This window comes from Bufo gargarizans, chromosome 3 (genome assembly GCF_014858855.1).
Source record: "Bufo gargarizans isolate SCDJY-AF-19 chromosome 3, ASM1485885v1, whole genome shotgun sequence".
NCBI lineage: Eukaryota > Metazoa > Chordata > Amphibia > Anura > Bufonidae > Bufo > Bufo gargarizans.
Genome location: NC_058082.1, coordinates 592,028,635 through 592,100,723, shown reverse-complemented (window position 1 = coordinate 592,100,723; position 72,089 = coordinate 592,028,635). Strand labels below are relative to the sequence as shown.

The 72,089-nt window shown below is 43.0% G+C and overlaps 1 protein-coding gene across 1 annotated transcript; it reads right to left on the bottom strand.

The window, feature by feature from the left end:
• Positions 1-50,986: 50,986 nt before the first annotated feature.
• OLIG1 (oligodendrocyte transcription factor 1) lies at positions 50,987-51,682 on the bottom strand. Its single transcript, XM_044288324.1, has one exon. It carries the CDS (start codon positions 51,680-51,682, stop codon positions 50,987-50,989), a length of 696 nt encoding a protein of 231 aa, XP_044144259.1.
• Positions 51,683-72,089: the final 20,407 nt, after the last annotated feature.

Below are 72,089 nucleotides of genomic sequence, written 5' to 3'. Positions count from 1 at the left end.
CATATGTACTGGGAATCTGGGTGGGGCAGGGCTTAGTTTTGGGGCTCTGCGACATCTGTGTACACCCCTGGCTGGCCATAGGAACTGATTTGCGGGATTATGTGTGGGTGCTAAATGGCGATATTACTGTTTACATATTGGATATTATTTTATTTTTGCACATTATGGTGGCATTTTGTGGGCTGTATATGGCAGTGTTAGGCCTTTTTCACACGAGAGTGACGGATTAGGTCTGGATGCGTTCAGTGAAACTCGCACTATTTTGCAAGCAAGTTCAGTCAGTTTTGTCTGCGATTGCGTTTAGTTGTTCATTTTTTTCCGCGCGGGTGCAATGCGTTTTGATGCGTTTTTCACGCGCGTGATAAAAAACTGAATGTTTACAAACAACATCTTATAGCAACCATCAGTGAAAAACGCATCGCACCCGCACTTGCTTGCGGATGCATTGCGTTTTTCACGCAGCCCCATTCACTTCTATGGGGCCAGGGTGGCGTGAAAAACGCAGAATATAGAACATGCTGCGATTTTCACGCAACGCAGAACTGATGCGTGAAAAACAACACTCATGTACACAGACCCATTGAAATGAATGGGTCAGGATTCAGTGCGGATGCTGTGCGTTCACGTCACGCATTGCACCCGCGCGGAAAACTTGCTCGTGTGAAAGGGACCTTACGATTTACATTTTGCATACCATTTCTGCACATTATGGTGGCATTATGTGGGCTGTATATGGCAGTATTACTGTTTACATATTGCATACCATTTTTGCACATTATGGTGGTATTTTGTGGGCTGTATATGGCAGTATTACTGTTTACATATTGCATACCATTTTTGCACATTATGGTGGTATTTTGTGGGCTGTATATGGCAGTATTATCTTGGCACTGTATTGTGGTAATTTTCTGCTTAAGATTTGTCTACAAAAAGATAGAACTGCTTGTAGCAGTAGGACGAATCCTATAAAGTATTGTATACGGCATTAATAATAACGCACAGTTCGTGTAGGTGAAGCTACAATTCCTTCACTCGCTCTTAGTAAAGCCAACCTTGACTGGCAAGGAGAAAGGCGCTGACAGTTTGGTTTCGTTCCAGACCTTCTCAGAGCTTGTGTCTGCCAAACGCCTGTCAGTATGCAAATGCATGCAAATTCATGGCCGCTGGACGAACACCTGCAGAAAGTGACCATCCCCAATTGTGCCATACATCCGATGGGCTCCGGCTCGGAGATGCCGCTCTGCTCCCTCTTGTCAGTTTGTTATACATTTGTCAGCAATTCACCGGACGCCTAAAAACTCTTCTTTTTGTCCTTATGAACCGCAGAGCCCCACGAGGAGCTGCCAGTGCCAGGATTATGGGAATGGCTACGTTCCAGCCCTTGTGAATCCTTCTCGGGGCCTTTTGCTCCTTTGCTTCAATGCTGTAACTTGTAGGATTGTCTGATTTAAGGCAGAATGCGTTACAGCATCCAAAAATAAAAGGAAAAGTGAACTTTTCCGAGTAAACTGCTACCTGCCATGATGGGGTTGCGGCCACGTTCCGGATCTGTGTATCCTGGACCTGAAATCCGACGCCCGTAGATTGCACTGGGCCAATATGGCATTTTTTTATGTGTATTTAATACTTCTGCTGGAGAATACGGTGCCCAGGGCTGGGTTATAAGAAGGGCATGTGCTCCAGGGGTTCCCCCACCTTCAGTATATAGGAGGCCTCCACCATCCATTCTCCTTGCCCAGACTCACTCTTCCCATCTGGTTGTTGAAGGAAAACTGCTTTCCTGGTGGGTTCAAGGAAGCCATCAGCCACCTTCTCGCCATTGACCTTTTACCAGACATCCTCTTTCCAAGTGTAAAATGACAATGTCAGTGTGCCTGTGCAGCAAGCCCTTGTGTGGAGGAGGATGAGAGTGGTAGCAGCAGTAATGATAGGAGTAGTAGTAACCACAGTAGTAGGCCTGGTACTGGCACTCCCTATGCTGTCCAGTGATGCACTCTGGTTCCCTTGGGCACACCCTGTTTTTTTTGGTGTTGGTTAGGGGGCTCTTGGTGTTGATGAGTGTTGAGGTGCAAGGCAGGGTTACCGATGGAGGAGACAGACCACGCAATGCGGCAGTGACGACTTTATGACAAAGTTCTGTTCATTTTACAGGTTGCTCTACCTTTAGAATAAATCCTTGTTTGCTTCCTCAGAGGCAGGTGGCCTAAGGTTTGTCTCCCAAGCTGGCTGCATAAAAGCCCCACCTAGCAACTATATCTCCCAGGGCCAATTAACACTTTTGCAGCCTGTAGACAGGAAACATACAGTACAGTACCATAATTCCAACACATTTCTAACCCTTTTAGCAGTGATCCATCGGGTCACTTCACCCGCCTACTTGTAGTTGCAGGAAGGCTGAGTGACAGGTCTAAATATTGTTATTTTTTGGGTCCCTTTGACTTCTGCACAGAGAGCCACCTTTTCGTGTATGTGGTTACAATAGAGGATAGGTATGGCCCAAGGAAGGGATGGGGGCCCCAGAATCCAAGAAACGTAAACATTTGATATGTGATGGTTTTGATTGGAGGGGGTCTGGGTGCTGAGACCCCCAGCAATTTGCCCCGTCTACTGACCATGAGTTACAGCCTGTATTATGGTCCAGAGCTATAGTCCATTGTGGTGGAGTCAAAAAGAGTTTAAATTCACTTGTGTCATGTAATAAAGAGTATCTTTATTACATGACACAAGTGAATTTAAACTCTTTTTGACTCCACCGCAATGGACTATAGCTCTGGACCATAATACAGGCTGTAACTCGTGGTCAGTATCAGATATGTAATGTATTTATAAAGGTATGCAACTTTGTATGTAGATTAACCCAATAATTAGTGTTGAGCGAATCGAGCTTTGGATCCTAGATCCGGAGTCGATTTATTCAAAACTTTGTTTGAATGCTGTACGGAGATCCGTCTCTTTACAGCATTCAAATGTATGGGCTCCTGCCAGGGAAATTTGTTATTCCCGAAGTCTCGCGGGACATCGATTTATAACTTAGGGATTTGATTTTTACATTTTAAAACTAGTGTTGAGCGAACTTGTGTTTTAAGTTCGGCGTCTAAAGTTTGAGTTCGGGTTATCGAAGAATCCCGTTATGGATTCTAAATTCCGTTATGGTCCGTGGTAGCGGGATCCATAACGCGATTCTTTGATAACCCGAACTTTAGATGCCGAACTTAAAACACAAGTTCGCTCAACACTATTTGAAACCATTTTAAAACATGGATCCGAAGTCGGCTTCAGTACCGAGGTACCAGTCAGTACTAAAGCCGACTTCGGATTGATGTTTTAAAATGATTTTAAAGTTGAAAAATCAATGGCCGAAGTTATTCACCAAAGTCTTGCGAGACTTCAGGCATTGCTCACTTTGCCTTGCCGGAGCCCATACATTTTAATGCTGTGCGGAGACCCGTCTCGGTACGGCATTAAAACGAAGTTTGGAGTGAATCGACTTCAGATCTAGGATCCGAAGCTCGATTCGCTCAACACTACCAATAATGACCAAGCTGCTGTCTCTATTGGACCTTGCAATCATATCTTTGAAGGGTGCGGCCCTAACATGGCAGACCAAGATTAGCTCTGCCAGGGACTAATATCACGACAGGGGCCCCAGTTATAGTGGAAAACTGCAAAAATGTATATATATAGTACAGACTAAAAGTTTGGACACACCTTCTCATTCAAAGAGTTTTCTTTATTTTCATGACTATGAAAATTGTAGATTCACACTGAAGGCATCAAAACTATGAATTAACACATGTGGAATTATATACATAACAAAAAAGTGTGAAACAACTGAAAATATGTCATATTCTAGGTTCTTCAAAGTAGCCACCTTTTGCTTTGATTACTGCTTTGCACACTCTTGGCATTCTCTTGATGAGCTTCAAGAGGTAGTCACCTGAAATGGTTTTCACTTCACAGGTTTAATAAGTGGGATTTCTTGCCTTATAAATGGGGTTGGGATCATCAGTTGCGTTGTGGAGAAGTCAGGTGGATACACAGCTGATAGTCCTACTGAATAGACTGTTAGAATTTGTATTATGGCAAGAAAAAAGCAGCTAAGTAAAGAAAAACGAGTGGCCATCATTACTTTAAGAAATGAAGGTCAGTCAGTCCGAAAAATTGGGAAAACTTTGAAAGTGTCCCCAAGTGCAGTCACAAAAACCATCAAGTGCTACAAAGAAACTGGCTCACATGCGGACCGCCCCAGGAAAGGAAGACCAAGAGTCACCTCTGCTGCAGAGGATAAGTTCATCCGAGTCACCAGCCTCAGAAATCGCAGGTTAACAGCAGCTCAGATTAGAGACCAGGTCAATGCCACACAGAGTTCTAGCAGCAGACACATCTCTAGAACAACTGTTAAGAGGAGACTGTGTGAATCAGGCCTTCATGGTAGAATATCTGCTAGGAAACCACCTTTAAGGTCAGGCAACAAGCAGAAGAGACTTGTTTGGGCTAAAGAACACAAGGAATGGACATTAGACCAGTGGAAATCTGTGCTTTGGTCTGATGAGTCCATATTTGAGATCTTTGGTTCCAACCATCGTGTCTTTGTGCGACGCAGAAAAGGTGAACGGATGGACTCTACATGCCTGGTTCCCACCGTGAAGCATGGAGGAGGAGGTGTGATGGTGCTTTGCTGGTGACACTGTTGGGGGTTTATTCAAAATTGAAGGCATACTGAACCAGCATGGCTACCACAGCATCTTGCAGCGGCATGCTATTCCATCCGGTTTGCGTTTAGTTGGACCATAATTTATTTTTCAACAGGACAATGACCCCAAACACATCTCCAGGCTGTGTAATGGCTATTTGACCATGAAGGAGAGTGATGGGGTGCTGCGCCAGATGACCTGGCCTCCACAGTCACCGGACCTGAACCCAATCGAGATGGTTTGGGGTGAGCTGGACCGCAGAGTGAAGGCAAAAGGGCCAACAAGTGCTAAGCATCTCTGGGAACTCCTTCAAGACTGTTGGAAGACCATTTCAGGTGACTACCTCTTGAAGCTCATCAAGAGAATGCCAAGAGTGTGCAAAGCAATAATCAAAGCAAAAGGTGGCTACTTTGAAGAACCTAGAATATGATATATTTTCAGTTGTTTCACACTTTTTTGTTATGTATATAATTCCACACGTGTTAATTCATAGTTTTGATGCCTTCAGTGTGAATCTACAATTTTCATAGAAAATAAAGAAAACTCTTTGAATGTGAAGGTGTGTCCAAACTTTTGGTCTGTACTGTATATATATATAAAAGTAAAAAAAATAAAGTCTATACATATTATATATACTAAACTATTGTCTGTACTCATTTATATTAGAGTGAATTAGAGAATTTTTTACAATAAAGCATATTTGCACACATTCTCTTAATCAAACTAAAAAATAAAAATAAAAATCTGTAAAAAAAGTATTAAAAAACATGCTTTCATGTCCAAAAAAACAAAATGATTGCGGTAGGACAGCAAATAAAAAAATGTTTTTTGTTGTTTACACTTGGGGATCTTTTCTACAGACCCCCCGCTTGGCTGGATCCGTGATGGTAACCTGATTCCGGCTGCTGGATTACGGCTCCATCGCTGCCCGGCTGGCTCTGCAGGTCATGGGTCCCGCATCAACATTCTTGTTTGACAGTGGTCACGTGACAGCTGCAGCCAGTGACTGGATGCAGTGGTCTGTAGTGCCCTGGAGGAGGGATGCTTTGAAGTCTGGACATTTGTGGACATTTGCCCCTGTTTCCCCAATGCAAAGTCATTATCTCCTTACTTTATTTCACTTTAAATTGTTAACTTACACTGATGTATGCTGTTTTACTGTGCGACTGCATTTTATATGTATGTTGTCATATACAGACGTGGACAAAATTGTTGGTACCCTTTGGTCAATGAAAGAAAAAGTCACAATGGTCACAGAAATAACTTTAATCTGACAAAAGTAATAATAAATTAAAATTCTATAAATGTTAACCAATGAAAGTCAGACATTGTTTTTCAACCATGCTTCAACAGAATTATGTAAAAAAATAAACTCATGAAACAGGCATGGACAAAAATGATGGTACCCCTAGAAAACACAGAACATAATGTGACCAAAGGGACATGTTAATTCAAGGTGTGTCCACTAATTAGCATCACAGGTGTCTACAACCTTGTAATCAGCCATTGGGCCTATATATATGGCTCCAGGTAATCACTGTGTTGTTTGGTGATATGGTGTGTACCACACTCGACATGGACCAGAGGAAGCAAAGGAAAGAGCTGTCTCAAGAGATCAGAAAGAAAATTATAGACAAGCATGTTAAAGGTAAAGGCTATAAGACCATCTCCAAGCAACTAGATGTTCCTGTGAGTACAGTTGCACATATTATTCATAAGTTTAAGATCCATGGGACTGTAGCCAACCTCCCTGGACGTGGCCGCAGGAGGAAAATTGATGACAAATCTAAGAGACGGATAATCCGAATGGTAACAAAAGAGCCTAGAAAGACTTCTAAAGAGATTCAAGGTGAACTTCATGCTCAAGGAACATCAGTGTCAGATCGCACCATCCGTCGTTGTTTGAGCCAAAGTGGACTACATGGGAGACGACCAAGGAGGACACCATTGTTGAAAACGAATAATAAAAAAGCAAGACTGGAATATGCCAAACTACATGTTGACAAGCCACAAAGCTTCTGGGAGAATGTCCTGTGGACAGATGAGACAAAAATCGAAGTTTTTGCCAAGGCACATCAGCTGTATGTTCACAGACGAAAAAATGAAGCATATCAAGAAAAGAACACTGTCCCTACTGTGAAACATGGAGGAGGCTCTGTTATGTTCTGGGGCTGCTTTGCTGCGTCTGGCACAGGGTGTCTTGAATCTGTGCAGGGTACAATGAAATCTCAAGACTATCAAGGAATTCTAGAGAGAAATGTACTAGCCAGTGTCAGAAAGCTTGGTCTCAGTCGCAGGTCATGGGTCTTGCAACAGGACAATGACCCAAAACACACCGCTAAAAACACCCAAGAATGGCTAAGAGGAAAAAATTGGACTATTCTAAAGTGGCCTTCTATGAGCCCTGACCTCAATCCTATTGAGCATCTTTGGAAGGAGCTGAAACATGCAGTCTGGAAAAGGCACCCTTCAAACCGGACACAACTGGAGCAGTTTGCTCATGAGGAGTGGGCCAAAATACCTGCTGAGAGGTGCAGATGTCTCATTGACAGTTACAGGAAGCGTTTGATTGCAGTGATTGCCTCAAAAGGTTGCGCAACAAAATATTAAGTTAGGGGTACCATCATTTTTGTCCATGCCTGTTTCATGAGTTTATTTTTTTACATAATTCTGTTGAAGCATGGTTGAAAAACAATGTCTGACTTTCATTGGTTAACATTTATAGAATTTTAATTTATTATTACTTTTGTCAGATTAAAGTTATTTCTGTGACCATTGTGACTTTTTCTTTCATTGACCAAAGGGTACCAACAATTTTGTCCACGTCTGTATATCCTGTTCATTTGCACTGTGTTTGCACAGCACTGTGGAAAGGGTTAATGAATACTGAGAGACTTTTGGGACTTTCTAGCTAATAATGAGAAGCTAATAGTTTTCTACAGCTATCATAGGGGCTAAGAAGAGCATGTTTTGGAGGAAAAAAGCAAGACTTTTTTATCACCCAAAAAAAAGGCAAACTGACCTTTTCCAGGCCGATGTCTGATTTAGCTCTGTTAGGCTACTTTCACACTCACGTTTGGTGCGGATCCGTCATGGATCTGCACAGACGGATCCGCAACGATAATACAGCCGCATGCATCCGTTCAGAATGGATCAGTTTTGCATTGTGTCAGTGATCTGTCCCCATTGACTTACATTGTGTGTCAGGATGGATCCGTTTGGCTCTGCATCATCAGGCGGACAGCAAAACGCTGCAAGCGAGCGTAATGGAGACTGAACTGATGCATTCTGAGCGGATCCTTTTCCATTCAGAATGCATTAGAATGCAAACTGATCCGTTTTGGCCCGCTTGTGAGAGCCCTGAACACATCTCACTAACAGAAACCAAAACGCCAGTGTGAAAGTAGACTTAGGCTACTTTCACACTAGCGTTTTGGATTTCCGTTTGTAAGATCCATTCAGGGCTCTCACAAGCGGTCCAAAACGGATCAGTTTGCATCAGTTCAGTCTCCATTCCGGACTGCTTTCAGCGTTTTGGTGTCCGTCTGATGAAACTGAGCCAAACTTTTGTGAGTATAATAAAACCTAATTCTACACAGAACATTGGTGGATCTTCACTATGTGCCTTCACCTTTATATCCACAGAAGCAGTGGTGTATCTTGGTTTTGTGCTGCCCTAGGCGAGACTAAACTCGGGCACCCCCTAATATAAATTTGACCCACTTCTTCTCCCCCCTCTAACCACTCAACAGGTCCCAACCCCCTTACCCCATAAAACAACTAAGTAATAGATTTTTTGTGAATTACTTTCATTTAAGTACTTACAGTTTTTGAAGACAGCAGGCTCAGGGATCAGTGCATTGGTGGCCGGGGCCTGGCCTCAGTGTTCACGGTGACCATGTGCAGGATCCATTCTGCACTTGGATGGCAAAGCGCGGACACAAAAGGCAGGGGAGGTCGGGAGGAAGTCAGGAGGAGGAGGAAGTAAGTCTTTCAACTCCTTCACTATGCGGCGCCGGCGATACCGCTCGCATAGTGAAGGATTGGATCGGACAAGGAGCAATAAAAATATTTAGCATATTGTGTAACTATCACTAAGCAAACAAGGCATTTTGCCGCCCCATTGGCAAGTGCCGCCCTAGGCAAATGCCTTGTTTGCCTTGTGATAGATACACCCCTGCACAGAAGGGTTGTTTTGTGATAAAGACCATCTCGATGTTTGGCAGCACTAGAAAACTGACGTATCCTACCCTTACTAATACTCAGAGAAAATATCCAAAGTGAGGCAGCGCGACCCCTTCGTTTAATTGTTTAGTTCGGCTAGTAACTGTATATAAGGAGAGCAGTCAGAGCCCCTGGTGTGCTGCAGTTAGGGAACAGTGCTTGGGGGGGAGACTCTGCCAGACTACTGAGTGACCAGAGGAAGACACTGAGAAGGGGATACTCTGCCACAGACCCTGGATCACCAGCCTTGGACTGGGGTACCAGTCTTCTGAGAAAGAGATAGGAAGGTACAGCTAGCTCAGGCCTTTCCTCAGCATCAAACCCTTCTTGCCCGAGATGGAGACTGGAGAAGCCAGCCCAATGCCTCGCCTGTATTATTTTGTACCTGAATCCCTCCAGTAAAGAAGCCCACTGGTTTACTGTAGACCCTGACTGTCTGGGCTTATTTCCCATTGGGGTGTGCCACGCCTTACCATCCCATCCGGAGAGCAGCAACACTCGACGGTGTCCGGGGACCCAGTGTAGTGTTGGGGCCAGGGGCGTAGCTAAAGGTTCATGGGCCCTGGTGCAAGAGTTCAGCTTGGGGCCCCCTTCCATCATTGCTTTGTGGCCAGGGACAGGGAAGCACATTGCCTTCCTGCTGCCTGAGGCAAAAATTGAAACTGCACCCCCCCATGCCAAATTCTTGACCTAACACCTTCCCTCCAGCCAGAGATGTAACTTGACCAGCATGCACCTTCTATAAAACAGGTGTCTTCTCATGTGGCACAAGGGTCTTTGGGCCCCCTCAGGCTCCTGGGCCCGGTAGCGACTGCTACCTCTGCACCCCCTATAGCTATGCCCCTGGTTGGGGCCACCCCAAACCCAGCCACTGCAGGTCACATGTCACCCATTCGTCATGTTACCCAGTGATATAATGCATGGGTGACATGTGACCTCTGAGGCTAGTCATTGGCTGCAGCGGTCAAGTGATCCACATCAAACCGGATGTAGGATTGGGGACCTGCGGGGCAGCGATGGAACAGAAACCCAGCTGTGGGGATCAGGTAAGTATGATTACTTGGTGGGTCTGTAGAAAAGCTCCCAGGGGTGAACAACCCCTTTAAGGCGTTAGTGAGTTTTTCACAGAATAGGTAATAAATGTCTGATTACTAGGATCCCCACCACTAGGACCCCAACATCACTAGAACAGAGGTCCCAAGCCCCCTTCCACATTACACTGGTATCTGGATAAGTGATAAATGGCCATTGTGTAAAAAAAACCTTTGATTCTATATTTAAACTGTAAGATGGTGCTTAATGGGGACCTGTCACCATGCCTGGCATGACTATTTTACTAAATACTTGTATTTAATCCAAAAAATGTGAACTCTGGACTCATTTTCTTAGGATTCTGTGTTTCGCTGTTCCTCTGTTATTCCTTTTAGCAATGTATAACTTAGATTGTGAGCCCCATTGGGGACAGCTTGATCCTAATGTCTGTAAAGCGCTGCGGAATATAGTAGCGCTATATAAGTGCATAACAAAAATAAATAAAATGTATAACTAAATTGATAAGTGGATATTAACAGTTGGGGATTTGATCGTCCATAGTCTGACGACCGTATCCACTCGTTACTGTCAGTGTCAGACTTTGTAGAGACACCCCCCTTTTGACATAGGGGATGGTAACACTGAGGCAATTTATTCATAAATTTCCAGGAGGAATAACAGAAGAACGGCACAATGTAGAGTTATGAGAAAAAGATTATGCTAAACTATTTTATGGGGAATACAAGTATTTACTAAAACAGACGTGTCAGGAAAGTGGAGAAATCCCCTTTAAATGTGGACGTGCCATGTAGGCGTACCAGTGATCCACATGTATGGCCGTTAAATACGGTACGTTCCTGGCTGATTGCTAAGTCTTCCACGTTATCTCAGGATTTCACCTGTGGTGTCAGCCTCACCGCAGCGGTGCGGGTCGTGTTACTTACAGTATCGGTGGCCGGCTCCTGGGAGAGAAGTGGAGGGCTCCTCAGGGGTATTACACACAGTGTCAGCTCATTTGTCGTCCTCTGTGAGTAGTCACCCCTGGGGGGTCGGGGGGGGGGGGGGGGGGGGTTATGCTGTCACAATCATTAACTGAGCTGGAACCAATGGTCCGGAACAAATATTTAGTCACATTCAGTCTGCTCTGAAGCCAGAAGGTTCTTTCTAATTTTTTATGACATAGGAAAAAAAATATCTTTTTTTTTTGTTTGTTTTTCATTTTTAACAATGAGTTAAAAAGGAGTTGTTGTTTTTTACTATGAGGATATTTTCTTCCAAAAATCACTACATTATTATTATTATTATTTTATTAAAGCGCCATTCATTCCATAGCGCTGTACAGGGGTGATAAGGGGTGCACATACATAATACAGACAATTGCACTAATCATAAACAAGACGAGTTACAGACTGGTACAGAAGGAGAGAGGGCCCTGCCCGTGAGGCCTTACAATCAGGGCCGGCTCCAGGTTCATGTGGGCCCTTGGGCATTGACATGTCCCCCTGTGGCTCCCACATGGTATAATGACCCCCAGTGGCCCCTATACAGTATAATGACTACTAGTGGCCCTTCACACAGTATAATGACTACTAGTGGCCCTTCACACAGTATAATGAACCCCCAATCCCCCCCCCCCACTGTATAATGACCACCTGTGGCCCTGCATTCAGAATAATAACCCCCAGTCGCCCCCATTCAGAATAATGACCTCCAGTAGCCCCCACACTGGGGGAATACAGGGAGTGCAGAATTATTAGGCAAATGAGTATTTTGACCACATCATCCTCTTTATGCATGTTGTCTTACTCCAAGCTGTATAGGCTCGAAAGCCTACTACCAATTAAGCATATTAGGTGATGTGCATCTCTGTAATGAGAAGGGGTGTGGTCTAATGACATCAACACCCTATATCAGGTGTGCATAATTATTAGGCAACTTCCTTTCCTTTGGCAAAATGGGTCAAAAGAAGGACTTGACAGGCTCAGAAAAGTCAAAAATAGTGAGATATCTTGCAGAGGGATGCAGCACTCTTAAAATTGCAAAGCTTCTGAAGCGTGATCATCGAACAATCAAGCGTTTCATTCAAAATAGTCAACAGGGTCGCAAGAAGCGTGTGGAAAAACCAAGGCGCAAAATAACTGCCCATGAACTGAGAAAGGTCAAGCGTGCAGCTGCCAAGATGCCACTTGCCACCAGTTTGGCCATATTTCAGAGCTGCAACATCACTGGAGTGCCCAAAAGCACAAGGTGTGCAATACTCAGAGACATGGCCAAGGTAAGAAAGGCTGAAAGACGACCACCACTGAACAAGACACACAAGCTGAAACGTCAAGACTGGGCCAAGAAATATCTCAAGACTGATTTTTCTAAGGTTTTATGGACTGATGAAATGAGAGTGAGTCTTGATGGGCCAGATGGATGGGCCCGTGGCTGGATTGGTAAAGGGCAAAGAGCTCCAGTCCGACTCAGACGCCGGCAAGGTGGAGGTGGAGTACTGGTTTGGGCTGGTATCATCAAAGATGAGCTTGTGGGGCCTTTTCGGGTTGAGGATGGAGTCAAGCTCAACTCCCAGTCCTACTGCCAGTTTCTGGAAGACACCTTCTTCAAGCAGTGGTACAGGAAGAAGTCTGCATCCTTCAAGAAAAACATGATTTTCATGCAGGACAATGCTCCATCACATGCGTCCAAGTACTCCACAGCGTGGCTGGCAAGAAAGGGTATAAAAGAAGAAAATCTAATGACATGGCCTCCTTGTTCACCTGATCTGAACCCCATTGAGAACCTGTCGTCCATCATCAAATGTGAGATTTACAAGGAGGGAAAACAGTACACCTCTCTGAACAGTGTCTGGGAGGCTGTGGTTGCTGCTGCACGCAATGTTGATGGTGAACAGATCAAAACACTGACAGAATCCATGGATGGCAGGCTTTTGAGTGTCCTTGCAAAGAAAGGTGGCTATATTGGTCACTGATTTGTTTTTGTTTTGTTTTTGAATGTCAGAAATGTATATTTGTGAATGTTGAGATGTTATATTGGTTTCACTGGTAAAAATAAATAATTGAAATGGGTATATATTTGTTTTTTGTTAAGTTGCCTAATAATTATGCACAGTAATAGTCACCTGCACACACAGATATCCCCCTAAAATAGCTAAAACTAAAAACAAATTAAAAACTACTTCCAAAAATATTCAGCTTTGATATTAATGAGTTTTTTGGGTTCATTGAGAACATGGTTGTTGTTCAATAATAAAATTAATCCTCAAAAAGGAGGGTGAAACAGGAGCTCTGGATACATGAGGGAGGAAAGGAGACAGCAGGGGCCCCATGAGGATGAGATAGGACAGGATATGGGGGGGGGGCAGGTGTCATGGAGGCAAACTGCTTAATGAAACAGTAACACAACTAAATAGAATGAAGCAGCAGCCGATCGAAGAGTCCCCCCCCTTCTGTCCCACAGACAAGAGACAGTCACAGTGCAGACTCACTCACAGACTGTTTTCACACTTCTCTGCTCCAGCCCTGCGGTCTCTCTCCTCAGGCAGCACGTGTCCTGTGTAGAGGGGGCGTGTCCTGTGTAGAGGGGGCGTGTCCTGTGTAGAGGGGGTGTGTCTGAGTCTCTGCAGCTCAGAGGGCCCACCAAAGGGGTACTGCGTAAGTGAAATGACAGCAGTGAGAGCTCCCATCTGTATTGATGGAAGTGCTCATAGCAGCTCAGTGGGCCCCCCCAGGAGCATTGGGCCCCGGCACTTGCCCGGGGATGCCGGGTTATGACGCCGGCCCTGCTACAATCTACATGGTATGGGAGAAGGACACAGGAGGTGCGGGTGAAGTTGGTCATGGCGGTATAGAGGCAGCAGGGTCACTGGTTGTAGACTTGTCTGAAGAGGTGGGATTTCAGGTTTCTTTTAAAGGATTCCACTGTAGGTGAGAGTCTGATATGTTGGGGTAGCGAGTTCCAGAGTGTGGGGGATGCGATGGGGGATTGTGGGAAGAGGCAATAAGAGGAGAGGAGAGAAGGAGGTCTTGTGAGGATCGGAGACTGCGTGTGGGGGTGTATCGGGAAAGTAGCTCAGAGATGTAGGGAGGGGACAGGTTATGGACGGCCTTGTATGTGTTTGTTAGTACTTTGAAGTGGATTCGTTGGGCAATGGGGAGCCAGTGAAGGGACTGGCAGAGGGGAGAGGCAGAGGAGTAACAGGGTGAGAGGTGGATTAGTCGGGCAGCAGAGTTGAGGATAGATTGGAGGGGTGCGAGGGTGCTAGATGGAAGGCCACAGAGGAGAATGTTGCAGTAGTCTAGGCGGGAGATAATGAGGGCATGTACAAGCATTTTCGCAGATTCAAAGTTAAGTAAAGCGCGGATGCAGGAGATGTTTTTGAATTTGAGGCGGCAGGTGGTGGAAAGGGCTTCGATGTGCGGTCGGAAGGAAAAGGCAGAATCCAAGGTCACTCCAAGGCAGCGGACTTGGTTGATTGGGGAGAGTGCGCAGCCATTGATCGTGATAGATAGGTCTGTAGGGGGGTTGAGCAAGATGGGGGAAAGATGATGAATTCAGTTTTATCCATGTTAAGTTTTAGAAAGCAAAAGGTGAAGAAGGAGGATATAGAAGATAGACATTGTGGGATTCTTGATAGTAAGGTGGTGATGTCTGGACCAGAGAGGTAGTTTCGTGATACTGAAAGCCATGGGACTCTATAAGCTGTCCCAGGCCAAAAGTGTAAATAGAGAAGAGCAGGGGTCCTAGGACAGAGCCTTGCAGGACACCAACAGAGAGGGAATGAGAAGAGGAAGTGGTGCGGGAGTGGGAGACGCTAAACGTCCGGTCTGTGAGGTATGATGTCATCCAGGATCCATTTGTAGCACTTGCTGTAGGAAACAGAGAAGCAAAGTTTTTGAGAAAAAAAATTGGACCAAACTGACTTGATGCCAATAGAAATTCAGGGCTTGGACCTGAACTAAGCAGTTTATGCATGAAAACCTACCAATGTGTATGAAGGTGGCCCGTCAGTTATCATTGGGCAAAATGCAGCTGACCACAGTGACCACCACAGGGAAAATAGGGTATTACATGCTGGTCATAAAAATTATTGGCAGACCATGTACTTGTCACAGTATAAAGCCTTTATTGCACTGGCTGATTGTCGGCCAGTTCATTGTTAACGAGCGATGATCTGGTGGTCTAATACTGCCGCCGACTAACTGATGAACAAGCTCGTTCATCGGGCAATCCAGATTTTTAAGAATGTTTAAAAATCATTTGCCGATCGTGCTGTCTAATAGAGATCTGCTGTCGACAAACCAGTAGACAGCATGTGGACGAGCGATGGCATAACAATTGCTCCTCCCCATGCTGCGGAGGAGATGGCTGCATGTAATAGCAGTGGTCTCCTCCACTAGCGAGCAGGCGATTACCGGGAAGTAACGCTTCTTTTCCGACAATCCCCTGCTAGATCATATAATCTAATACAGGCTTAAGCATGGATCTGATCTGGTTCATAGAGGTGGGTCCTGACATCCATATACCCTAACAGGGCAAATAGAAATGAGTTCACGGTATCCAACATCCCCTCTAAAGCAGTTCTGCAGAGAAAAGCCACGTAAAAGGCTGATCTCAAACTATGGGAAACATTTGGTGCAATCTGCTGCTGAAGAGGATGCTGCTGAACGAACTATTACCATTAAGGGGGCACTCACTTTTTCTACATGGGTCTAGGGTAGTATTGAGCAAACTTGTGTTTTCAAGTTCAGCGTACAGGTTTGGGTTATCTAAGAATTCCATTATGGATTCTGCCACCACGGACCATAAGTTATGGTCAGCAGCAGCAGTGACATCACATTGACAACACATGACCACCCCCATACTCACAATGTTTGCCATATGCAACGGGGACTTAATGAGCACCGAGTCTGCCCATGTAAAAGGACCATAAGCTGGCGCCAAACACTTCCGGCAGCCGCTTATCTACCCTGATAACAAAAGACTCAGATGTTTAAATCCAGCATGACTGACCAGTGACCAGAGGCCCAGGAGAGAAAGAAGGTCCCGAGCATTGAACTGCTTCTTCTGTTCCCAGCATTTTTGTGCAGCCACCACTTGGGAGTGCTCAGTGCTTAGAGATGTTACAGCCTCCGTTGAGTGCAATGGTAACTATATAAATTCCTATGCATTGAGCTCTCCCCTAGTGGTGGCTGCAGGTGCCAAGAACCAAGAGGAGCTAGAATGGAGTACGACGGTGGTAGTGGCACTGGCCGCAACAATTCATTATGGCGGCTATCCTCTCGCCGTTACTCCCTAGATCTGGGGCAGTGACAGGAGGATGCACCCTTTCTTCTCTCGGTGTACTCTTTGATGTTGAGGTTCCTGCCCGATGGTAGTTGGGGTGCCCTTGATGTAGCTTTGTATGGGTGCAGGGCAAGATGTGTAGAGTGCAGTGGTCAGCAAATAGTCCAGGATTCAAGAAACCAGGCCAGAAGAATAAACATATGTCTTTACCCAAGTGCAAAATGTGAGTTGTAGTACATCCAATTATAGCAGTCACAGTTCCAATTGTACATGGTGCAATTCTCTCCCAGATAGCAATATATGGAATTAAGCAAGGATGACAGTTTGAAGGCACGTCTGGACAGAACGTGTCTGAGTGTGAAGGGTGTCTTAAGGGCCTCCCTCACTACAGCAAAGTCTAAATAGCTATAGTACCAGGTTACCTTACTGACTCCTATGCTTGGCCATGCAGATTCCATGGTTCTCCCCTTTCTCTCTTTTTTTTTCCTTCTCCTTCTGTAGATCAAGCAGAGATCGGTAAGTCTCTGTAGCTTTCTGAGCCTGAGAAGAGGGAGCACAAGGCTGAGGCGGATCCTGGATTCTCACCAACTTCCTGCAAGGGCTAACTCAGGATTGTTAATCCTGGCTGTGTCATGTATACAAAGCTATGCTGGGTACAATACCTGGCATAATATTACATAATTTGATAATACATTAAATAACAAACCATTTCAGATCCTCTCTGCTCTGGGGTACTGCACAGGAAGAAAGGAAACAGAGATTTAGAGCTATATGGGGGGATTTATTGATGTATTTATGTCGGCTGCTGGTGAAAATACATTATGAAATATGATGTTCAGAATGAAGCACCTGTTATGCTTTTTCTGACATAAAAGTCAGTTAAAGTGGGTAAAACGGAGCATGATTATTTTTATTACAAAAATTCCTTCACTTAATAAAAAAAGAAAAAGTAAAGTTGTTAAGAAATGTCATTGGGGGGCTACTAATTTTTGCTATGGGGACCTCCAAGGTCAGTGTACACCTCTGTGCTTGATCTATCTTTCCTCCGAGAGTCGGGAGACCACCAGACATATTAGATAGTTGGCTGGTCCTGCTTCTGGCAGCAGCTTATCTCCCAGGAGAACAAAAGGATCTGTGCAAAATATATATTGTATGTTCTCTCCGTGTTTGTGTGAGTTTTCATGCTCAACATGTATGTGAGAGCCGAGAGGGAGTCAGGAGAGATAGCTGTCGGCAAAACTATCGTTCAGCTGACTGCTATTGAATATGTATGGACAACCTAAGTAGATATCCACATCAGACAATTTCCCTGTTGGTGATTTTCCACCAGTATTGCAAGCAGAGGTCCATGTGCCTTGTGCGCATGTGAATGAACCTGTTGCTCTGCTCTGGCCGCCATAATGTATAATAGTTTGGAGGTACCTGCTGATATCTTTTGTTCTGTGGAGTTTAGCTCACAGATATAGATAGACGAAGGAACAATCAACTAATTACCGAGCACAAAGCCAACGAGTGTCTGGTAAAGAAAGCCTCTATTGTGACACAATCAGATGGGCTGGAAAGATTAGTTGAATAGTTGTCCTTCTGCCCTAATGGTGGCTATACACATTAGGCAGAGGTTAGTTGATGGTTGAACAGCAGTTGAACACAGCATCAGACTGAAGTCCCTTGGGCCCACCAGAGGAAATAGGACCTTAAGGGCCGCTTTTTATTAGGGGTCCATTATTGGCAGAGCTTGGGCCTACTGGAGGATCCTCTGGTGCTCTGGTGGGCCAGTCCGACCCAGGTTGAACTGACAAACGTCCGGTGAATGATCAATTCGCAGACACGGCCATACACATTTCAGTCCACATTGGCTGTTACAGCTGTTCAGACTGGCTATACATTTATATTTATGTTTAATGAAACTGGGCGAAGGACGAATGATATTTTCTTTTGTCTTCGAAAGATCTTACATTGAAGGAAAGATCTTTCATCTGACTGTTGAAAATTTCAAACACGGCCAAATTCTTCTCAGACAATGATGGTCCATCATCAGTTGGGTAAAAAGATCATTCGTGGTCAAATTTCACCCGACGAACAGTCGTTTTGGTTAAACTTATAATAGTCAGTTTTGATGAACTTTAGACTAATGTGTATGGCCACCTAAAGAGCTGAGATATGACTGTACCTGGCATGAGAATTGTAGGTGAGTCACCACCGCAGTTGGCAGATCAACCTGAAGTGACCTAGTGGATCAGAAGGGTTAATGTATTGTGTTCTGAACTGTGTAATCCCACATGGCTGAATATGGGCAAGCAAAAAGTTAACATCTGGCAGTCTTCTGGTATAGTTGCCAGAGTGATGTGCTGGTCACAACCCTGTCTTGGCTAATTTAGAGTGAAGTCTGACTTGGGCTATGGATGAAGCTATAACTTCTAAGCCTGGCAGAAGTTGAAAGATAATTTTTATCCAAGAAAAAAAACATTGCTGTGGAGTGAGAAGCTCTAATGAAAAGAGAACACCTGCAAATGGTCTAAGATCACAAGAAATTGTGTGTGACAGCAAGGAAACGCTTTATTATGGCTATGGACTTTGCTGCTTGTGGAGAGGGTATACTGCCTCCGGCACCCACCACACTTCTTAATGCATTGGCTGTCTGGAAATCTGCACCCTGCTGTGGGAACTAAAGTATTGATTGCGAGAGTTTAATGTGGTTAATTTTGGAAGATTGCAAAGTGTTTGGAGAGAAACTCAGGTACTACTACTGCCATCATTACCACTGCGTATATACAACCATTGGGAAAACTAATCTCTCTGTTACACCTTTGAACTGTTTCTATTGCTACTATCAGCTCCGCAACGCTCATCATCCTCAGTAAAAAGATTGTTCTATGTTATCTCTTAACTTGGCCTTGTCATTGCCTGCACCATCTACCATTCCCTGCTCCTAACCTCCTGCCTTACATCATGCCAGGCACCTAACATAAAGGGCACCCCACCTAATACCAGACAGGAGCCCCCAAAGAGCCCAGGGAGTGTCCCGAGGGAAGAATGGGTACACCCCTATTTACTGCACGGCCCAGGGAGAGCCACGTTGAGGACTGCTTGAACTGTGGCTACTACTACCCCCATCATAGCCACTACTCTCATCCTTGCTTCCCCTCCAGGTTGCTGCAAACCTTTTCCAATGGGTTTGACTTATTTTATGACATATTTATGCTAGCTCTGGATGGATAAAAAAGGGTTCATGTCAAGGTTCAGCTCTGAACCCGGACAATCCCTCTAAAGGGGGTTATGTCATAAATGATGTAAAAAATGGAAATCAGACATGATAGCCCTGTACCTCACATGGATCCAGAGATTTCTCCATTCATTGCTCCAATAGTGCTAGATTGTCTTCAGACTGGAAGCTCAGACGGCCTGTCCTTTCTGATGTATCTCATACCCTATCCCTATCACGGGTCAGGGGACTTGTCTTTTCTGCTATGGTTCCCTTTTTACCACAGCTCATATGGCGTGTCCTTTCTGCTATAGCTGCCTCCCTATCACAGCTCACAGGGTGTGTCCTTTCGCAGGGGCATGCCCTTTCTGCCACATCTCTTTGTCTATAACTGTCACATCTTTTAACAGTAGATACAGCTGGTGGCAGTTAAAGGATAGAACTGAGCATGTGCGGCCACCTCAGTAGATGGACGTGCACATTACTATACATATTAAACACTTGGGGTCATGATATGCCATTATAATGAAGTAAAGAGAATATCTCACAACTGGAGCAAGTCAATTACAAAATTAATTAACTTAATTAATTAATTATATTAATTAATTAATTACATTAAAGTAACATTTAATGGTGACAAAACCCCTTTAAATGATAAAAATTGAGTTACCTGTATGTAGCTTTATTCATAACGTGTTACTACCGAGTTCAATATATAGACAATATGAAGTAAGCTCCTAAGCTCCCCCTAGTGGTGGCTGAAGGCTGCCAGAATGTTATTTAACTCAATATGCTATTGAAGTGGAGAAATTAAGCTCTCACTGCTAAAAAAGCTATATTAAGAAATTCTGGACATTCCCTTGAAATGAGACGTTAAAATGTAATTGAATGGGTTCAGGTCGATGTGACTTCCCTTTAACACTTAGCCCTGGAGCTAATGATTTCACTGCGCGCAGTTAACATGCAGTTAGGGGGAGAAGATATAGATGTAACATCTATGGTATGGATTTCCTGGCCTTCATAATGACAACATCTGTTAGTGTGGACAGCTCTTTGTGGAAATGGAGCCATTGCTGGGTAAAAACAGAGATTACGGCTTAGGGTTTAAAGCTTAAATCTAAGTGCAGGGTCCACTAAGGTATTGTGTAGCAGGGGCCAGATTTTTCTAATCTTACAAGTCTTGCAAAGACAGAGCAAAGGTCGCCATTAGGAAACATTATGTTGTCACTAATTGGAATATGCAGATCTGAGCTGAACCTGTACCCTGTGTAAAGGACAATTTTATTTTTAAAGAAAATTGCTTTTTAAAGGTAATGCCATACAAAGATCATGTACATCCTATATGAACAGGAATCGTGCGTAGACAAGAAAAAACAACAACATTATAGGTAGATAAAAAAATAGGCAAAAAAAATTTGATATATCTCAACAGCATAAAAAAAAAAAAATAAATATATATATATATATATATATAAATAAGAAAAAAATAAAAAAGCGGCAGCACCGTCCAAAGAAAGCACGGTGCAATGCCCAAAGAAGAGACCAGCTCCGTCCCAAAATATAAAAAAATAAAAACTGGGCAGCACTCCAGAAGTTAAAAAGAAAACTTTTATTCACCCATGGGTGAATAAAAGTTATTTTACTTTTTCACTTCTGGAGTGCTGCTGGGTATATATATATATATATAGATTTATGTATATGTATCAGGAAAAGGACAGCACAACTCACTTTGCTTGAGAATGGTCCTGTGAGAGGACAGAAACATCGCAGTGACAAGTCCACTTTTTTATTTTGGTTATATATACATATATATATAATATATATATATATATATCTTAGAGATGAGCGAATCAATTCTACCTATTCGGAATTCATCCCAAATTTCTAAAAAAATTCAGATTCTAGTGAGACAGAATTTTTGTGATCCTTTTCTGTGAATAAGAGAAAGAGACGGAGAGCGCCTAGTATGCATAGTATGTATGCAGATTATTGAAGGCCAGGCAATGGTCCTCTGTGCTTCTGGGAAAGATATTCAAATTAGAGTTCCTTTAAAGGAAAAGACAACTAAGCCAATCTGATGCCAGCTGATGTAAGATTTGTTAATTTTCATATATTTTCCCAGAAATCCAGAGGAGCATTGACTGGCTTACAATACTCCTCAACATACTAGGCGCTCTCTCTCTTTGCAGAATCCAGGAGACCAGAGAGTATTATACTGTATACCAAATTTCTGGGCAATTGGAGCATATCATATTTGAAAAATTTGTAAAATTGATTTGGGTCTGATGAGAATTTTTGAAACATTTGGCGAATCAGACCCGAAAGGAATTTTAAGAAATTCGCTCATCTCTAATATGTATATATAGTGCACACTTGTTCTCTGTACACTCATAAAAAGAAAAAAAAGGAAAAAAGTAAATAATAATAATAATAAAAAAAATAAATTATAGGGTTCAAATGACTTATATACTGGTTTAGGAAAAACATATAAGGGAACCCCGGAGAGACCTCAGAGAGCCATTCCTTGCCTAGGGATCTTTTTTTTTTTAAAGCCAAACACCACTGAGAATAGTTTATGAAACATGTTGTGCACAATATATAGAATGGGTAATATGTGGACGTAACGCAGAAGACACATTTCTTCATGGTCCCTTTAATATTTAGATTCTGGTAAATTATTGATGGCAAATAATGTACATTTCATTGCCAATTATCTCACATATTTACCACAGTGAGAAGACATACAATTAATGAACCGAAGTCATCCACTTGATGAAGCCCCAAGAGATATCTTACCATGGTGATCCTATGTTTTTTTTAGTCATTGCTATAGGGCTATAGGCATCACTGATTGGTGTAGGACCCTGGGTGGACTTTCCTAGTACTAGACCTCTTATCTGGATTACTTGAATTAACTTGAAGCTTGAGTTCAGGGTCTATACAATACTGGCCCCTAGTTTAAAGATTTGAATTCCAGGATTTTTGAAAGCCCAATCATTCTTACTTTCATCCTAGTGAAAAAATAAAAAATAATAAAAATGACTGCACCACATAAAACATAAATTGTAAGGCAGTCAATCGCATTTTTTTCTCTGAAAGACGCCCAAGGACCAGAAGTTCCCTTGTTGCCAAAGCTTAGAAAAGATCACCTGGTTGTTGAAGCTGTCACCCAAGCATCCTCCGTGGCAAAAAAATCTAGGTGGCTCCCCAAGAAGGTTAAATTGAGGGTTGCAAGGTGGTGGCAAGTCATATGGTCCTAATCCCCAATACATATTGTTAATACCTAAGGGATATCATAAGGCACATCACATGGCAAATATGTCCGCAAAGCCTAGCTAGAAGACCCAAATGGATGTTCAAGGGTGAATTTATGATTTCCAAAGCATTTTCTTTCACTCATGGGTCACCATTTTTGAAACTACCCAACTTCTCAGCTTTGTCGGGAGTCCTGCATCATCTATAGATAGAAGCTAGTGTTCTTGACCATTTTGAACTTGTTTGTAGGATCCCTTAAGAATATGCTAATCACAAAGTTTTAAATTTCCCTGTAGTACCCCAGGTGAAAGGAGGCTTTACACAGTACCCATTCACATCAATGAGCTGTCGGTGCAATGCAGGTCCTCCAGAGGTCCAAGTTGTCATCTTCTTTATGGTCAGCACTCTGGTCAAGAGATGGGTACTCAGTGGTAGGGTAGCAGTCCCACAAATAGAGAAAACCATGGCACTCCAAAGTTGCATACATTAATAACAGAGTTTTTATTTTTACCAAAAATCCAGCATCAAGTATAGCACACGCAATGTTTGCGGCCAACATTTTGGACCTGGAACTTTCCTAGGAAGTGTGGAGCCCTGTTGCAGATTCCTAGGGTCAGATCCCTTATGAATATGCTGATCAAAAAGTGTACCCCAGAGCTAGAGAAACCTGGCAGTAAATGTTCAGTTTCCCTGCAGCGCCAACCACAGGTGAAATAAAGCATTACACTTTGTCTATTTGAATCAATCAGTGCAATGCAGATCCTCCAGAGTGGGAGACGCCCTTTGTAACCAATATTCACACTTTCCAAGAGAAATTCTCAAATATGGTGTATGAAAAATAATTTTCTAGACCAGACAACCCCTTTAAGCCAGCCACTACCATTGAGGGCTAAATTACAGTATGACCAGCAGTCTATCTTATCTCCTTCTGCTGTGCAGTTGACTACACTCTGTTGGTCTCTGTTATCAGCCAGTTCAGGTTAAGGATAGGCTGACCATACTGTCCACTAATAGAATGCTGTCCCCGTAATCACTCCATTACCTTTCATATCTTGCAGTTCAGAGAACCTTAACATTTCCATGTATCTGTTTACTATATTAAAGGGGTTCTCCCATGATTGATGGAAAGAAAGGAAAATCAGACCTTGTATAGCCCATGAAAATCTATTTCCAACAAAGCTAGAACCAGCCCTGCACCTCACATAGATCCAGAGATCTCACTATTCATTGCACCAATTGCTCTGCTAGATTTATTTCAAGCCAACCGCTCAGTGGGAGTGCTCTTTCTCAGGGGCATCTCCTTTCTCAGACAGGTGTTTACTTTCCACTGCTGTTCTCTTCCAATCTCAGGTCAGGGGGTGTGTCCTTTCTCAGAGGGTGTGTACTTTCTGCTGCTGCGCTCTTCCTATCACAGGTCAGGAGGTGTGTCCTTTCTCAGAGAGTGTGTTTTCTCCGCTGCTGCTCTCTTCCTATCACGTCAGGAGGTGTGTCCTTTCTCAGAGGGTGTGTACTTTCCACTGCTGTTCTCTTCCAATCACAAGTCAGGGGGTGTATCCTTTCTCAGAGGGTGTGCACTTTCTGCTGCTGCTCTCTTCCTATCACAGGTCAGGAGGTGTGTCCTTTCTGAGAGGATGTGTTTTCTCCACTGCTGCTCTCTTCCTATCACAGGTCAGGAGGTGTTTCCTTTCTCAGAGGGTGTGTCCTTTCTCAGAAGGTGTGTACTTTCTGCTGCTGCGCTCTTCCTATCACAGGTCAGGAGGTGTGTCCTTTCTCAGAGAGTGTGTTTTCTCCGCTGCTGCTCTCTTCCTATCACGTCAGGAGGTGTGTCCTTTTCTCAGAGGGTGTGTACTTTCCACTGCTGTTCTCTTCCAATCACAAGTCAGGGAGTGTGTCCTTTCTCAGAGGGTGTGTACTTTCTGCTGCTGCTCTCTTCCTATCACAGGTCAGGAGGTGTGTCCTTTCTGAGAAGATGTGTTTTCTCCACTGCTGCTCACTTCCTATCACAGGTCAGGAGGTGTTTCCTTTCTTAGAGGGTGTGTCCTTTCTCAGAGGACACACCCTCTGAGAAAGGAAACACCCTCTGAGAAAGGACACACCCTCTGAGGGTGTGTCCTTTCTCAGAGGGTGTGTACTTTCTGCTGTTGTTCTGTGCCAATCACAGGTCAGAGAGTGCTTTCTGCTTCTAACAGTAGATAGAGCTGGTATCAGTTGAAGGATGGAACTGAACATGTGCGACCGCCTCAGCAAGGTGGACAGAGGAATAAGGAAATGAACAAACAGCAGGTGGTGCTATACATATTACATTTTATGGAAAAACTCAGTGGCTATACTACATATTTAATTCCATGCATTGACCAAAGTATTTAGATCCAGGTGTTGGTTTGCAAAATGTAGAATATTTTTCATGGGACAACCCCTTTGACTATTTTACGCATATAAATTGTGGCATTTAGGGTTAGTGGCCCTTTAAAATTGCAGCATTGCTCTTGTTTTTATTATTAGGGGCTGCCATGTCTCCTGTGAAAGGACTAGATTGATGTGCAAGAAGAATACTACAGTTTAAATGGAGAAAGGCTTTGGGTCCAGCTGGCAGCACTGTACGGGAACCCCAGCTGCAGATGCCCACAATGAAATAAACTTCCCCAGCAAATGTCTCATAAATGAAACTAGCTATTTTTTTTTCCCCTCCCAACCCAAGGTAGCTGCGGCTAATCAGCTTTCACATCTTTTCAGTGTTGTGGTCACTGAGGCAGCAGTAACAGAGAAAAAATGACCCGTCTACACCCAAACAATAAGAGAATACCCCTTTTAATGTTGACAACGCCCACGCTTTTCTCTTCCTTGCAAGACTCCCCACGTAGATGCAACTGTCTGACCAGCCTTCCTCTGAACAACTTAATTAAGCAAAAGAAAAAGTGTCAGTTTCTGCCAACCCCACAAAAATACTGAGCTGGTAGGGGGAAAAGAAAGGGCCCGCTGCATTCCGAAACTGGCTCACAAGAGAAAACTCGTGCTTTCCGCCAGTGCCAGGAATAAGCTCACATGCTATTGTTGTTGGTCTAATGAACAGGGCCTGCTGCCTCCTGAACCATATCAAACATAGTTAATTAAAACTGCAGGGATAGACGGCCTGGTACACACAGCCGCAGTCCTGACCGGTACAGTATGGCAGCGTCTGGACAGCTACCAGGGTTCAGAGTTTAGGGGGAGACTTTAGGTATTTTTCTGTCTATTTAGTATCTATCTATCATCTAAGCTCTAGGTCCAAGTGTCAAAAACGTAAAAAAGAGGTAGCACTCCAAATCAGGTGTAGGGTGGTGAACCAAATTTTATTCACCCCCAAATGCAACGTTTCAGCCCAACTCAATGAGAGCCTTATGCTTGAGAAAAGCCTCATTGAGTTGGGCTGAAACGTTGCAGTTGGGGGTGAATAAAATTGGATTCACATCCCTTCACCTGAATTGGAGTACTGCCTCTTTTCTACATTTTTTATCTATCTACTGTCTATCTATCTATCTATCTATCTATCTATCTCCACCTCATATCTATCTATCTAGCCACACACACATAATTTTTCACTTTATAAAATGCACCTAATCATAAGATGCTCCTAGGTTTTAGAAGAGGACAATAAGAAAAAATATTTTTCATATCAGACCTCAGGTTAGAACCCCAATCAAAGCCCCAATCTTCATCAGACCTCAGATCAGATCCCCAATCCTTATTTGACCTCACATTAGACATTAAGATAATTAATAACTTACCTCACCTGCTCCAGACGGCGCTGTCTTCCTGCACTCACCGTTCCCTGGTCTTCTGCTGGGGCTGCAACCTGGCGTGGCACAGCATCATGTCACAGTGCAAGCCTTCGTGTACTACATTCTGATGCTGCAGGCAGTCAGGACACTGCAGGGTGGCTCCCGGAAGAAGACCAGGGAGCGGTGAGTACAGTCAGATCTAGCAGCGCTGGAGTCACCGTTTCCCGCTCCTCCTGTATACTATTGAGCACTTCCATAATGGAAGTGCTCATTATTATTCGCTTTGTCAGATGCACTGCCATTTATTCACCACTTTTAGGGTAAAAAAAAAAGTGCATCTTATAAAGTGAAAAATATTGTAGGCTTATTGTATTGTTGTGGAAAAATCTAATCAGCAATCACGTCTGTTTTTGGAAATCTAAAGGCTTGTAAGACATGTCCATTGACTTTTAATATTAGACATCCAGGCCCCTCTTGGATTCCTTTATTGTACTCACCATCACCACCTCCTCAGGGCAGAGAGTTCCATAGTCTCACTGCTCTTACCGTAAAGAATCCTCTTCTATGTTTGTGTACAAACCTTCTTTCCTCCAGACGCAGAGGATGTCCCCTCGTCACAGTCACAGTCCTGGGGATAAATAGATGATGGGATAGATCTCTGTACTGACCCCTGATATATTTATACATAGTAATTAGATCTCCCCTCAGTCATCTTTTTTCTAAAGTGAATAACCCTAATTTTAATAATCTTTCTGTGTCCTGTAGTCCACCCATTCCAGTTTCTACTATAAACCTGCTCAATCTCTGCTATGTCTTTCTTATGTGCCATCTGACTAGTGAGCTGTAAAGTGACAGAGTCTGTCCCACAGGATTGGCCCATAGCAAATGTGGTGCCAATATTCAAAAAGGGGTAAAAAACAGGGCCCGGGGTAGCAAAAGAGAAATAAGTCAATGGGGTAGTGCTTGGGGATCATCCCCAATAACAACTACCATTTAACGACCGCCACAATATATGCATTAGATCGAGAGGAAAAACAGAATTCACCTTATGACATTTGAAATTTATGTGTGCTTGCCGGGGAGGGTGATGGGGGGGACAGTTACTTCCCTTTCTCAACCCCCGCGCCACCATTTAGTTATGCATACCCTCGGGAATTCCTTATTTGTTATTTGTATATTGTAAACTGGATGTATGGGAAAACTTGCTATTCCTGGTTGATGCAAAATGTTAAAATGAGCATATGTAAGACATCATTGGAAAAATTGCTTGTACAATGTTTTTTGTTTTTATTTTTACTTCTCAATAAAAAGAAATTTGAAAGAAAAACAGAGCCTGGAAACTACAGGCTGGTAAGTTTAACATCTGTCCTGGTCAAAATCTTTGAAGGTTTTCTAAGAGATGCTATTCTGGAGTATCTTAATGAAAATAAATGTATAACACTGTATCCCCAGATTTATGGAGGATCGGTCATGTCAAACTTATTTAATCAGTTTCTATGAGGAGGTAAGTTCTAGACTTGACTGCGGCGAATCAGTGGATGTCATATATCTGGACTTCTCCAAAGCATTTGACACTGTACCACATAAAAGGTTAGTATATAAAATGAGAATGCTCGGACTGAGAGAAAACGTCTGTATGTGGGTAAGTAACTGGCTCAGTGACAGAAAACAGAGGGTGGTTATTAACAGTACACACTCAGATTGGGTCACTGTCACTAATGGGGTACCACAGGGTCGGTATTGGAGGGGTCACCATCCCCAGTTAGGTGGTGGCACAATATGCTGGCATACCCACTTCTCCAACCACATCGCTTTCCTGCCCTTCAGGTCGGAGCTCTTCTTCTGCCATCTGCTTTTCTTCTTTTCCACATCATCTAATATCAATAGAAATATGTCATCAGGAACATCCAGCTCCTCCTTTCTCTGTATCTTGCTGACTTTTCTAGTAAGTAAAGCCAGGTAAAGAAGAGGATGGTCATCATTAAGACCTGGCCCCCCCTAAGGGGTACAGACTGGATGGTATTGGTTGGAAGACTTGCATAAATAATAAGACAGATAGATAGATATTAGATAGATAGATAAAAGATAGATAAATACAGTGCCTTGAAAAAGTATTCATACCCCTTGAACGTATCCACTTTTCTTCACGTTACATCCACAAACTTAAATGTATTATATTGGGCTTTTATGTGATAGACCAACACAATAGCAAGTATTTGTAAAGTTCAAAGAAAATGATACGGGTTTTAATTTTTTTTTATAAATACAAATCTCAAAAGTGTGGTGTGCACTTGTATTCAGCCCCCTGTACTCTGATACCGCTAAATAAAATCCAGTGTGACCATTTGTCTTTAGAAGTCACCTAATTAGTAAACAGAGTCCACCTATGTGTAATGCATTCTCAGTATAACTACAGTTGCTTTGTGAAGGCCTCGGAGGATTGTTAGAGAACATTAATGATCACACAGCATCATGAAAACTAAGGAACACACCAGACAGGTCAGGGATAAAGTTGTGGAGAAGTGTAAAGCAGGGTTAGGTTGTAAAAAATATCCCAAGCTCTGAACATCTCATGGAGCACTGCTGTATCCATCATCCGAAAACGGAAGGAGCATGGCACAACTGTAAACCTACCAAGAAGCAGACAAGAGACTCATGTTCACTCTGGAGACGCTGCAGAGATCCACAGCTCAGGTACGAGAATCTGTCCACAGGACAACTATTAGTCGTGTACTCCAAAATTCTGGCCTTTATGGAAGAGTGGCAAGAAGAAATCCATTTTTAAAGCAAGCCATAAGAAGTCCCATTTGCAGTTTACCACAAGCCATGTGGGGGATACAGCAAACATGTGGAAGAAGGTGCTCTGATCAGATGAGACCAAAGCTGAACTTTTTGGCCTAATCGCAAAACAGTATACTAACCCCGCACATTACCATGAACACACCATGCTTTTCTTCAGTAGAGACAGGGAAGCTGGTCAGAGACGATGGTAAGAGGGATGGAGCTAAATACAGAACAATTCTGGAGAAAACCCCGGTAGAGGGTGCAAAAGACTTGAGCCTGGTGCTCAGGTTTACCTTCCAGCAGGACAAGGACCCTAAACATACAGCCAGAGCTACAATGGAATGGTTTAGATCAAAGCACTATTCATGTGTTAGAATGGACGAGTATCAGTCCAGACATAAAGCCCATTGAGAATCTGTGGCAAGACTTGAAAATTGCTGTACACAGACGTTCTCCATTCCAATCTGACTGAGCTTAAGATATTTTGCAAAGAAGAATGGGCAAAACTTTCACCCTCTAGATGTGCAAAGCTGGTAGAGACATACCCCAAAAGACCTGCAGCTGTAATTGAAGCAAAAGGTGGTCCTGCAAAGTATTGAAGTATTGAGGGGGATGAATACAAAAGCACACCACACTTCTTCAGATTTTTATTTATTAAAATTTTGAAAACCATGTACCATTTTCTTTTCACTTCACACATACTTGCTACTTTGTGTTGGCCTATCACATAAAATCCCAGTAAGTACGTGGATTTTCACGGACCACGGTCTGTGAAAACCCGTCCTGCTGAGCGCACGAGAGCACGGCGTCATTGGTTGATATGATGCTGTGCGCTTCGTGCCGCCGCCGCTGTACAGTAATAAACTCGTGTGGGGGTATGAACACTTTTTCGAGGCGCGGTAGATAGATATTAGATAGATTGATAATAGATAGATAGATATAGATTACATAGATATTAGATAGATAAACATGTTTACACGCAATTTACACTGGGACTCACTTACTTGCCGGAGCCATACTTACTGTGTATTCTTCTGCCATTGACAAAAAGTGGGAGGTATAGTAACAAGGCCGGGCTTGATAGATTGCTGTTGTTAGATGCAATTTATGACCTGGTACTTCCTCTGGAAGACTTCCCACGTTGAATTGTTGAACATCACTGACCCTGATGCCCAACACAAGGAGGGTGGGAACTTACACAGATGTCTGGTAACTGTGGAAGGTGCAAGACTCCAGAAGAAGACCCTACATGTCATCTATTGGAGAGTAGCGGTTAGCAGGGGTCAGGGGGAGGCCCAGGCCGATGTGTGCGCCTCAGTGTTTTTGGTGCAGTTTGTTTTTTGATTAGTGCAGTTCATGACCAGGGCACCCACCTGAATAATAATTAGGCTAATTCCCAGAATGACTGCTTAGTATAGGGTGCACGAGAAGCCTTAACATATGGATCTCAGCCCTGGGAAACGTAGAACCTTCTAGGATCCAGATGGCTCATCCTAACGCATCTGGAGCCAAACTGGAGATGTCTTTACAATGCACCTTATGAATGGAGGATGGCCGGCATTAAGACGGAATTAGCATATCTGTTTATAACATGAAATTCGCCCCTTGCCTGTTATTTCTCCTCTGTCCTCTGATTTACTGCAGTAATTTAGGAGGATTTATCACTCTGGAAAGGACGTCTCTAAGATGAATCCCAGACCGTGGAGACTGTACAGGTTCTACAGGGGAGGTGTGTCAATTAAATCATCGGATGCATCATTTTACTTAATTGTGATAGGGCGTGATCTGTGCCACATTTATCAAAATTATACACGTGACCTGGGCCTCATTTATTAAAACTTTCTAAAAGAACAAATGTCTCCGTTGCCCATAGCAACCAGTCAGAACTCGGCTTTCATTTCTAAAACTGCTCCTGTAAAATGAAAGCTGAGCTTTGATTGGGTGATAAATCTGCCCTCATGGCAGTGGCGTGCCAAGGGGGAGACGGACTGCCCCGGGTGCCTGCTGACAGGGGGTGCCAGATGCAATGAGCGCTTCCATCAATACAAATGCTTATTTCTAGAGCGCAGGGGAGCCAGCGATCCTTTCACTTACTGACTGCTCAGCTCCCCGCGCTCCTCCCCAACTCCAGGCCGGCTGCTTCACCATCCCTGCAGACACAAATTGCGCTACTGGACTGTGTAGGAGGTGCCCAGGAATCTTTCTGCGCACTCCTCTCACACAGCGCGATCTGTGCCTGCAGGGGACAGCTGGATCTAATCATCAGGAATGGGACAAGGAGAGTAGTTACTGTTTTTTTTTATTTTATTAACACTAAGAGGGCACAGAGAAGGCATTACTACTGTAAAGGGGGCACAGAGATGGCATTACCACTGTGAAGGGGGTCACAGAGAGGGAATTACTACAGTGAAGTGGGCACAGATAGGGCATTACTACTGTGAAGGGGGTCACAGAGAGGGTATTACAACTGTGAAGGCACAGAGAGGGCATTACTATTGTACAGGGGCCTCTCAACTGTTATGGCGGCACCGAGAGGACATATCTATTGTGAGGGTGGCACAGTGAGGGCGTAACTACTCTAAAGGGGGCACAATGAAGGGATAACTACTATGAGGGGGGCACAATGTGGGCACAACTACCATGAAGGGGCGCAATGAGGGCATAACTACTGTGAGGGAGGCACAATGTGTATATTACTACTGTGAAGGGATGCATTGAGGGTATAACTACGAGACTATGAGAGGGGGGCATAATGTGGGCATATCTACTGTGAAGGAGAACAATGTGGGCATAACTACTGTGAAGGGTGCACAATAAAGGGATAACTACTGTGAGGGGGGCACAATGTGGGCATAACTATTATGAGGGGGGCACAATGTGGGCACAACTACCGTGAAGGGCTGCAATGAGGGCATAACTTCTGTGAGGGAGGCACAATGTGTATATAACTACTGTGAAGGGATGCATTGAGGGTATATCTACTGTGAAGGGGCGCAATAAGGGCATTACTATTGTGAGGGGGCACAATGTTTTTAAAGTATGGGGGGTAACAGAGAAAGGACCCACCCTGGATGCCAAACACCTTAGGCATGCCACTGTCCCATGGTACATTCATTACCATATTTCTTGCTTTATAAGATGCATTTCGATTTTAGAGGAGAAAAATCAGTAAAAACCTTTTTCATCAGACTCCCAATCTTCATAAAATTCCCATATTGGACCTCAGATAAGACCCCCATATCAGACCACAGATCAGACCCTCATATCAGACCACAGATAAGACACCCATATCAGACCACAGATCAGACACCCATATCAGACATCAGATCAGACACCCATATCAGACCTCAGATCAGATCCCCATCGCAGACCAGAATTGTTGTATGTATGTACAAACTGTCATGTGAGTAGTAAATAGTATGCAAAACAAAATAAATGTGGTGCATGCCATGTACTCCACCTTTTGGGACAATTTCTTTGTGTTTTAATATTCGATAATGTGTAGTAGTGGTATTATACATAATATGTACCGTAGTTAGAGATGAGTGATTCAGGTCAAGTCAAATTCTTTCCGAATTTCTAATTGTGTTTTGGCGAATCTGAAACTTTGGGATTCATCCAACACGAATTGCTCAAAATAGCTGCTGCCATTTTACAGTTCAAAAGAAAGCATTTTTGGACTATTTTTTTACTTTTAAAGTAAAATCCACTAGCACAGTGTTTTATTATCCTACCATCCATTTACCTATAGCCACGTTAAAGATCTTGAAAGGGGTTGGGTTCAGTCCTAGGAGACCCCAGAATGTCACACAGAAATTTTCATCGCAAACCTGAATTCGGGTCGCATTGAATCTGACGCCTCATTGACACAGGTCTTACTATCCATCACTTTCATTCTATTAATACTTTTCTTCTATGTCTCAGAAAGGCCCTTTGGCCTTCTAGAGTACCTGGCCCAGATGGACCTCCTATAACTATACATCACTAAGTAGTGAACCTATATACCACTTTTGAAGCAGTGGCATATCTACTATACAACCTCTTTCTATAGCCCTTTCAGAACATATCAACAATAATATAATGCCCAGTTCAGGATCTTGCTCTAAGAGCTTCTACGAAGACTTGTATTAGCTCTGGAGGACCTGGCATGTCTACACATTACGCCTACAGCCCATGGCTTTCAGAGATTATCCCAAAAAGTGAATTTTACCATGATCATGCCAAAGTGGAGGATGTTTTTAATACCTATTTTAGTATCAGATTTTTCAGAATTTGGAATTGTAGCAAATCTACGAAAAGTAAGGTTTAACTGGGTTTTCTGATGGAAGACCAAGACCCTCACCAATAATGAGAACTAGATTGTCTATTTGAGAAGAGCAGTAGCTCCATTGAAATTTATAGGGGTTACTAAATTCCACTTATGAAAGGATGAACCATTCTGAAGAACTTGATAGTTTGGAGCCAGCTAAATATGGTACTAGACAGGTATGTTATGCATTCTGGTGGATAAGGCCACTTCTTCTGCAACAGGAAGACATTGGCCCGAAAATTCCAGCATGACTGATCCTCCTTATCCCCTAACAAAGCATGGCCAGAGAGGTCTGCTGGGACCTATACATATTAAAGTTTCAGCAGATTCTGCCAAAAACGAGGGAGCATGTCAACACGACTCTGGTGTGTAAGGAAAGCATTAATCCTCTGCTAATTAGTGGTAATTTAATTACTAGGAAAGCATAAGTATTAGAACTTGCAAACGCTCATGGCCATTTTATTAAGCGGAGCCGTATTGAGACTGTCACTGTGCACAATGCTCCTTCTTGCTTCTGTTGTCATCACATATGACATGTCACTATTTTCTCAGATGAAGTTCCTATTCTTCCTCTTGACAGATCTCATTCTGGCTCAAGTTCTCCTGAAATAAATTAAAGGATCTATTAATGAGGATCTATTTCTATATTCTTTTTACGTAATTTCTGAAAAAGTCAAATTTTTGGGGTCTTATATGCTAAAATTACTTCAGATAACACGTGGACTAGACTACAAGTTCATTCATGGGTGTATTTGATTTGCATAATATTCTATGGGTCACACTTCTATTAAAAGGGAAAATGGGTTTTCCCACTACTAAAAAGGTTTTTAAAAAAACAGTCCTGGGGCTTCCTGGGTCCCCCGTTGGTCTCTGTTTCCTGATCCCTCTTGGCATGGATATGTGACTGCTCAGCCAGTGATTGACTCATCTGTCACATTTTCTGTGTTGAAAGGCAACAAACTCAGCACAGCTACATCTGACAAACTCAAGGTTGTCATACACTTTAGATGAACATTTGCTGAACCCAACCATTGCTCTGACTCTCCCCTGACAAACCTAAGGTCGTTATACAAATAAGATGACCATTTACTGGACCCAGCCATTGCCCCGACTCTCCCCTATCGGGGTGGTCCGGGTTTAGCTCTGAACCCGGACATATCATACCATTTTCACCCAGGCAGCCCCCCTGACTTCCTTTGCCCTGCGCTAAATTGCGCAGGGCAAAGGCATTTTCTGGAGTTCCTGTGACGCACTGGGCTCTCCATAGGGCTGCCAGGCGGAGGCTCAGCCAATGGTCATCGAATCTGCATGACCACCTTAAAGGGGTTGTCCGGGTTCAGAGCTAAACCCAGACATACCCATAATTTCACCCAGGCAGCCCCCTAATGTTAGCATCGGAGCATTTCATGACACACCAGCAGTGTGTTCGGTGACATGACCGGGCTCACTGCTGGGTTGGCTTTAGCGCTGCCCTAGCCTGTAAAAGGGCTAGGACAGCGCTAAAGCCCCCCCGTCAGAGCCACTGATGTCACCAAACATAATGCTGGGTGGAAGTCTCTGCCCGGCAGTGTGTTATTGTAAATTAAAGAGCCCTTGCCCTGCGCGATCCAGCGCAGGGCAAAGGAGAGCATCGGAGAATGAAATGCTCCAATGCTAACAACAGGGCATGTCTGGGTTCAGCTCTGAACCCGGACAACCCCTTTAAAGTGGTCATACACATTCGATGACCATTGGCTGAGCCCAACCATTGGTCTGACTCTCCTTCAACAGCAGATGGATTGATCAGGCTGTTGGACTTCAATATGCCTGTTTCTTTTGTTCTTGGGTGTCAATGGTGTTTAACAGTGGCTTACACCCCTCTCCCCATTCAGGGTTACATAATGTGTGTTTGTCCAACAGCTATCTAATATATATAGACACTATATACTTCTAGTTATGTGAACATGTACAACGTATGCATCTGGAAAACTTCTAGAACATATGCCGACATTCCCTCAGCAGACTCTAAAGGATTGTCCTTTCAGCCTCTGTCAGGATGACCATACGTTGTAGACTTTAATTGGTGTTATGCATCAAACAATACTCTCAATGTATACATCTGACTGTAAGCTCAGGCGTGATGTGAACAGAGCCTCATATCTAGAACTATCTAACACAGCCTACAAAGCAAGGCTTAATATATAAATTTCTGAAAATAACTCAACATGCTTTATGTTTATACCCTTCTCCGCACTGGTGAGAGCTGAAAACCAGGTTTTTCACCATTTTTATTTCATCCCTTGAACTCATTATATTTTAATTATTTTGAACTCCCCCCATGTCATTGAGTAATGGATTAGAAACCCTTTGTTCTTCTGTCCTTCTTGGGAAAGTTTAGTTGTGAGGCCAGTGTAAATGGTATTACTAGAAGTGAAATGAAATGCTTCTAAGCTATAGTCGTTCCTTCAAAGCTGCTGCCCCAAGATGTAGTTGATATTGTGTGGTGACCTTTTCACATCAACACTCCAGGCCTTTGTGCCATGAAATTGGTATCCCCAGTCTTGAAGTGAGAGGATTCCAAGAGTGACACTGGAGCTGTCCTCCTTCTTCAATTCCTGGTATAGAGGTGGCATGGCTGGAGTAATTTCCTCTTGAAAATAAGTGCAAGATAAAAGTAAAGCCAACAGATTATGGATGACCACTTTGAGCTCCACCTACCAATCTCATTTCCATGCTGAAGTGTCTTCTAGCCATGATTACATTGGGCTAAAAAGGGTTTAGTCATGTTTTGATCTGAAGCAATATGTAACCTAACTTTGCCCCGGCCCATGTCCTCTTCAAGATAAATAGAGGTTTTCCATTGATCAGCCTGAAGATACAAAATTCAAGTGGCGACAGAAAACTCTTCTTGTGTTGTCGGCATTAGGGAAACCATTTAGTGACAAAATGGATTTTCTGTTCATTTACATAACAATTAAAACCTTGCGCCTTCTTTGTTCCTTCTTTTGTAACTTTGTTCTAATGGGCGACTTGTGACAAAATATTTCTCAATCACATTAATTTGAAACCTAATAGACTTTCTTTGTGCTGTGTCCATTATACAGATTCCAATTTAGCCTACAGTATCTGGTTACTTTCTTGGCTCTTCCTTGTGGTTCGGCCATATCAATTCTCCATCCTTCACTAAAAATAATGCAATTTTATTCCCATATTTGTAATTGTATTGCATTTGCTTCTGATAGTACAAGTTATAGTACAACTATATTATTTGTAGGATGAGGTCGCATTAGTGGGGTCAATACTACTGGACTGCTCCTTAAAGAGGTTGTGCAAGAATGGGGGGGGGGGGTAGAAGAATTTGACAAACACTCCCACTTGGCTGGACCTGTAAAGGAAAGCTTACATACCTACTTCCCTTCGCTGGCTCTCCGCTCCTTCTTCTTCAGACATGCAATGCTCTGCTGGGCTCCATCTCTGTCAATTTCCCGTTTGACATTGCCTAAAGCCAATCACTGGCCACAGTGGTGACTGAATCACCTAACATCATGTGACCATTTGTCATGACGTAACGGGATCTGGTCACCACCATGACCAATGATTGGCTTTAGGCAATGTCAAACGGGACGTTGACAGAGATGGAGCCCAGCAGAGCATTGCATGTCTGCAGAAGGAGCAAGGAGTCAGTGCTGAGAAGCAGGTAAGGAAACTTCCCTTTAGAAGTCCTGCCACGTAGATTACCAATACCCCCTCCCCATTCTTGCACAACCCCTTTAAGGTGTCCATACACATTAAGTGAACTCAACCAAACCCAACAATGTTTTAGGAATCAGCCAACAACCTAATGTTTATGTGACCCACCAGATCATCCCCTGATAGCAAATTTCAAATACAGTTCTTAAGGAAGCCTGGATAAGGCGCACATTTTGACACAAGTCTATGCCTGCTCATAGCTTAGGGCAATGTTATCAAATAACTCGCCTTTACTGAAACTGACATATCATATGCCATTCAAAGTAAAGGAGATAGTTGCACCAAATTTCCAAAAAGTTGCTCACCTCAATAGATTTAGCATATTTCAAACTGACTGACAGTCAGAAAATCAAATACATGCCATGGTGTAGATTTGGTCCACAATTTGTGCCATTTTCAGGCTTTCTTCTTCATAACTCATTGGCATGAGCTGCGTAGTAAATGTGCACCAATGTATCTCCTGCTGACTACACGAAAGCTTTTCCTTCAGAATAATCTAAGATCTTTAGTTTTCTCAAGAGTAACACCCAACTAGTGAGCGAGGTCTTCTCTTAAGGCCACCATACATACAAGAGAAACATGGTCCGACCCCACCAATTTCAGTGGGACAGACCGACTATCTTGTGTGTATGAGGCAAAGAGGGAGGTCTATCTTTTGGGAGAAGGTAGAATCATGTATGTTGGATTTCAATGTCTGATCCAACTGGAGATTCAGCCTCATTTGGTCACTCCTCTGTTTTCCTTAATATTAATTGATATCAGTCACTAGAGATGAGCAAATTTCATGTTATGAAATTCATTCACACTTCGATTGGTGGTAAAAGCAGAATTGCATTATGGATTCCATTACCATGGACCATAACGCAATTCTATGACAGAATGCATAACGGAATGCCTTGGACTTCCCTGCATAACGGAAACGGGACGGATCCGTTTTGCAGCCCATAGACTTCTATTATGATGGAAGGAATAATGGAATGCCTCTAAAGGCTTTCTGTTATGCATTCCGTCATAGAATTGTGTTATGGTCTGTGGTAACGGAATCCATAAGGCAATTCTGCTTTTACCACCAAACGAAGCGTGAACGAATTTCAAAATATTTGTTTTCTTCTTCCACAGCACGGGCATGGCCACCTGATCCTGTTCTGCCAACCAGCTGCTGGCATCAGCAGTATTGTGTCCACAAGAGACAGCGGTTGGGTGAAGAGTAGAGATGAGCGAATTTCTTCAAAATTCGATTTGGCTGCTTCGCTGAATTTTACAAAAATATTCGCTTTGTGACAAATGACAAGAAGTGGGGGCAATGACAGGGAGCTGTGATTGCGCCGCTCCCCATCACTTGTACCCCTCAGATGCCGTGCTCATACATGATTGTGGCATCTGACAGTAAAAACAGTTTAAAATTCACAGAAAAAAAATGGAATCATACTTATCGTCTCCATTTGCTCACGATGGGCTTGTCGCCGCCATCTTGCTTTAAGATCTGGCGCAAAATCTTGCGCCGCCTGATATGACGTTGTCATTCCAGCTGTCATACATCACCATGCGCGGTATTTCGGCCGAGATCCTCAATCAAGATCGCGGCCGGCCCGTCTCGAGCAAATGGAGGAGGTAAGTATATATTTTTTGTTTTTTTACACTATTTCAGGTTAAATCGATTCGCTACCACAAAGCACAAGGAAATTCGGCTTTGCGGCGAATCAAATGTATCCTGAAATTCGGATCGAATTCCACTTTGTAGGATTCAATTCGCTCAACTCTAGTGAATAGGATCAGGATGCATGTCGCCATTTAGCCCCAGCCTTACGGTGTTGTCCCAAGATATGCTTATAGCAGACATAGATTTCATTTTCTAACTTTAAGGCAGTCCAAAATGCACCCGATTCATTAAGAGGCACATGCCTACTAGTATACCTGGCGCAAATCACTCAATCAAACTTGATTTTTGGGCTGGTATTTGAAAAGACCTAATAAATGTGGGCTCATGTATTTCCCCTATACATTGCCAAAGAAATCAATCAACAACGGTACCGAAAATTGAATTAAAAACTGCTCCAACTCGCTCAATCAATCTACAGAACGTCAAGATTTGTTTAATAACAAAAAGTGGAACTGAAAAACATTTTAAAATGTTTCAGTCCACTTTCCCCTTCTGACCCGTTACTGCCGCCCTTCAGTTACGGATAATTAAGAAGTACAGTTCTCATGAATAAATCAGGCTTTTTCAAGCCCAAAAAGCAATTTGGAGATAAATACAGTGAAGTTTAAAAAAAAAGAGAAAAAAAACCCTGCATGAACAGAAAATTAATGGTCCAGCAAAAAAAGTTTCTCCCAATTGTGGCCCCAGCCAAGCCATGCCAGCTATATGTAAATGTATGCATCGGTCTGGGACCGTGTGTCCACTTTGATGTTACCATCTGAATTTAATTCTGCTTTTGTGATGAAATCAAGCCATTAAGTTTAATCTCACTTAATAGTAAGAAACTCCCTTTGTTGGCTTCTATCCGTAACATATTCTGTGCCGAGCATATACGGTTTGGCATTCAGAGTTCACTATTAATCCGCAATGCCTGGTAATTGCTTCATCTCCAACTTCTCTTTCCAATTCACAAGAGAACTGATTGCTGTCATTCTCACCCTATACATTAATACACTGTTTTAGTCGGCCTACTTTGGCTCGGTGAACCCTATCAAGCTGTCCACATTTTCTGGACATGTGGGCGTATTGTAAAGTGTTAAATTAAATTCTCCGCTGACCTCCTAAACACCAAAATCTATTAGGCCTGTGTGCTTCAATGATTAGGGAGCCTGCTTTTACCACTCAAAAACCTGCAATGAGAAGAAAAAAAAGAAACTATTTAGCCTAAAATGGAAAGTGACCAAATTTGACCAGTTGAATTTTTACCTGGAGTTTCATTATTGAATTATTATGAATTGTTCTTTATTTTATTTTTCATAATAATATGAAAAATAAAATCAATATGGTAATTATTTGTACAGATTTGCCTTTTTACACTAAATTCATTTTTGTTGTATAATATAGAAGATCAAAAAGGCAATAAAATTCTAAAAGTATTTTCAGTAAATATCTTCAACTAAATTTTTTTGTACAGAATATTGTGTTATTTTAGATCAAATTTGACCTTTTACAGTACGTTCCCATGGAACGCATTTCACAGCAGATTTGTTGCAGATTTACTAGCAGATCTTCAAAGGGTGAAATCTGTGGCATAAACTAATATGCCGCTATTGAAACACCTCTGATTTAATTTTTTATTTTTTTACAATGTATCGATGACGGTTGGTAAAATCTCATCCACTTTGCCGCATCTGTAAATGCATCAGATCTTCCTCCTGAAATTCTACTGCGGAAAATCCTCAGTGTCTCCATCCCATGGCAACATACCTTAATACAATTAGCATTTCTCTCACTATTGTTTAAAATTTTCAGTTTTTACAAATTTATTATTCAGATTTTTTTTCAGATTTTTTAATTTTTACCTTACTTGTATACAAAAAAAATAATATAATAATATTTATTTTTATAACGCCACCATATTCCGCAGCGCTTTACAAATTCAGAGGGTTCATGTAAAAAACAAAAGACATCACAACATAACTGGCTGATATACAACTGAAACACTGGGAGTGAGGGTCTTGCTCGCAATCTATGAGGAAATGGGGGTGACGCAAAAAGTTGAAGTAAATAAATAATTAAATCTACAAGAAATGCAGCATTTTCTCCCCACAAACACTGTGTAAGTGAAACCACCCATAAAGAGTTTTGTAAAAAAATAAAATTTGATAATACATGATACAATTTCATATTTATTTATCACATTCATCAGCTATATTTAGTAGCAAATATTCGGTCTCAATTTCTATTGCATATTAAAAATCTTGTCAACGGGTTTTTATTAATCAGTTATAGAAATACAATTTTTTAGTTGCAAATGTTTTAAATTATTATGAGAAGAAATCTGATACAAATTTTGATGTGTAGTTTGACATAAATGTGAGAATGAAAATGGTAATCCATAGTTAGACATGCACTCTAATTATCGTATTATTTAACAACTATTAGATCTACACCAAAACCTATTTAGGGTGTTGTCACAGAGATTCTTTTGTGTGTTTTTTACATTTTTTTGTATAAAAAAACTCACATCCTGCATTGCATTTTTTTATATCTTTTTGAGGCATTTTGTAGTGAGCAGGTGCCTTTTTTTTATTTTTTATTAACGATAGTAATTTTATGTAGGATAGCAGTTACTTCCCGGTAATGTCACTGCCTATGTAGAAGAACAGTATGAAAAAATACATTGCTAAAAAAAAGAAATTGCACTTCAAGGGAATTTGTCACTTATTTGTGCCATTTGTCGCCCATGCCAATTCACTGTAGATCCTTCAAGCATCCTTCTCTTAACTAGCTTTATCCATGTTTTTCACCCCCCAGAACATGAACTTTTTGTCTCATTGACATATCAGTCAAAGTGCCCACCAGGGCATAAACAATTGTTCAAAGAGCCCAAGCCTACCTCTCCCAAAAGCTCAAGACCACCTCTTCAGTTGCTGCCGGTAACCCCCCCCCCCCCAAGCCCTCTGATGCTGTGACATTTCATCTAACATTAAAGGGGTATTCCAGCCAAATAAAAAAGCATGCAGTTGGGTACAATGGTGTAAAAAATAAATGAGTTTATACTCACCCCACCAATCCTTCACTGGGTCCACCATGCTCTACCATCTACTCACGTCCCAAAATGGCTGGGAATGCTGCTCATCCAATTGTTATGGATAGGCAAGTATGGACCCACTGTGCCAACTGACTGATTGGTGTAGGGCTAACCCTAAGGGTGTTATTCCAGCACTCCTCTGGTATTCACCCTTTTAGCGCCTGTACAGAGATCTGGCCTTCGCTGGAGGGAAGCAACTGAACCGCTAACTCTTAGAATAGTCTCGGTGTAGTTGGCAGCTGATCCACTGGGCTCAACGTATCTGGTACAAGTACCTGGAGCTCAGGAGACAGAAAATGCACAAAAACTACAGGAAAACTGCAGGAGCAGTCTGGACGGTCACTACGGCTTAAATGCAGGTTACTAGATGTGGACTGCACACTGGTAGTGTAGATGAATGAAGACACAAGACCCACCAGTAGGCTGGTTGGTGGTGTAGACACAGGCAGGGCAGGCAGGCTAGTTACTTGACAGGGACATGAACAGGACGGACAGACAGGGTTAACTTAAACACGAACAGAACTGGAAGTGTAGAAGCACACAGGCAGAGCGGGTACAGGCTGAGCACAAACAAGAACAAATGCAGGGTAAACGCAGGAGAATCAAAGAAGCACTAGACTTCAACATCATCGCTGGTCACCAGGGACCTTAAAGGGGTTGTCCCATTTCAGACAATGGGGGCATATCGCTAGTATATGCCCCCATTGTCTTATAGGTGCGAGTTCCACCGCTGGGACCCACACATATATCGGGAATGGAGCCCCGCAAGGTGGTGGTTGGAGGACTCCGGTCCGGCCACCGCCAAGAGCTCTCCCTATAGAAGTGAATGGGAGTGTACCACGCATGAACGGCCACCGCTCCCATTTACTTCTATGGGACTGACGGAAATAGCCGAGCCAGCTATAGAAAATTAATGGAGGATGGTTGCGCATGCGCAGTGCGCTCCCCACCACTTTCGGGGCTCCGTTCTCTAAATACGTGTGGGTCCCGGCGGTGGGACCCGCACCTATCAGACAATTGGGGGCATATCCTAGCGATATACCCCCATCGTCTGTGATGAGACAACCCCTTTAAAGCTCAAGCACCTTCTGTATGGAGAGGGAGCCTTAAATACCCAGGAATTCCTAGCGAGTACTAGGCACAGCATGGTGAATAGTGCAGGTGCAGCATCCATGCACACAGGGGAGAGCAGGGCAGCGGTGGCCATGGGCAGCTGTCCTAATACCAATCACTGGCTGAGGCGGGTCATTGATGGAACCAGGAATTGGTTGAACAGCATTCCAGGCCATTTCCTGCTGAGGGGGGACGAGAGTGGGAAGTGAAGAGCAGCAGGGGCCCAGCAAGACAACGTAGGGGGATCGGTGAAGTGAATATAAGCACCATTGGTATTAACTGCAAGCCTTTTTATTGGTCTGGAATACCCCTTTAATCTAATGTGTATGGCCAGCTTACAAAAAAAAAGATACATATTTCCTCCATTGATGCAGTCAACCTAGACCTTCTAGAAAAGCACATACTACCACAGTGCCCCCATAATGACAACCGCAATGCTCATATGATGACCACCATAACAAAACTAGCAGCAGTGCCCCCAAAAGCGAACCAGCTAAAGGGCCCCAAAATGACATCTAAAGCACCTTTCCCATAAGGACAGCCACAGAGCCCACACTAATGATGCCACGAGAGCCCTAGAAATGATACCTTGTGCACTCGAGGTACCCCCTCATTTGATGCCAGACATGTAAGCGAGGGGGCGAGCATAGCATCACTTATCCTGCAGGAATCTGCACAATGAAGCTGGGTGTCTTATTGTACACGGTGACTGGTATAATGTCCTCTCTGATGAAAAGAAATGTATTCTAAAGAATTTTATTCTATTTATTCTAAAACATTTGTTACTACGCGTCCCATAGATACGATCCACCTGGGCCGCGGCCGCCGGGCACAATTGGCCGTTGGTAAGTAATAATGGATCTATTGATGACCATTCAGCGTCTACAAGTTTTACTGATTCATAAAGATGATGCACAATGCAACATGGCACAAAGGAGACGCGTAAGACAATCGGCTACAGGCCGGAGACTGCTAGGAGTCCATCATCAGAAGAGAAAGGAATCCTCGGGTGGACCTTTTCAGATATCTCAGATTAATCCTTTCAATGACAAACACTTGGATCTTTTACCGCAGTTGTCTTTTTACGTACCCTACATGTCCGTATTTCCATGAATACAGCGAGGATACTACGTGGCGTCACAAAATAGGGCAATTTTTTTTAAACTTTTATAAAATTCTAGCATTTTTTAACAATAGAATATATCACCAAGTTTGAGGGCGCTATTGCACCACCTGTAAGATGATTTTTAAGGCCTCATGCCCATGGCTGCGTCCGTAAAAATTGATCGGTAAAATATGAGTAGCTTCTGCGCGTGTTCCGTATTTAGCTCACTACTCTGGTCCCTAAATATGGACAAGAATAGGACCTGCTTGCTGAATCGGCACATAGATTTGTGAAATAAATATAGATGTGTGAGTAGTCCCATAGAAAAGAATGGGTCAATGTGCAATCCGCGAAAAATGTGGCTGGCACACAGATGAGATCTATGTGCGCAAGAGTCCAAAACCAGTGCTAAGATGGTTCATGGGACCAGATCCATGACTCCTTTACAAGACAAGTGCCAATTGATGGTCATGTGATCCATATGCACTGTATATAAATACGCCTTTGAATCCTTTCTAGCGCTTCCCGCCAACAAATATTGGAAAGTCTAGCAGATCAGCTATATGTTTAAGGGGAGTTTCCTAATCCATTGGTACCCATAGTAGAGATGGCAAAATGCTGCTCATGATACTTAACTGATAAGGATTGGTTTAGGGTTAAAAGATAATATCCCTCATGGTCTAGGGGGATGAAGGGGTCCCGGGACCCCTGCCGATCAGCTATTTGAGAAGGTACGGGTGCTCCTGTGAGCGCTGCAGCCTTCTCTCAGCTCGCCAAGCACAGCCAGGGTTGCCAATCGTTTACTTCTGAAAGTGAAGTCACTGGCCTAGGAAAAGCAGAGAGAAGGCCGCGGAGCTCACAGGAGCGCAGGTGCATTTTCGAACAGCTGATTGGCCCGGGTGTTGGAGCCCCGCCGATCAGATACTGAGGACCTATCCTGAGGATACTTTATAGGTTTGGTTTCAGCGTTCGGGCAATCCATAATGGAATTCCTTCAGTGCCCGCCGAACCTGAAAAGGTCGGGTTCGCTCATCCCTAGTCATCAGTAAAAAAGATATCAGAAAACCCTTTTAACTATTTCCTTCCCATATGGAGCCTTTTGGAAATCATAGGGCATAATACAGCTACATTGACCATCTGTACCACTGAAAGTGCATAGTTAGCATACATTAAAGGCAATATGCCACCAATATTTTTTCAACCAGTTAAAACCAGATAGCAACACATATCCCATTTTCCTAATCTGTTTATATTTTCTGGTTGAATTATTTTTTTTATTCTGTTTCCTAAACATGATTATGGGGGCGGCCATCTTGCCTGAGCTGTTCCTAACAGCATTTTGAGATAGGCTTTGATGGCAGCCACCATGGGCCATAGACACAATGGACAGGAGCTGACTCATTGTCTTCTATGGGAGAGTTTTCTAGGCGTGTGACCTGTGCAGAGGTCAGGAGGGAGTTGATAAGCTGTGTTATGGTGGATCCTGTGTTATCTATATATAGATGATATCTGTCATTCTAATCCTGCCTGTAATGATAAGCAGATAACTTAAGTGAAGTGACCTGTGCAGACCAAGAAGTGGCCGGTGTGAAAACTGCAGGATTTTATGTTTTGTTTTTTTACATAGATATTGACATGGAAAATTAAAAATAACATCATAAAAATTCTTTAAAAATATGTTTAACATAAAAGCATTATTTAAACAAAAGACCATTTTCTGATGACGTGTTACCTTTAACCCTTTTAACAGTGAGTCGCTTTAGATCAGGCATCTTCATACTGCGGCCCTCCAGCTGTTGTAAAACTACAACTCCCACAATGCCCTGCTGTAGGGGCTGATACCTGTAGGCTGTTTGGGCATGCTGGGAGTTGTAGTTTTGGAAGGCCGCAGTTTGAGGATGCCTGCATTAGATTATAACATTAACTTTTTAGCAGTGAACCCTTTGATACTTTACCAGTGAACCATTTCTTATTGAACTTCTGGCTGGCGACAGTTACCACAAGGGGGAGCTCACTGCAAACAGACGTATACAGTTTCCGTTGGACACAATGCTGGCTGTATAAATCTGTATAAAACTGTATGTAAGACGATCCGACTATAAAAAACATTGGCAATGTGGAGATAGAACAGTATATCATGCTATATTGAAGCATCTCAATAAACAAGTAAGTACAGTACCTGGTTTTTACATTTCATATAGAGTATAGGTGTTGTTAAGCCACACCTACTTATTTGCACTCCTTTGTTGGGACAGACAAAAAAAAGTGTATGAAGCACTAAAAAGTGGCAAAACCGCCTTTGCACCAGCATCCTGATGCATTTTCAATAGTAATGGTGCCTAAAAGCTTCCAGTGGCTCAAATAATTGAATTATATGGTTACGTCCTCCAGAGCTCTACTGCTCAGCTTTACCTGCGACCATGAAGACCAGTGACCCAACAAGTCCCATAAGAGACGACTCGAGAGAATATTATAAGAACCTAAAACAGAAGCACACAATGTAGGGTTACCCTGTAGACTTCTCCACTGTCGGAGAAGTCTACAGGCACCCGTTATAGTTTGGGTTTAGTCGGAACGAGCTGTTGTCCCTTCCACAACCCAGAAACATGCCCTGACATAAGATCCAAGCTCTGTAGTCTCCAGCTGTAAGGAGAGGACAGTGAAGTCATTGACGTCCGTCTTTCTAGATACATGCGTGGACTAAATTGTTGGTAACCTTCCATTAAAGAAGAAAAACCCCACAATGGTCACTGAAATAACTCAAAAGTGATAATAAATTGAAAATTTACTGAAAACCAGACATTGCTTTTGATTTGTGGTTCAACAGAATAATTTATAAAACAAACTAATAAAACGGGCCTGGATAAAAATAATGGTACCTTTAACTTAAAGGGGTTATCCGGGAATTGATAATGATGACCTATTCTCAGGACAAATTATCATTATTACATCAGCAGGGGTCCAAGTCCTGGCATACCACCAATCAGCTGTTTCAGGAAGTCGCTGAGCTCACCGAAGCTCTCCATGGACAGCGCCATACGTCGTATAATGGCAGTGCTTGGTATTGCAGCTCAGACCCATTGACCTGAATGGGGCTGAGCTGCATCTAGGCCATGTGACCGATGTACAGTGATGTCACTGGCCTAGGAAGAGGCTGCGGCACTCAATACTTCTTCTAACAGCTGATCACCTGCCAATGAGACTTCTGCACCTGACCTCAGGTGTTTTGGCCCACTCGTCTTGAGCAAACTGCACCAGCTGTCCCAGGTTTGAAGGGTGCCTTCTCCAGACTGCATGTTTCAGCTCCTCCACAGATGTTCAATAGGATTGAGATCAGGGCTCATAGAGGGCCACTTCAGAATAGTACAGTGCTTGGCTTTTAGCCATTCTTGGATGTTTTTAGCTGTGTATATTGGGTTGTTATACTGTTGAGGGACCCATGACCTGTGACTGAGACCAAACCTTCTGACTCTGGTCAGCACATTTTGTTCCAGAATTCCCTGACAGTCTTGAGATTTCAATGTATCCTGTCCAAAGGTTATTCTCCCAGAAGCCTTGTGGTTTGTCAGTATGCATTGTGACAAATTCCAGTCTCACATTTTTATGATTTGCTTTGAAAAGTGGTTTCCTACTTGGTCGTCGTCCATTAAGTCTATTTTGGCTAAGACAGTGACAGATGGTGTGATCGGACACCTTGGAGTTACCTCTAATCTCTTTGGAAGTTATTCTAAACTGTTTAATTACCATTTGTATTATCCATCTTTTCAATTTGTCATCAATTTTCCTCTTTTGGCGATGTCTAGGGAGGTTGGCTACAGTCCCATAGACCTTAAACTTAATATGGGCCAATGTAGTAGCAGGAAGATCAAGTCTTATTGCCTTTACCTTTAACATGTTCGTCTATCATTTCCTTTCTAATCTCCTGAGACAACTCTCTCCTTAGCTTTCTTTGGTCCATGTTCAGCACAGTGACTACTTTTCACCATTTAAACAGGCAGACTGACTGATTACAAGTTTGAAGACACCTGGGATGCTACTTACAGCCAAACCTTAGTTTAATATGTCCCTATGGTGAAATTATTTTTAACCTTTTCTAGCGGTACCATCATATTTCTAACATCTATCTAATATCTATCTGTATATCTATCTATCTAAAAAAAATACAAAAGAGGCAGTACACCAAAATAGGTGAAACTGGTGGTAGATCTGCTTTTATTCGCCCCAACCTCAACTTTTCAGCCCAACATAATGAGGCCTTTCTCAAGCCTTGGACATCCATAGACCAATAGCTTAAGGGTGTGGAGGAATTCCACCCACATTTTTTTTTTGCCGAACAAGGGATGATCTATCTATCTATCTATCTATCTATCTATCTATCTCCTATCTATCTATCTATCTATCTATCTATCTATCTATCTATCTATCTATCATCTATCTATCTCCTATATATATATCTATCTATCATCTATCTATCTATCATCTATCTATCTCCTATATATCTATCTATCTCCTATATATCTATCTATCTATCGCTCATCTATCTCATATCTATCTATCTATCTATCATCTATCTATCTATCTATCTATCTATCATCTATCTATCTATCTATCTATCTATCTCCTATCTATCTATCTATCTATCTATCTATCAATTATCTATCTATCTATCTCCTATCTATCTATCTATCTATCAATCAATTATCTATCTATCTATCTATCTATCTCCTATCTATCTATTTCCTATCTATCTATCTATCTATCTATCTATCTATTTATCATCTATTTATCTATATATCTATCTCATATCTATCTATCTATCTCTCATCTATCTCATATCTATCTATCTATCTCATATCTATCTATCTATCTCATATCTATCTATCTAATATCTATCTATCTATATCTATTCATCTAATCTATCTATCTATCTATCTATCTATCTGTATCTATCTGTGTCTATCTATCTGTATCTATCTATCTATCTATCTATCTATCTATCTATCATATATCATCTATCTCTATCACCTTCCCTCCAGTATCTGTGAGACCTTGGGTTTGTTAGCTCATGCCTATGGGTCTTTTAATTATTGATTACACTGATTAGATTTATTAGTATTTCTTCTGCCAACCCTTATAAAATGAAATGTGTTGACTGTGGTAAATAGCCTCATAAAATAACCAACTAGAACCTGCTGAGATGACCTCCTGTCATGGCTCCCGCTCTAAGAAGCCACCTGCATCCATAGAAATCAGCGGATGCCTGTTTATCTCATTGGGTGCTGTATGATAAATAGTTTCTGCAGCGGATACATGGTGATCCTGGAAGGTCCAAGTAATTAACACCTGAAAATCAGCTACAAGCGTCTCACTTTTCAGTATTCAATTTCCACTCATTCCTACTAGACCGTACTAAAGTCACAGAATTGAAGAAAAGAGAAGCTCCATTTTTAGCAGAAATACGTACAGCGCTCTTTAAGCAAAATACTTTATTAGTGCAACAGTAATGTACAAAAAAGACACAACGCAAAATATACTAAATGCAAAAATCAAACATTGAAATGCTATGTTAATACAAAAACTTATAAAAAACATAATAAAAAAACATATAACCAATACATTCTAAGGGTTTATTGGTGTTTTGTGTTGATGTTGGTTCTTTGAGGAGGTTTGGGTACTGCAGCTGTATAAAAAATACACTGATAAAGTATAGTAAGCATGAAATATTCACCACCATTCAGCGTTTTATCATACATTTAGTTCTCATATGTATTCTGCTTTTATATACAAGCTGAGAAATATACCGCCCACCAGTGACCTAATCTATAGGGCTCTTGATGTCATCTGGCAACTTTTTGCAAAAAAAAAAAGTTATGCAATTTACCTTCATACTGATATAATAAAATAGTTTATTTAGTGTATTTTGGATGAAATGACTGTTAGAAAATAAAGGAGGGAATGGAAGAGGAACATCTCAAAGATTAAGACAAAGATGAAAAGTCAGAACATTGCAAAGTATAAAAGTAATGCAGATAAAGTATGAAAAATCCAGTAACATGTAGTATATATATATAGCACTCAATCTATGGACCTCTAGCCCTCTATACAAGTGGTAGACAATAAAATTCACAGCCGCAGATATGATCCTCAAAAACTTTTAGAAATTCCTTTTTTCTTCATGGATATCATATGAAGCTTCTCATGGACAACACTAGACCGACGTAACGCTCTACCGCACGCACTGTAATGTTACGACACTTATGCAAAGCAAATAAAGGTTATTCATTGTTATTCCTTGCCATTTTCAAGATCTCTGCTTGCCGCCATTCACTCGGAGCTTCCACTGGCTACTTCCAGCGCATGATAACCTATCCTGGTCATGTGATAGATATACAGGTGCAGGACCGGTTACAAGACACAGCTCTGGTAACTGCCATGGGCCGTTGATCTGTGCATCACCTGACCAGGACGCAAACAGAGAAGGTTCCTTTTCAGTGACAGCAGGCAGAGATCTTGAAAACAGCAATTAAAGTAGATTAGCAAGCTGTATCATTTTTCATTGCACATTGAATAATCTTTACTTGCGGAAAGCGAAACACCCCTTTAACCGACACCAATGCCGATACTGGGTATAGTGTAAGCATCCGCTTCAATATCCAGGTCTTGGACTGGCGATACATTGGCACTGCCAGAAGGCTCACAGGTGGCATCTGCCTCTGCAATAAATACCAGTTTGCACGTGATGGCGTCTTTCACGTCCTTGACTTCATTTGGATAACTGTATGGTTTTTATGTTGAGGCTGGTTGGAATAAAGTGAGAAAATCTGCAGACTGTGCAGGTACAAAGACTACTCCCCCCTGGCACACTGAATGCTGAGCATTGCTGTTCCTCCAGTGAGAGTGAGTGTAACTTGCTAGACCGTTGAGGGTCTCCACTGTTCCCACTGGAGCTTGGTGAGAAGAATACGGATCCTGGGGCAGCAAATAAGGGCAAGCCTGCCAGCAGCAGCCTGGGTCCAGGGCCACTTATGTCCCCAAGGATCCTCCGCAGTTCTTGGAGAGAACTCCCCAGTAATAGTATGTAGTTCCTGGCTAGCAGTAGGGTGGCAATCTTAGACAGTTTTCGCCCTGGTGAGCTCTGGCAATGAGTTGCAGAGTAGGGCATGATGACTTCTCGTAAAGCGTCCATGGCAAGGTTGAGGTCTTGCATTCTCTTCCTTTCCCTGCTGTTTATCTTCTTCCTCAGCTGCTGCTGCTCTTCTTTCATGTCCCTGTTCTGTCTTCCACATCTGTGCATGTTAACAGTGGACAGCATCTTGTCTTTGCCCTCATTCATGGTTAAAAGAGAAGGAGAGTGCCTGCAAACAGAAGAATGTTCTTGGGTAACTTTGCCACCTGGCATGTCACCTGGACAATGTCTCAACATCTTCTCTCTGTTTTCTATGAACCTGCAGATCTGCATACTATGGATCTCTGCGTCCACACTGATCAATGAGCTTAGAAGTATCTAAGAAACATCTCACCAGCAGGAAGGCTGAGAAATTCTTTAAGATGTTCAGGGGAAAGCGATTGTGAAAATCTCTATCTGACTTGTTCTCAATTTGTCATTGATGAAGTAGAGGAAAAGACAGCCCATGCCGGAGTCAGACACAGAGAAAAGCTGCAATTGGCTGCCACGGCTTTAGAATGAGCACCGAGCTGAAGGCTGCATAGGAAATATCTACAGCGCTGACTGCAGAATGGAGGGAACATTTATAATGCACTATATACTTATTACATCTTATTAACTGGATGCCTATTGTCCTAAGGGTCCAGGCATCAACATTCCTAAAGATAGCTAGATATAAATAAATGAAATAAATACGGTATGTACTGCGGATGGAAAGATAGAGAGAATGATAGATAAATACACAGACAAATAGATATTGGATAGATAGATTATAGATAAATAGAAAAATAGATATTAGAAAGATAGATATAGACATATCGATCAATATTTGATAAATAGATAAATATTTAATAGATAGATATTCAATAGATGATGATAGATAAATAGATAAACTCATGCTGGACAGACAGTAAGGTAAATGCATGTTTATGGCAATAGACTTTACTGCATGTGAAAAGGGTTATTTGCCTCTGGCACCCATCACTTTTGAGACAAGAAAAACCTACTTTACTATGCAGACTTGAGCTGTCCATGTATTAACTGTAATGCCATATTTCCCCTGCATTGGTCACTGCAAGATAAATGCCTGGCTGATCGCAGTCATTCCGGGCCTCAGCTTCCTCCGACAAACCGAAAAAAGTTGTCTGTGATGAAACAACCCCTTTAATTCAGAGTTCCCTAATAGGGGTTTCACCTTCATCTTCTTCCACTAGTAATATCGGCCACCATCAACGAAATTCTACAGCTCTGCCAATATAATATAAAGGTATAATTTGGTAAATTCTGGTCCTGACCATTTGATTCAAAGAAAATAAATGCACCTGAAGGTGGAAGGAAGAGAAACACCTTAAAAGATGGTAAGGAAACAAGGCAGAGATATGAAAAGGCCATTGCAGCACAAAATAAACCCCACTGTACAATATATAGATCTGTTCACTCCACGAGACGGTGCCGTACTTGAGCAAACATTGTGTCAATATATTTACAAGTCTCTTGGAGGCACAGTACGCTTGGTGGTTCACACTCAAAGGCAGAGTCAGTCCTTATTTACTGTCCATGAGTAGTGATAGTCCCAAAAGTACAGCTCCAGGGGAGATATTAGATCTTCAGGCCCCATGTGCCTCATTCATGGTCTCCACTCATTTGCAGTCTCTAACATCTGCCTGGGGCATTGCTCCTTTTCACCCTGGCAACACTAACCCTAACTGGTTCTCACATAGTCATCGTCTTAGGCCTTATCTGTGGCCTGGTCATTGGGCCTGCCAGTCATCCCACATCTGTGGCCATTCCTCTTTCTGACGACTGAGACCACTGTGACTCATCCCTAACCAGGAGACACCCCTTTGGACCTCCATGCTCAGGCTGCCATGGTTCATTCCATTACCAGTCCCCTCTTCATATATGTCAAATGGCTGAAAAATTCTCGGACTACCATATCTACAGTATTCTTTGGGAGTCTGGGATGTCATCAGCACTGGTCCATGCGAGAGCAGGGGCGAGTGTCTTAGACTACTCAAGAATACTTTTCATAGGGTGGTCTGAGAATTTAGTGCCCATTTTACACACATGAAGAGGGGTCTGAAAATGGGAAAGACCGTGTCAGCATTGATAAGTAGGACACCAGGTATTTATACTCTGAATTGGGGGATCACTTTAAAAGGGAATTCCCATCTTATAAAGTGATTGCATGTTACTAGGATATACCAATGCTTTATGATCGAGGAGGAGGTCCAATCCTCACCAATCCTGGGAATAAAGGGGCTTCAGAGTTCTTGTAGCGATTCCCTGCATGGTGGAACCCTAGAAACCCTCAGTGCAGGGCGCCATTCAAGTAAACAGGACTGGCTGCGGTTTCTCTGCTCACTCTGGAGCGCTGCATAGGAGGTAGTGCAGCACTACGTGAGCAACAGCATGCCTCTTCTTTCTCAGGGTTAATGGAAGTCCCAGTGGTTGGAGATGTCATATCCTAGTGATATACCATAAGGTAGGAATAACCCTTTAACCCATAGACCTACTTATATACAGTAGTTACAACCAGAGTGGCCCTTTATATCTGCCACTTCTGTGCACTTCTTCTACCATCCTCAGAATACATTTTATCGCTATCCCCTATCTTTGGATACCATATAATGCTGAACATTTCACATACCCAAAGTCGATATTATTTGAGATAAGACTCCTGTTTTCTAAAGACTCTTATACATGGAACAATTTGCTTGTAGGCCTGCGGGCCATTGAACGCACAAAGCCCCCTGTGATGGAGCCGTTCAGAAAGAGAGGCAGAGAAGTTGGCAGCTTACCCTTGGTGCTTCAATCAACCTGAAAAGAAGTGCGGAGGCTCACTGGCCGTTGGACATTTTGGATCCAAACCCATAAAATGGATCCTTTCATCCTGACACATGGCTAGGAGCGCTCAAAGACATAAGGGAGGAGGAAAGAAAAACAAAAGTGTCTCTGAAGTCATTTCCATGATCTCAATCTGACCATCCGGTGGCACATTTGCCAAATGAATGGGCAGAGTGTAACAGGAAAGTAAGCCATAGCGGGAACAAACAGAGCAAATGCACTGGCACAGAGCGATGAATGGGAGAAAGGGGAATAGAGATGCTGAAGGCTCATCCTTCTGCCTCCTACTTTCCAGAAGAAGACGGACAATGAGCTATATAGAAAGTTACAAAGGTAATAAATGTGTCTTATTGAGTTACTCTTGGCTACTCTGCAGGACACCTGCTGAAGAAAAGAGGGTGCATTGTGACATGTTGGATCGGGATGGCTTCCCCTTAAACCATTCTGTCGGGGCGAAAAAAATGGGGTCTATGTAGTGAGCAGATTTTTTGCTGATGTCCCCACAATGGTCAATTGCATAATTTCCCCATCTGGGTAACATATAATGGGCAAATCACCCCTTTGGATATGTCGCTGTGATGTGCAAGACATCTCATAGTGCCAGAGGCTCACCCAGCACCACAAACTGGTATGTACCAGGCATCTATTATAAAAGGGGTCTTCCGGGAGTAAAATATTGATGCCCTGTCCTCAGGGTAGACCTTTAATATCAGATCAGTTGGAGTCCAACTCCCAGCACCCGGCCTATCAGATGTTTGAAGAGGCGATGGTGAGCACTGCGGCCTCTTCCTAGGCCATGTGATTTTGATGAGAAAACAGTCGGCACTCCGACCAGATTATGCGTTGCTTGTGTCTAGGTAAGGCATCCCAAAATCACTGTAATAGTAAGACCGGCACTTTAAATAGTAGTATATTTTATTGTCACATTTCAAGGTTACATGTGACGCGTTCGGGAGACTTTTTCAAACAGGTGTGAGCCGAAACGCGTCATATGTAACCTAGGCCATGTGACGTCATGTTCATCGTTCAAGTTGCCTAGTCGCCGCTCAGTCTCATCCAAGTGAATGGGACTGAGCTGCAATACCAAGCAGAGCCACTATACAATGTACGGCGCTGTGCTTGGTAAGCTGCGAGGAGGCCGCAGAGCTCAATGGAGCGCCACAGCCTCCTCAAACAGCTGATCGGCGGGGTGAGGATAGGTCATTAACATTAAAATGTCAGAAAACACCTTTAAATCCTCAGGACAGGTCAAAAATATCAGATGAAAGGGGGTCCAACTCCTGTCACCCCGCTGATTAGCTATTTGAAAAAGCCGTGAGCGCCGTGACCTCTTCCTAGGACAGTGACGTCACGTTCATAGCTTACATGACTTAGCAGCTTAGTCCCATTCAAGAGGGTGAGCCGCTATACCAAGCACAGCCGCTATACCAAGCACAGACGCTATACAATGTACAGACGCTATACCAAGCACAGCCGCTATACCAAGCACAGCCGCTATACAATGTACAGACGCTATACCAAGCACAGCCGCTATACCAAGCACAGCCGCTATACCAAGCACAGCCGCTATACCAAGCACAGCCGCTATACCAAGCACAGCCGCTATACCAAGCACAGCCGCTATACCAAGCATAGCCGCTATACCAAGCACAGCCGCTATACCAAGCACAGCCGCTATACCAAGCACAGCCGCTATACCAAGCACAGCCGCTATACAATGTACAGACGCTATACCAAGCACAGCCGCTATACCGAGCACAGCCGCTATACCAAGCACAGCCGCTATACCAAGCACAGCCGCTATACCAAGCATAGCCGCTATACAATGTACAGACGCTATACCAAGCACAGCCGCTATACCAAGCACAGCCGCTATACCAAGCACAGCCGCTATACCAAGCACAGCCGCTATACCAAGCACAGCCGCTATACCAAGCACAGCCGCTATACCAAGCACAGCCGCTATACCAAGCACAGCCGCTATACCAAGCATAGCCGCTATACCAAGCACAGCCGCTATACCAAGCACAGCCGCTAAACCCACCAGCTTCAGGCTTCATGCACCCGACCATGTATATTTTGTGGTCCGCAAAAAACAGATCCGCAAAAATAATGGATTCCGTATTTTGCGGAACGGAACAGCTGGCCACTAATAGAACAGTCCTATCCTTGTCCGTAATGTAAACAATAATAGGACATGTTCTATTTTTTTGCGGAACAAAAATACGGACATATGGAAGCAGAATGCACACGGAGTAACTTCAGTTTTTTTGCGGACCCATTGAAATGAATGGTTCCGTATACGGTTTGCATTAAAAAAACGGAACGGACACAAAAGAAAAATACGTTTGTGTGCATGAGGCCTCAGATATTCCAAGGAAGTCTACGGAAAATAGGACAAACAGGCTTTTTTTTTTTGTTGTTGTTGTTTTTTCACCCGTGAGGTGTGTTTATTTAAGGGTAAGTTCCATTTTTTCAAATTGCAGCTAAGGGTACTTTGACACTTGCGGCAGGACGGATCCGACAGGCTGTTCACCATGTCGGATCCGTCCTGCGGCCATTTTGCCGTGCCGCCGCTCCGTCCCCATTGACTATAATGGGGACGGGGGCGGAGCTCCGGTGCAGCACGGCGGTGCACGGCGAAAGCCGCCGGACTAAAAAGTCCTGCATGTCCAACTTTTTAGTCCCGCGGCTTTCGCCGTGCACCGCCGTGCTGCGCCGGAGCTCCGCCTCCGTCCCCATTGTAGTCAATGGGGACAGAGCGGCGGTCCGGCGGCACGGCAAAATAGCCGCAGGACGGATCCGACATGGTGAACAGCCTGTCGGATCCGTCCTGCCGCAAGTGTGAAAGTACCCTTACACTGTACCAGTGTTTTTCTCGCACATTTTTTTTCTTTGTTTCACAAAATGCACATGCCATGTTTGTCAGCTTTTTTAATGGCATTTCTAATGGCGCTTATTTTTTGCCAATTTTTTTCCCCATGCTGCTATATAAAGGAAATTACATTATAGGGGGCACATACTTTCCGCTAAAAAAGCATAAAAAAATGCCAGGTGCTAAAACACACTATAAGGACAAAAATGCATCAAAAAGCCTCATGCACACGGCCGTTGTTTTGGTCCGCATCCGAGCCGCAGTTTTGGCAGTTCGGATGTGGACCCATTCACTTCAATGGGGCCGCAAAAGATGCGGACAGCACTCTGTGTGCTGTCTGTATCCGTTGCTCCGTTCTGTGACCCACAAGAATAGGCAGTTATATTAAAGGCTGTCCGTGCCATTCGATTTGCGTACCGCAAAAAAACGGAACAGTCGTGTGCATGTAGCCAAAGTACGTCAAAAAGCACTGATCAAGTTAGTTTTTTTTTTAGCCAGTACCAAAAATGTGTCTGCAGGAGCCCTAAGGTTGAATTAAAGGGAGCCAGGAGCAGGGACCAGGAGCGACGCGGGTGCCTGGGGGTAAGGTAATTATATTGTGTGTGAGGGGCCCAGGCGTATGGTGCAGCATTTCAGGGGTTGGATAACCCTTTTAAACATAGCTTTTAATGACTTTTTTTGTGTGTTTTTGATTTGCTTATTTGTAGGGAAATATACCAAATCCAGACGTTAACCAAAAGTCTGTGCTAATTATGAAATGCAGAACACAGATTTTTTTTTTTGCAAGTGAATTTTTTTTAAAATTTGGGTGTTTTTTGTGTCTATGGCCTTTTTTGTATGTGATATGAAAAAAAAAGCTAGACCAATTTCAAGGGTGTGGGAGCCCTTTTGGAGTTAGGAACATTAAGTAACACAAACATGCACACTGACAAATTACAATAAAAGTAATTTAAAGGGGTTGTCCAGGATCGGAAAAAATATGTCTGCTTTTTGTTTTTCCAAAAACAGGCCCACACCTGTCCAAAGGTTGCGTGTGGTATTGCAGTTCTGCCCCATTCACTTCAATGAAGCTGAGCTGCCATACTGGACACAACCCATGGATAGGTGTGGGGCTGGTCCTTCTGGGATGTTGGGCCACCAATCAGTGGGGATGCCAGTGGTTTGAACTCCACCAATCTAATAGTTATCTCCTAATCTGTGGATATTTTCCTGAACTAAAATCTTAATAATTGTAAAACATCATCTGTTTAAAATTTGGTCAAATAGAGGTACAAAAAATATGCTCAGTATATCCAAAAACTACAAAACAGACTGCTCTGTGTGAACAGTATTGGCTTTCCAGACCAGACACTGATGTTTTCACCTTGATCATTACAGCATAGATAACTTTTGTACTAGAGAATGTACAATTAAAAAACAAATAAAAATATATATACCTCATCCATTTGCTTGCGACACCATCTTGCTTGAAGGTCTGGCTCAAAATCTCACGTGGTTCGTGATGACGTCATACATCACCGCGCACGGGACTTTGGCCAAGATCTTCAAGCAAGATGGCATCGCAAGCAAATGGATGAGGTAAGTATGATTATTTTTTTTTGTTTTTTACACTATTTCAGTTGAAATCAATTCACTTTTGCTTGAATTTCACAAAGAAATTCAGCTTTGCAGCGAATCGAATTTATCCACAATTCGCTCATCACTAATTATTACCAATGATTGAAAAATCTATGCACGCTTAGTAGATTCCTTAAAATCCAGTAGGACAAGATGGTCACACATTACTATGCAATAAACTCTTCTAGATTTTTGCGGACGTGCGGACAATCCATTTTGACAACAGGTAGGCGATTCTGATTGGTTTGTGATTAGATGTTCGTCCCTTTTAAAGGGGTTGTTCACGATTAGAAGAGCATGGCTGCTTTTTTTTTATAATTGTATGTTTATTATGGTATATAAAACAAAAAACGTGAATACACTCTTACAATGTCATAGCGCACAGAAGTTCCAAGGAGGAGCAATACACAAAACACATCACATACATATTGGATGGGCATATGTAACACTTGACAATATTCTTTGTTTTTTATCTTTTTTTTCCCCTTTATTTTTATTTCAATTTCATAAAGACATACATTTGTACCCAAAAAACACGTAAATTCAACAATAAAAAAATCCATATTACCAATTAATAATTACAATTTTTTCTTTTTTTCTTTCTTTCCCCTTTCCCTTTCTTTTTTCCACCCTATTTTTTCCTTATTTCCCCCCTCTCTTTATTCTATACCCACCCGCCACCCGTAGGGAGAAGGAGGGGGACGAGAAAAAATAAAAATAAAATCATATCCAGCCCTAAAGTAACCATTTTTTCCATACTTCGTCAAGATTTTGTGATTTTTTACTATGGCCCTCCGCCGCCCGTTCTTCTTTAATCAAATTATCAATTGCTTTTCTCCACTGTCCCACTGTCGGGGGACCTACCTTTACCCATTTCCTAAGTATAAGGAGTCTGGCTTGGAATAATACTTTGTTCAAAACAAATCGTATCTTTTTATTTAACTTCAGATGTTCAGTTGCCCCTAATATGCAAATTACTGGATCTTTGGATAATTGAACCTTCAAAAATAGAGATACAGTCTCTGCTATTTCTGTCCAATATCTCAAGAGTTTGGGACATCTCCAGAAACAGTGTATTAAGTCTGCTTTCTCTCCCCTACATTTTGGGCACTTATCTGAGGCTCTCACGCCCATTCTTTTCAACATCCATGGGGATCGGTGTAATCTATGAACTATAAAAAACTGTGAGATCTTATGTGAACCCCTATCCGAGACCCTCGCATAACTTCTAAGGGCATCTCTCCATTTCTCTTCCGTAAAAGATTCTAGTTCTTTCTCCCATTTTTTCGCGGCAAGCATTGTAATCCGTTTTCTCTTTCCCTCCATTAAGATCCTATATCTCCTTGCAGTTGTTCCTCCTCTTTCCCTTCCGTTAGTAAATTTATCCAACATATCAGATTTTTCCCTTCTACACTTATCATCCTGCTCCACCATCCGCAAAGCATTCCTGAGCTGGAAGTATTTATACATATCCTTATGGGGGATCCCGAACTCCACGACCAATGTATTGAAGTCCTTCAACTTATCCTCCTCGAATATCTGGTCTAAATATTTCATTCCCTTTTTTTCCCAGTCTATATAGATCCTGATCGTTTGCAGTTCCTTTAAATTGAAATTTTTCCAAATTGGTGTATAGTGCAAGAACCCTTTAATCTCTAATATTTTTTTAATTTCCACCCATATATACTCAGATAGATTTAGTATTCTATTACCTGTATTTTTTTCCCCCAAAGTACTTGATTCCAACACCTCTAAGTGATTCTATTCCTCTTTCCATCCCAATCTATTTACTTCCTGTCTACCCACCAAACCATCTAAACTACCCTTTATGTGCCCATATTGTGTTATTAAATAATAGAAAAACCAATTGGGGACCTCTAGTCCACCCTCTCGCACTGGAAGCTGAAGCACTTCTTTCTTAATCCGAGGGATAGCACCCTTCCAGTGAGATATTCTGCGGTAATCTCACTGGGGCATTTTGTAGAACGTAGAGTATTTTTGGGAGGAAAACCATTTTTATTAGGTTTACCTGACCCTGTATTGACATTGGTAGTCTTTTCCAAATATGTATTTTGGTTCTAAGTTCTTTTATTAAGGGGAGGACATTTAATTTTTCATATTCTTCTATATTTCCAGAGATTACTACTGCACTGCCGCCAGATGCGTCTGGTACACGCCATGGGCCCTAGGAGATCCTTGTCTGGCTGAGTCCTGTCAGGCCCAGCCCAAAGCATGGAGTTAGGGTGTACAGGAGCTAGCCAGAGTCTTTCTACCTAACATGGCTGCTTTTAACCACAAACAGCAGCACCCCTGTCCATGGATGGTGTCTGGTTTTGCAGCTCACCTCCGTTGGAGTCAATGGAACAAAGCTGCAATACCACCAACATCCTGTGGACAGGGGTGCTGCTGTTTTTGGAAGAAAGTAGCCATGTTTTTGTAACTCTGGACAACCCATTTAAAGGCTATGGACACCTTCAGGGCAATTTTTTTGTGATTACATTTTACTCATTTTGGGCTAAAAAGTATTTTTCAATTGATCTTTATTAAACATTTTCAGCCGTTTTTGAGATACAGGAGTTAAAAATCAGTCTGTTTGCAGAGTATCACTTCTTAGTCCCGTCAGCTGACAGCTCATGTGATCTCCTGACCTCAGAAACAGCTCATTATAGCTAAACCCAAACAGATAAGAATATGGCTTAATTGAGTGTTTATGAAGTCAGGAGATCAGAGAAAAGGCTTCACATAACCCTTTAACCCTTGTATCTCAAAAACAGCTGAACATTTTTAGTAAAGACCAATTGAAAAATGATATTTTGTTTAGCCAAAAATGAATAAAATACAATCATTAAAAATTGCCCTGACGGTGTCCATAGCATTTAAATCACATTATGTAATTTTATGGAAGATAATAGCCGAGATCCTGAACCATCCCATTGAAGAACACTGCAGCCAGCTTCTCCTCAGCCTGACGTGGCTGATAACAGAGAACAGCAGACTACACAACACAAGGCATACAGTTATGAATTGTGATGTACTTGAGGGGGGGGGGGTCTCGGGTGATCTTCTAGCTGTCTCTTTTCATGCTTGCGGAGCGAAGGAAAGAAACCCTGCTTTGCACTTGAAAGGAGACATTCTATACATTTTGTCATTGTCATGATTATCCCCATTGTTCGCCCCCAGTAGGGTCTAGAGGTGGCAGGTGACGTCTCTAACCAGTCCCATTAACATCTCATCCCCTGCAGCAGATGACTGCTTTATAGGCTACTAATAAACCGTGACCAATGGCTGAAGGCAGAGCGATTGTCCTAAAGCTGTTCGGAGGCCATAAGTCCTTGGGAGAACTTGCACTTGCTCTTCCCTTCTCTCCATATAGAAAGCATGTGGCAGGTTCAGAGGTCGACACATCATCTGCTTGTTCCCTGGAAATCTGGAACGGAAAGGGTTAAAAGGTCATATTTTTATATAAGGATCCTTTTTGAAGAGCTGCAGAAATTTTGGTAGCGAGCAGCATTTTTAACGCTATCAGTTCCACATCACTTCTCAGTTTAAAGATGTAGCAGAGCTTAGATTGTAAATGCATTCCAACATAGCTTGTATCTATATCTATCTATCTATTTCATATCTATCTATCTTTACCGTGCGCCATGCTATTCCAATGTTATCTGTGGTTTTTCCATAAGCCGAAAACGCTGGTGGAAGGCGGAGGCAATGAGCAGGCACGTTTTGATTATAATCAATAACATTTTTCTTTACTGAGTAGATGATGGAGGTTGTAGTACAGATGCAAGCAGTAGGCGCAGTTCTGAGGTATATCACAAAGTAGGTTTTTCCCAAAGGCTGTGTCACGGAATGTGTACAGGTAACAAGGCAAAACAACATGCATAAATGACTCGCTGGATCCAACAGCTAAGGAACAAAAGGGAGACCCCTGTAGAAGACCTGGCACTTTCCCTGGCTGCTTAGCCTATGCATAGATCCGAATGGTGGAGGTATGCATATCCACGTACCTTGACTATATAACCCCTGAGCACCCTACAATAGTGAGGGGACACGACCACCGGCTCCCTACACCAGACACGGAGGGAGTCAGGGTCACCTGGGATCCAGCAAACAGAAAATAACAGATAACAGTTTAACACTTAACTTTGTAGAGGAGAGGAGAACCAGATGGGCATGCACACATACTCCAGGAAGAAATATAAGCCGCCCAGAAAAGCCTTCTGGGGAAGAATTTAAAGGGAAGCAATTAGTCCAACACATGACAGCTGAGAGAGGCTAAGGAGAGGAGGAGCTGAATACCACAACACAGAAACTCAAAGAGGAGGTTCTGAAAGGCCTCTGTCAGAGCTTCTCAGCTGTCTGGTTGTGACAGTACCCCTCCCTCTACGAGTGGACTCCGGACACTCAGAACCCACCTTCTCAGGATGGGACCTATGGAAAGCCCTGATGAGACGAGAGGCTTTAATGTCCGTCACTGGGACCCACATCCTCTCCTCAGGACCATACCCCTCCCAGTGAACAAGGTACTGAAGAGAACCGCGGACAAGACGAGAATCCACAATCCCAGAGACCTGAAATTCAAGATTCCCATCAACCATAATCGGAGGAGGAGGCAAAGGCGAGGGTACAATGGGTTGAACATAAGGTTTCAATAAGGACTTATGAAAAACATTATGGATCTTCCAAGTCTGAGGAAGATCAAGACGGTATGCAACAGGATTGATGACAGACAGGATTTTGTAAGGCCCAATAAACCTAGGACCCAACTTCCAGGAGGGAACCTTCAATTTGATATTCTTGGTAGACAACCACACCAGATCACCAACATTCAGGTCCGGACCAAGCACACGTCTCTTATCAGCCACACGCTTATATGTCTCACTCATGCTCTTTAGATTATCTTGAATCTTTTGCCAAATAGATGACAAAGACGAGGAGAATCTGTCCTCATCAGGTAAACCAGAAGACCCCTCTCCCGAGAAAGTCCCAAACTGTGGATGAAACCCATATGCACCAAAAAATGGTGACTTATCAGAGGACTCCTGACGACGGTTATTTAAAGCAAACTCAGCAAGGGACAAAAAAGAACACCAATCCTCTTGATTCTCCGCCACAAAACAACGCAGATATGTCTCCAGATTCTGATTGACGCGCTCTGTCTGACCATTCGACTGCGGGTGGAAAGCAGAAGAGAATGACAACCGAACCCCCAAGCGAGAACAGAAAGCCTTCCAGAATCTGGAAACAAACTGCGTGCCCCTATCAGAGACTATGTCTGAAGGAATACCGTGCAATTTGACAATGTGATCAACAAATGCCTGCGCCAGCGTCTTAGCATTGGGCAAACCAGGAAAAGGGATGAAATGCACCATTTTGCTAAAACGGTCCACCACCACCAGAATCACAGTCTTCCCCGAGGAACGAGGCAGGTCCGTTATGAAGTCCATGGACAGATGTGTCCAAGGACGGGAAGGAATGGGTAAGGGAAGGAGAGGACCTGATGGCCGTGAATGAGGGACTTTGGCACGAGCGCAAGTCTCGCAGGCTGCCACAAAACCCTCAACCGACTTACGAAGCGCAGGCCACCAGAATCTCCGAGCGATGAGATCCAGTGTGGCTCTTACCCCCGGGTGCCCAGCAAGGACCGTATCGTGGTGTTCTTTAAAAATCTTGTGTCTTAAAGCGAGAGGCACAAACAACCTCCCAGGAGGACAAAGATCAGGAGCCTCTGACTGGGCTGCCTGCACCTCTGCCTCCAATTCAGGAAAAAGAGCAGAGACCACCACACCTTCAGCCAAAATGGGACCCGGGTCTTCAAAATTCCCGCCTCCCGGAAAACAACGTGACAGGGCATCTGCCTTCACATTCTTAACTCCAGGGCGGAACGTGACAACAAAATTAAACCTAGAAAAGAACAACGACCATCTGGCCTGTCTCGGGTTCAGACGCTTGGCTGACTCCAAGTAGGCCAGATTTTTATGGTCAGTAAATACCTTAATAGGGTGTCTGGCTCCCTCTAGCCAATGGCGCCATTCCTCAAAAGCCAACTTGATGGCCAACAATTCCCTATCTCCCACATCGTAATTTCTCTCTGCGGAGGAGAGTTTTCTTGAGAAAAAGGCACACGGTCGCCAATTGGCAGGAGAGGAACCCTGAGACAAGACCGCCCCCACACCCACCTCAGAAGCATCAACCTCAACTATGAAGGGTAACGAAACATCAGGTTGCACCAAGATGGGAGCGGAAGCAAAACTCTCCTTGATATCAGAAAAAGCCTTACGCGCCTCTACTGACCAAGAAGAAAAATCTACCCCCTTTCTGGTCATATCAGTGAGTGGTTTAACAATAGAAGAATAATTCAAAATGAACTTCCTGTAATAATTGGCAAAGCCCAAAAAACGCATCAGCGCCTTTTGATTCTCAGGAAGCTCCCACTCAAGCACAGCGCGGACCTTCTCGGGGTCCATGCGAAAACCAGAAGCGGAGAGAAGAAACCCCAGAAATTGAATTTCTGGAACCGCAAACACACATTTTTCCAGTTTTGCATATAATTTATTCTCCCGCAGAATGAGCAAGACCTGACGTAAATGTTCCTTATGAGTTTTGAAATCGGGAGAAAAAATCAAAATGTCATCCAAATACACCAATACAAATTTTCCCATCAAATGATAAAAAATGCTGTTCACGAAATGCTGAAAAACGGCTGGGGCATTCATCAAACCAAAAGGCATAACCAAGTTTTCAAAATGGCCCTCAGGGGTATTGAAGGCCGTCTTCCATTCGTCCCCTTCTCTGACCCTGACCAGGTTGTATGCCCCTCTTAAATCTAATTTGGAAAATACTTTAGCCCCAACAACCTGGTTAAATAGGTCCGGGATCAGAGGAAGCGGATAAGGGTCACGAATTTTGATATTGTTCAGCTCCCTGAAATCCAGACAAGGTCTTAAAGAACCATCTTTTTTCTTAACAAAGAAAAAACCAGCGGCAACAGGTGACTTCGAGGGTCGTATGTGTCCCTTTCTCAGACTCTCAGAGATATAAGCACGCATAGCGATCCTCTCAGGTTGGGAAAGATTGTATAAACGAGATTTAGGCAGCTTGGCATCTGGGATGAGATTAATAGGGCAATCGTACTCCCTGTGCGGGGGCAAATCCTGAACTCCACTCTCAGAGAAGACATCCGAAAATTCAGAGAGAAAAGATGGTATAGTCTTAGTAGCAACCTCAGAAACAGATGTCATGAGGCAATTCTCTCTGCAAAAGTCACTCCAACCATTTATTTGCTTCGCTTGCCAATCAATGGTGGGGTTATGCTTAGTGAGCCAGGGCAGCCCCAACACCAGAGGGGTGGGCAAACCGCTAAGGACGAAACATGACACATCCTCAACATGAGCATCACTCACAATCAAACGGATATTGTGAACTATGCCCTTTAATGACTTCTGAGAAAGTGGAGCGGAATCGATAGCAAAAACAGGAATATCCTTTCTCAAAGCGCACACCTGGAAACCATGAGTTATCGCAAATTGATCATCAATGAGATTGACCGCTGCTCCACTATCCACAAAAATCTCACAAAAAATGTTCTTGCTCTCTAGCGCCACCCTAGCCGGCAGGACAAAACGGGAACTACAAGCAAACGGAAAACCTTCAATTTCCGCCTCAACCCTGCCAATAGTAACAGACGGAACATTTTTCAAAGATTTTTTCCTCTTTGTTTCTTTATTATACCCAGAGAACTGCCTGAATCTCCTAGAGGGACAAATATTTGCCAAATGATTAATACCTCCACAACAAAAACAAACTGTCCCATGCGGGCTGAATCTTCTATTGTCAGAAGCAATCAACCCCAGCTGCATGGGCTCCTGCTCAGAAGGGGCTGACGGCGACTGAGACCCCTGCGCACAGAACGGGACCGCTGCACAGTCCTGGGACTGAGTATGACAGGAAGGGGACATCTCTCCTCTCTCTCTAAGACGCCTGTCAATACGAACGGCCTGAGACATAGCAGAGTCCAAAGAAATAGGCCTTTCATGAAAGGCAAATGCATCTTTCAATCCCTCTGAAAGACCATGGCAAAATTGACTTCGGAGTGCAGCATCATTCCAACCAGTATCAGCTGCCCATCTCCGAAATTCTGAGCAGTATATTTCTGCGGATTGTTTACCCTGGCATAAGAGACGTAGTCTAGACTCCGCCAGAGCAATACGATCCGGATCATCATATATCTGACCCAGGGCTAAAAAGAATTCATCCACTGAACGGAGAGGCCGTGCCCCCTCCGGCAGCGAAAAGGCCCAGGACTGAGCGTTACCCCTGAGCAGCGATATAATGATCCCCACCCTCCGTTCCTCATCTCCAGAGGAAAGGGGAAGAAGGCGAAAATGGAGTTTGCAAGCCTCTCTAAAACGCACAAAATTCTCACTACCCCCGGAGAACGTATCCGGGAGCGAGATCTTAGGCTCAGAACAAGCTCCATGAACGCAAGCTGAACCGGTCACTTGAAGCTGAGAAAAAGTCTTACGGAGGTCAGCTACCTCCAATGAAAGACCCTGGAAGCGTTCAGCCAAAAGTGAAACCGGATCCATGCTTAAGACGGTTTTGGCGGCTTATAATGTCACGGAATGTGTACAGGTAACAAGGCAAAACAACATGCATAAATGACTCGCTGGATCCAACAGCTAAGGAACAAAAGGGAGACCCCTGTAGAAGACCTGGCACTTTCCCTGGCTGCTTAGCCTATGCATAGATCCGAATGGTGGAGGTATGCATATCCACGTACCTTGACTATATAACCCCTGAGCACCCTACAATAGTGAGGGGACACGACCACCGGCTCCCTACACCAGACACGGAGGGAGTCAGGGTCACCTGGGATCCAGCAAACAGAAAATAACAGATAACAGTTTAACACTTAACTTTGTAGAGGAGAGGAGAACCAGATGGGCATGCACACATACTCCAGGAAGAAATATAAGCCGCCCAGAAAAGCCTTCTGGGGAAGAATTTAAAGGGAAGCAATTAGTCCAACACATGACAGCTGAGAGAGGCTAAGGAGAGGAGGAGCTGAATACCACAACACAGAAACTCAAAGAGGAGGTTCTGAAAGGCCTCTGTCAGAGCTTCTCAGCTGTCTGGTTGTGACAGGCTGTCTCAGAAGTGATGGGCGCCAGAGACAAATAACCCTTTCCATATGCAGTAAAGTCTATTGCCATAAACGTTCATTTACCTTACTGTCTGCCCAGCACGAGCTTAAATTGGTCCTCTACCTTCTGTAAAAATGCATCACTTTCTTCCCTAGGGGGAAAATCCTTAGCAAGATTGCTTTCTGGCAGTTTTCTACTCTCAGGAATAGTGTTTTCATAGATAGGGCTTCAGTTTTGGCCTATATTTTCATCAGTACACCAAACAGGTCTTGTCTCTAACTTTGGTGGCCAGGAACTCCCTACTCCACATGTCTATCGATTATGTGATTTTCATAATTCCGTGACTTTTCGTGTTGAAATTTCAATGTTTAGGAATGGATATATAAAATATCTATCTATCTATCTATCTATCTATCTATCTATTTATCTATCTATCCATGTGCCATGCTATTCTAATGTTATCTGTGTTTTTTTCCATAGGCTGAAAGGAACTTTTTTGTAGGGAGAAAGAAACTACTTAAATGACAAATTCATCTCTACTACATTTATGTATGGAGAACCGATCCCCTATAGCGAGGATGATTTGAGGACATCCAGTACAGACAGAGGAACAACCTCTGAAACTGAGCCTTTATAGTTAATGAAGAGGAGATTACGGAGCACGCTGTATACGTGTACTCTTGGGATTTCTACCTTCCATATCACATAATAGTACAAATTTATTCATGTGGTAGGCTGGTTTTACATGGCCTTAAAGGGATTTTCCACTTTGCATCAACATTGTATAAAATAATTATTTTATGAAGGTGTAATATCCCAGAGTTGCATCATCACCTCTTTTGGGCCCCCCACTAAACACTCATTCCATCTTAAAGGGGACTCCATGTCCTCGTTGCTAAAAAGCAACTGGCGTCACGACAACTTGCTCTATCAGAGGGACATATATCGTAAAAACCTCTTAAAGGGAAAGGGATACCCCAGACGCTGGTAATAAAGGGCATTGCAAAGGTCTCTGTAATTGTCTAATGTATTTATTTTACCTTTATCGCGCCTATCTCCCGTTCTGGGCTGTGGTCACATGACCATGTCCATGCAGCTCTTTCTTATTTCCTGTGATGTTATGTCCATGGGCGGATCAGTGATAGAGGAGTGTCTATGTAACTAGCTGAGTGGGAGGAGCTATAAACTAGCTGGGAGTTGTTAGGGGCAGTGATAGGGGAGTGTCTATGTAGCTACTTAGGTGGGAGGAGCTATAAACTAGCTAGGCGTTGTTAGATTCAGCTGGGTGGGAGGAGCTATAAACTAGCTGAGCATTGTTAGAGGCGGTGCTGGAGCTGTGGTAGAGGAAGGAGAGGTGCATCATGGGTTTGGTTGGATACAGGAGCAGGAAGTGCTACATACAGGATGTAAACAAACCAGAGGGATTGGTTTACATGGATAAAACGGATAAGGAGAGTCCAAATTGGCAAAATAAAAGCATCGGGAAGATGTACATGAGGTAAGTGACTACATGAGCATATCTGTTAAAAACCATAGTAATCCCAGAAAAGGGGCATTTTAACCTTACACAATTATGGCATACATACCCACATTATATGCCATAAATGTCTGACAGATGCAGGTCCGATCTTTTGGATCCACTATCTCCAGAACTGGGTTTCCATGAGCCCCAGCCCTTTTGGCCACCTCATCCAAGTGGAGAATGAATAGAAAGGTGCCCACACAAGTCCACTGCAGTGTCCATTCACTTCCATGTGAGTCATGGAAGCAGTTGAGCATGCTTGACAGTTCTGGAGATGGAACCCACATCAATCAGACATTTATGGTATTTCCAGACCCTCTTGTGGTTCTGTTGAATAAAACTTTGATCACAATTGAGTTCTAAGTGGCATAACTTGAAGCTCTTGGGCCACAGCACAAAATATGTAAAAGCACTCCATGTCCACCACAAGCCATTTAATTTAATTGATCATGCTGACAGAGGCTCTTTAAATTCACACTTCCATCCATGCCTAGGCTGCTTCGCTGCACTGCCCCCGCAGGACAAAATGTGTTACTGCCTCTTTCTCTACTAGAAGCAGAAAAGCATTGTGCAGAAGACATAAAGAAGTGCTTATCTGCAGCTAAAAGGAAAAGATTACGAATGTTAAGTTATCATTGCGATTATCATCCCTGCTGCTGATCTGTATGGTCTGGCAGTTGCCGGTGACACGTCCCATTAACCACTTGTCCCCTGCAGCAGACGAGTAGTTTATAGGCTACTAATAAACCGTGACCAATTGCTGAAGGCAGAGCAATTGTCCTAAAGCTGTTGGGGGGCTACAGGTCCTTGGGAGAACTTGCACTTGCTCTGCCTTTCCCTCCCTATGGCCAAACATTCACGCATGTGGCAGACTCCGGCCTCCGCTCTACTGAATAGACATATGTCGCTCACACTAACATAGCGAATATCTAATTAGTCCTCCACAATCGTGTTTTATGCCCCGGGGCAACTGCAAACAAGACAAGTTGTGCTAAGAACAAGACTTTTTTTTTGCATCTTATGTGCATTGAACACGACCACAGTCCATTTATCTGGGATGGAGCAAATGCAAACACAAGATAATAGATCAGAGGTAAGAAAGCAACGAAAATCTGCAAAACTAATAGTAATACATCATTATGGAAAAACGGCTGTGGAGGTGGTTTAAGGCAGGATTTCCACTACAGTGAGAGAGAGAGCATATCAGTAAAGGAAGGGATATGCTAAAATATACCCAGCAGGACCCAGATAGGGTTAAGCCGGCCACACACAGGCTGATCAGGCCACTCGGTGTGAGGAACGGACGACGGGATTAAAGTCCAATTTTGGCCACACAAATAGGAAAATGACCAAATGCTAGAAGAGCCAATAAAAGCCATAGCAGACATGGTAAATATATAGCATCGGTAACCATAATACAACTACTACAATTACTACTCATCATCATTACCCAAGAGCTTTAAAGGCTATGTACACCTTTGGAGGCAAATTTTATTTATAATTTTACTCATTTTTGACTAAAAATCTTATTTTCAATTGGTCTTTAACCACTTCAGCCCCCCTAGCTTAAACCCCCTTAATGACCAGACTGTCATGGAACCATGAACCAGACGTGCAACAGAGATAAGTGGAAATAAGAAGGCTTTATTGAAAAGCAAGCTGTAAGCAAAAGTCCAAACGGATGGCTAAACCGAAGCAGGGTCTTGCGTAGACAGAGGTCAGGAACCAGAAGGGTAGTCAGACGAAGCCTGGATCAGGAACCAGCAGGGTAGTCAGACGAAGCCTGGATCAGGAACCAGCAGGGTAGTCAGACGAAGCCAGGATCAGGAACCAACGGGGTAGTCAGACGAGGCCAGGATCAGGAACCAGAAGCAGCAGCAGTATTAGAAGCATGTGAACACAGGAGGACCAAGCAAGGAACTGAAGCCACAGACCTCCTATATATATGAGCTGGGCATCCAGCTCCTCCCAGTGGGAAGGAGAAGCCGCAGGGTGGGAGGCTACAAGAAACCCAGAAACCAAGATGGCCGCCAGCACATGTCAAACGAAGGAGAACAGTGAGAAGGTAAGACCATGACACAGACTACTTTTTACAATTCTGCACTACACTACTTTCACCGTTTATTGCTCGGTCATACAATTTACCACCCAAATGAATTTGACCTCCTTTTCTCCTCACTAATAGAGCTTTCATTTGGTGGTATTTCATTGCTGCTGACATTTTAACTTTTTTTATATTAATTGAAATTGACCGAAATTTTTTACTTTCGGTTGTCAAATTTTTCAAATAAAACTACATTTCTATATAAATTTTTCTCTAAATTTATTGTTCTCCATGTTTTTGATAAAAAAAATGCAGTAAGTGTATATTTATTGGTTTGGGTAAAAGTTATAGCGTTTACAAACTATGGTGCAAAAATTTGAATGTATGCACTTTGACTTTCTGAGCACCTGTCATGTTTCCTGAGGTTCTACAATGCCCAGACAGTAGAAACACCCTACAAATGACCCCATTTCAGAAAGTAGACACCCTAAGGTATTCGCTGATGGGCATAGTGAGTTCATGGAAGTTTTTATTTTTTGTCACAAGTTAGCGAAAAAATATTTTTCTTTTTCTTACAAAGTCTCATATTCCACTAACTTGTGACAAAAAAAAAAATTTTACATGAACTCATCATACCCCTCATGGAATAC

Bases quoted from the DNA above. Each gene is read 5' to 3' on its own strand.
- OLIG1 (XM_044288324.1), bottom strand. From the start codon at position 51,682: ATGCAGATCTGCAGGTTCATAGAAAACAGAGAGAAGATGTTGAGACAT.